A 60,948-nucleotide genomic window follows, 5' to 3' on the forward strand; every position below is an offset into this window, starting at 1 on the left:
AATGCATTGATAGTCTTATGGAACAGATCAGGCAGGTTATTGACTTTGGTCTCATACATGTCTCCGATGTACCCCATGGAAAAAAGTTACAGGGGTCACTGAATGGGACCACCGCTGCTAATTCACATTCCAATGAATTGCTCTTTGAGAAATTCAGTGGTAGATGTGCAGAATTGTGCTGGTGTCCCATCCTGCTGCAAGACAGATCCATCTGGCACCTGTGGCACAGCACAGTTCTCTAGAATGTCACACAGCATGTCACTACTATTTTATGGAAGAAGAATGGTCTGATTACTCCTGCACTGGCTAATCCGCAACATATATCCTATTTTGGCTGCCCCATTTATGTTTCCTCACATCACGAAAATTCCATGACCCCCCCCACAAATGTAGCAATTATGGTGGTTAACTTTACCTGACATGTGAAAACTAGCCTCATCACTGAAGTATACCCTAATGAAGTAGTCACTGTTGCTATGTATCCAAACCAGAATGTCAGCAGCAAAGTCATAGCACCATAGCAAGTCATTATCTGCACTTTCTGAAGCAACTGAAATTAGCATGTCTTGACTTTTAGCCAGTTATGCACTAGATCATAAACTGTTAAGAGGAATTCACTGTTTGTGACTCGCTCGTTGAATGGACTTCTGTGAACTTCATTGGAAAGCTTCCTGAATTACTTCAACTTCTTCTAGTGTCATCCATGGTCTACTGACTGTAATGTGTTGTTCAAAACTCCCACGCTCTAGCAAATGCTGGTGCCAATTAACAACTGTGTGTCCATTTCGTCATGGCTACACTTCTGGTTAACTTTACATTTAACAATCATAAGGCATTCTGCAGCCAGTAACAGCAATGAACTTTCTCTTGTGGTGTGAATGATGGACTTTTGCACAGACAAGTTGTAGGCTACTGCAGTTCCATAGCAGTGTTACCAACTTTCATAAGCATAACATCTGGTGACATTTTTAAACTTTTAACCACAAATCATTTGTATTTATCTTCAGTACGAGCAAAGATATTCAGTTTCTTTACTGACAGTATTATCTGTAACTCCAGAGATGTTAAGAAACATCTTGACATTGATGTCCTAGAGAAAGATAGAATATCACTTGGATGTCATCTGTGACACAAGGGGAGGCACATGTCAAGATCTACTGACATGAATGGTGAGTTTCACATATTTCACCTCAAACAGCCTACATGAATCTTCATTGGGAGTAAAGTTATTCAGTTTCTTTATTGCCTGTCTTCATTTTACATGTTCTGTATACAGTATTATCCAGACCATCACATGAAGAATTTTTGGGTGAATCTTATATATACTTGAAACTTAAATCAATAGTATAAAAAGTCAAACAGTTCCATCCTGGGTGACCGGTGAAGATTTTTCTTATTTCAATTCTTCATGCCCTTACATGTTTTGGTCTTTTAGAGACCATCATCAAAGGTACATCAATACAGTTGGAAGCTACTATTGCAATATATTAACATTTATTAACATAAAATGTTAATAATATATGATCGGATAAAAAAATCTAAATTTTTATAACTACAGCGGCTGTCTTAATATATTTAAATTTTTGTAATTGGTTTCTTAAGATTTTGTTAGAATTTATAAAGCAAGTAGGTTCATCGTGCCCTCTTTCTTATTACTTCTCTTGACGGGGGCCGAACGTGTGCTGCCTTGCCATTCTTGTGAAGAGGGTTCTGCAAATATATTATGGGTATATCGTATATTATTTCAGCAAACCTATTATGTTTTTTAAGAGATTTTGTTGTTTCCTCCTACCTTTGATGTCATCCTGTGGGTGTTTGTGGTGCACTGTGTTGTTTTTACTGTTCTAGGGTGTGCTATGCCGCGTATTTATACTCCTCGTATCTATGCCGTTAGTGTGGGCATGCACTGATGTTGTATTATGAGGTCGAACATGTTATGCTGGTTATTACTTTCCTTTGTATGTTTTCGTTCGCTTATTAAAGCGATATATATGGAAGTTTTCTTTTATATTCATGATGCTTCCTTTTTTAGCGTTCTCAACCGTTTCCATGATTAGTCATCAGTCCGTACTGGTGTTGTTTGTTTAGTATATGTTGGTCAAATGCCAATTTGTCTTTGTATAGTCTTATGTTTCTTATATGTTCCGTGTACCTTGTTGGTAGATTTCTACCAGTTTGGACTGGCAGATTATTTTTACATCCCACTTTATTCATAGGGGTTTGTTTCTCATTTTTCATTTATTAGTTTACCTATAGTGTGAGCTTTTTAAGGCTATCTTTATGTTAGTGTTTTTGAATAGTTTCGTGATTTTCCGTATGTAATTTCCCATAGAGGTAAATGTGACACATTTTTGTTCTTTTTTGGCTTTATTACCTGGATTATTTTTCTTTTGTTTAAGTTTGTTATGTAGTTGTATGATGTCTTCCTTCCTATAGTCATTATTTAGTGCTATATTAATAATAGTATTTAACTCTTTGTTTTTAGCATTTCCTTGAGGGGTAGTGTGATAAGTCTGTGTATCCAATTTTTATATGCTGCTAATTTTTGTTCTTTAGGGTGGCATGAGTTATTATTTACTGTTATATCTGTTGTTGTGGGTTTTCTGTATATTTCCATTTCTATCAAATAAATCACTAGTACCTACAAAACAAGCATGAGAAAATAACAATGAGGCATGAAGAGTTTATTCAGACCTGTCATGTTCAATGTTTCTCACACAATTCATTGTGCTGAACCTTACAGCAGGATTCCAAACACACCATTTAAATCTGCCAGTCACTTGACAAATTCACTCACACATTCATAATGAAGGGGCAAATGTATGTGTAACTGTTCTCCATCAACTTGCCCACTGCAAATGGGGAAGCATATTTCTCGCCTTCAAATGCAAAAATTTGTTTTCTGCTATTTTCATTAGAATAACAAATTTATACAAAATACACAAATTCACCACTCTACTGTGTGCTATTCAATAACATGTGAACATGCCATAATGATTCCTCTTATGGGACTGGTGACCACACACCATAAGACCAAGAAGAATTTCATGCAGGACTTTTTTTGGGGGGGGGGCTCATGGTCTGAAAAACCTCCACTTGCAAAGAAATTGTTCTATGAAAGAAGGATCACGTATCAATCATTATTTCCAACTATCAGCTACTTGTAATGGTTTGTAACTTACCTTCACACCTGTAGTATTATTAACATAGCAGAGCTGACCCGAATCTTCATCATACACCTCACACCAACCTGGAGGAACAGGTATGTATGCTGTACCACTACTTCCATTCACCTCTACTAGAGGACTTGAAGTGTCTGACCGAAGATTTTCTACACTACCAATTTCTGCACTTTCCTGAAAAAGAAGCATTACAAAGTGAAGACTTGACTAAAATGAGTTTCACACTTAATCAAGACTCTATAAATACAACTTAATTAAAATCTACTGGCCACTTAAGAAAGACACCTCACAAGGTACACAAAATGTATACAAAACTATGCAGTCTACACAACAAGATTCTGTATTTAAAACAAAGTAGACATTATCATATCAACATTTGTTTCTATTGACACAACATGTTTTGACCCTTATACTAGGTCATCATCAGGCATACAATGATACTAGACTCAGTTGTTTAATTGCATCTAATTCTTCAATAAGGAGCCTTATTGTGCACTCTGAGTGTTTTTAAATGCATAAATTGAGTCTTTCGGTTAAAATTTTATACACTCAAATAATAAAATTTAAAAATTAGATACTAAAGATTAAAACAAAAATTAAAATTGTACTAAAAATGGAAATGAAGTATTTTGCGATAAATCTCTTTAAAACTTTGTAACCGCTACATGTTAACGTGATTTTCTGGTGGTAGAAGAGACTACAGTGTGGGAGGCCTGCGTATCGGGATCTTCTCACATAAGTCAGGTCGTGTGGTCTTGACCTTACTACCTATCCTCTTGTGGAGCTTATGCTCCTTATTCTGTATGTCACCCAACAGGTTGCTTATTTGGAATGATCTGTAACAGTTTTTTAATTATTATAAGGAGAAGCTTGTGAGTGTGTTGTTACTAAACTCATTATTAGGTTATTAAGTATATGTATGTATGTATGTATATTACATTTTCATACAATGATATGTGTGCCCCCTATGTTGATGCTATTGCTATGTTGTAGTGGTTCGGTCTAGACTACTTGTTTAGGGAGTATCTGTATATGTGGGTATGTTTGTATGTTGAGTGGTAAGAGGTAGGGGGGAGGATAATGTAAGTGGCTGAAGAGATAGGGAAGGGGTGGGGTTATTTGGTGTGTATTTACTAGAATGTCAACTATGGGGTTATGGATTTCTGTAAATATATCAAGCAGTTACTATAGGATTCTGACGATGGTGTATAGCACACAGAGATATTGGGTTTTCAGACTTTATCCATCGTCCTGGTTTTTAAGATAACTAAGAAAAACACGACGTTTCGGAAACTGGATCTGTTTCCATCCTCAGGTGAGGGAAAACACCTATTCTGTTGGGACCTCCAGTGATTGAGGCTAGCTCTTTCTAAGGGACCCAACAGAATAGGTGTTTTCCCTCACCTGAGGACGGAAACAGATCCAGTTTCCAAAACGTCGTGTTTTTCTTAGTTATCTTAAAAACCAGGACGATGGATAAAGTCTGAAAACCCAATATCTCTGTGTGTAAATGTATCGTTCATCTCTAGACCTTTCTTCGTTATGTCATATATATAATATCTTTCTAATGTGTTGAGTTTGGGTCCCTTCCTTTCTATATGTAATACCTTCATAGCTTGATCCATCGTGTCAGATGTATGACCAGTTTCCAAAATGTGTTGTACGAATTTAGAATGTTGTTTATTAGTCCTGATAGCATTTATATGTTCTCTGTAGCATACTATGAATGTGCATCCTGTCTGTCCGATATATTTGAGTGGGCATTCATGGCATTATAGCTGGTAAATACCACTCAGATTGTATATATCTCCCAGTATACCTGGTATTCGAATGGTGTTTGATTGTATTACTCATCTTGTAGGCAATTCTAATGTATGTGTTCCGAAACAAGTTAGTGATCTGGCATCATTGTACACCTGATGACGACCAAGTATAAGAGTCAAAACATGTTGCGTCAATATAAACAAATGTTGATACAATAGTGTCTACTTTGTTTTAAATAGAGAATATTGTTGTGTAGACTGCATACTTTTGTATACATTTTGTGTACCTTGTTTATGACACACAACAGGATGCATACTATCAAGAAGTCACCTCACCACTTCATACAAACATTCTACTCAACATCTGATATATGAGGTGTATTCAAAAAGATCCTAACATTTATCTATAAGAAATAGCTTTCTTTACTTAGAGCTTATAGAATATTATCCTCTTCAAAACAATCCTCTTGTGCAGCAATACACCTATGTCACCAACTTTTCCACTTTGGGAAGCACTGTTCGAATGATGTATGTGGTATGACCTTCAAGTCATTCAGCACATTAGTGACGATGAACTTCCACTGTCTGAAATCTTTTTCTCTTAACGGCAATTTTTTAGTTTAGGTGAATAGGAGGGTTGCAGAAGGGTAGGAATTGAATGTTTTGCCAAGAACTGTCTAATGGACAACACTATGTGAGCATGCACATCATTGTGATGGAGAAGCCAGCTTCCCGCAGTCCATATTTCAGGTCACTTTCCTATTACTGCATCTTCAGACATCTAGGAACAGCCAGATTAAAATCTTGATTAATTGCCTGACCTTCAGGAGCGAATTCATTATGCACAATGCCTCAATGATCAACAAAAAAAAACAAGCAGCACTGCTTTCTCTTGTAAGCACACCTGTCGTGCTTAACTGAAGCAAGGCAAAGCAGGGCCTTCCAGTGTGAGGATCACTGTTTGTTTTTGATGTCATAACCATAAACCCACATCTCATAACCAGTCATGACATTTTTCAAAACATTTTTGTCATAATTTGTTTTTTGGAGATCAGGCAAGGGTCTTGGCACAACTTGTGCTAGGACCTAATGCATTCCTAAATCTTGTGTTAAAATTGTGTAGCATGAACCAATGGATATTCCAACCCCTTCTGCACCTTCTTAGACAGTCAGTTGATGATTTTCACGCATAATGTTTTTCTTCTGGGCAATCAGACGATCAGATCTTGAAGTTGAAGGTCAGGCTGATCACTCATCATTATCTGTTAAGTTCTTCCATTTTTAAAACATGTGAACCAATAGCAGGTCATCGTTTAACACAAGGCACTATCACCGTATGCTTAATGCAACAAGGTGTGGGTTTTTGCAGCTGTTTTTCCTACTTTGTAATAGAATTTAACATAAATTCTATGAACCTTTACTGACTCCACACTGATCACAATGACAATAACACACTCGATCACAAGACTGGTTATCAAAACTAAATGGAAAGCCCAATCAACTTGGAACAAAATGGCTTGTGCAACTAACGGTCAGGTTGCAAGGTCACTCAAACAACACCTAACATGAGTGACACACTGCCACTCCATGTCCTTATTTTGGGAACTTTCTGAATGAACCTCATACAGTACAAGCAAAAGATGGGATATATAATTCCAAGTTAAATCTGAATCACAATTAATAACGTGCACTCATCACCAGTCTCAAAGTATGAGATTATCAGTAAATTTGTATTTTACCATTTTATAAACCATCAACACAACTTTTTGCAGCATCTAATATTCACTAAAAATCCATTTCATGTTTCGAGCTATACTGGTCACCTTCAGGTGGTACACTAACAGACACATTAACTACTGAATTGTAATTGTTCTGTTACTGTCTTACTGAAAGGCATGGAGCCACTTTTCTATAAGTTTATGCAGTTCTTTACGCTTTATTTTGTGAAATAATTACTATATTCAGATGATTGAGTGGTAAAATCATAAACCAAGGTAAAGAAAGGTTTGTTAACAAGAAAGGTATAAAGGTACCAAATGCATGTATACTATTATGTGTGTGTGTGTGTATGAAATAATTACTATTTTCAGATGATTGAGTGGTAAAATCATAAACCAAGGTAAAGAAAGGTTTGTTAACAAGAAAGGTAAAAAGGTACCAAATGCATGTATACTATTATGTGTGTGTGTGTGTGTGTGTGCGTGTGCGCATGTGCACAAAATACAGTTATCATAATGACTCTTTGATAACTATATGACTACGTGTTTACTCTTTGGTTCGCTAGTGTCACTAGAATAACTGTAATTTATATTTGCACACACTCATCACAGTATATTTACCTTTTTTCAATCTTTCCCATTATTTCACTTTCCTTTGCCTTATTTTATGCCTTCACCACCTGACCACATGACAATAATAATTATCTAACACAGCAGAGCATGAAAAAATACATAAACTTATAGAAAATTGGATCAATTTTTCAATAAGCCAGTAAAAGAGGAATGACAATTCACTAATTTCAGTTTCTGATACTGTACCACCTGAAGATACTCAATATAGATCAAAACATTCATACGATTCTTAATAAATATTGGACACTGAAAAAAGTTCTGTTGATAGTCTTTAAATTTTACTGCTAGTGTAATAAAAAACATTGTAGGATACAAAAATTAAAAAGCCTATTGTATGCATCACACATTTTTATGCTTGTCACTAGAGTCGGGTGGTTCACTTGCGGCAAGTACGTGAGCTGTGAACTTAACAATGTAATTAAGAGGGCCTGTGGTCTGACTTCTGCAGTATCTCAGCTACCATAGTTCAAGCAGTGTCACATTGCTTCTGACATACCTAATCAGTTTCGATTCTTTATATAAACCACATGCAAGTGGTTATTTTCACTTTTAACATACCTTCCTTAATTTATACAGAAGAATAAGCTTAAGGTATCGGCATGTGCATATCAGTTAAACTGTGCATTTGTCAGTGTGTCCATCCCCTCAGTTAATTTTCAATATTGCACGAAAATTTGGTTATGTAAGCTTTCTCATCCCTCCAAGAGCCAGCCACCACAAATAGGTTCATACTTCCAAAAAGAGCCAGGGACTCTGTGTTGATATCTCATTATCAGAATGTAGGGCAATGTCAAAACATAAAGTTGGCTAATAGAGCCAATGAAAATGTAGGAAAATTTAAATATTTGGGAATAACAGTAACAAATCAAAAATTTGTGAGGAAATTAAGATGAGAATAAACTGAGGGAATCTTTGCTACCATTCAGTTCAAAATCTTTTGTTCTCTCACCTGCCATACAAAAAAAAAATGAAGATTAAATAATGTGATAGGATGTATATAATCCATAAACTTTGCAATGTTGCAGCAATATAAATATCTTGAAGTCTCTCACCTACTAGGTAAGAGAAACTAGTGTAGAATACAGTCACTTCCAACCACAACCCATTTTTACAGTCATTATTATGTGAAATATACAAAACTGTTATTTTGTACATAGTTTTATATGGATGTGAAACTAGGTTTCTCACATGTACTGCATACTACACAGTTACCACCTACCAATGTTGAGTGTCATGTACTGCATGCAGTGCTGGAGCTTTGTGCTTTCGTATCACAAACAGTACCAAACTGCATGAATTCTGCAGGCATATTCTTTAGGATGAATGTCAAGGCTATTATTTTGTCTATGTATTTATCAGATTTATCATGGAAATAATCCTGAAANATTTGTGCTTTCGTATCACAAACAGTACCAAACTGCATGATTTCCCATGCATATTATTTAGGATGAAGGTCAAGGCTATTGTTTTGTCTATGTATTTATCAGATTTATCATGGAAATAATCCTGAAAATGTTTATTACAAATCAGCTGTTCATAGATATGGCATCAGTTAGTAAAAGTTTATGAAATGCAAATACTGATGGTATTCTGAATTAATGTTTTTCATATTCTGAAAACTAATTTTGATTCTGATGAGAAAATAGAATAAATACTTGTTTTGGAGGGTGTTTATTCAGAATGTGTGAATTTAAATTCCCAATGGAAACTCCTCATCTATGACATTAGAGGCTATGTTTTAAATCCTCACATATAGATATGTTAAAGGAAGAAAACAGACTGAGAGTGTTTCAGATCCAGGTGCTGCGGAGAATATTGGGCCAAAGAGGGTTGAAATAACAGGAGGATGGAGAAAATTACATAGTGATGAAGTTTGTAACTTGTGATCCTCACTAATATTATCACAATGATCAAATTAACAAGGATGAGACTCGCAGGTCATATGGCAAGCATGGGGGAAGGGAGTTTTGGTAGAAAAATCTGAGGGAAAAGCAACCGCTCTGACAATCTAAATGTGATATTAAAATGGATCCTGGAGAAACAGAATGGATGACAGATGTGGACTGCATTCATCCACACTGATATATTGGGTTTTTGGACTTTATCCATCGTCATGGTTTTTAAGATAACTAATAAAAAAACGACGTTTCAGAAACTGGATCTGTTTCCGTCCTCAGGTGAAGGAAAACACCTATTCTGTTGGGTCCGTTAGAAAGAGCTAGCCTCAATCACTGGATTGGTCCAATCATGTTTTATCTTCAAAAAGATCTACTTTAATGATATCTCCCATTTATGAATGTGTCCCCCAAGAAATTTCTTCCTTTGAGATCCTCCAGCCAAAATTTCATATGCATGTCTCCCATCAGTGCCATACGTCCTGCTCATCACACTTCATTTCATCCATAAGAACCCGCACTTACATGACTTTGGTGGTGCCTGCGGGGTGGCTTCCAACTCTTATCATGAGTCTTGCAGTTGTAATAGTAAGTCCTTCCCTGAGAAGATTTATATTCTTCCCATCCTTCATTCAAGACTCTGATTGGCTTACGATCAGGTGATGGAGAGGGTGGGAAGCTGCGTCTATGAAAATCATGTGATTCCACCTGTCACACAAGAGCATAAATCCCATTATATACTGCCTACTAGTATCTGATTTTTTGCATCCATTTTCCAAGTGAATATAAAGGGACTATGCTTGGGTCATGTGAATCATCCTGTGATGGTAAAAGCCTTGCAAAAGTCCAACAGTTTAAATAAAATAAAAATTTGTGAACTGCCATCTATAAGGCTTTATTTAGGTCACAAAAAATGCATTCAAGTGGTATTTTATTATTCAGAACCTTTAATATTTCATTAATTAAATTATATGAAGGAAGTTCTGGGGATGAATCACACCTGAAACCATACTGGTGATTGGATAATATATTGTTATTCTAATACAATAAGTATGTCACTGGATTCATAGAGGTAAAATTATCCCAGTGCTTAATTAATTAATCACTATGCCATGAAGACATACAGTGGAATGGACATACAGCTCCACCATTCTTGACCTCAGCACTAGGTGGAGGTGAACAGTCAGCTTCACAACCTGGTTGCTTTACCCCTGGGGAAATATCCCATCAGTATTCACTGGATAGAAGGGCCAGTGGTGAGGTTGTGGCAGAGAGAAAAATCTTGCCCTTCCAGGAATTGAATGTCAAACTGGATTAATACAAAAATTCAATTCATCCAACAACTTTTAGCGTCAACCCTCCAACACCATATTTCATTAAACATGTTGACAGGCATACAATATCTAACCATTATGGGTTAATATGATGCATTAGGCATAAAGAATGCATATCAAACCAGGATGAATTAACTTACCCTGTTTTTCCTTGACAAGGACAACCTTTTCTTCTGCAACTTCAGTTGGCAAGGAAAGTCACCTTTCTCTTCTCCTGCTTTATCTAATGAGTCAGTTAACAAGTCATCTGAAACAGCACCATCACTAATATCACTGTAAACTTTACTCACACCACTCTGGCATAGGGGCATATTGTCTGACAAACCACTAATGCTGCCCTCATCAGGGCCCACACTATCATCCCGATTTTCCTCAGATTCACTGCCTGACACAACCCTTTCCACTTTATCACCAAACACATGATGACGTACTAAATTCCAATGCCGACTGCCTGCCTTCTGAGAGATATTTCCTTGACTTGAAACTTCCATTTCCCTGCCACTATGATCTGCTTTTAGCTGATGATGGTCTAAATCTGTATTTCCTTTTGATGAACTGAGCATATGTCCTGCATTTAATTTATTTTCATCTTGATGTACTGTATCTTTACCCTTCTTACAGTCTGATAAGGCATCTTCCCATGATGTTGACAACACAGCATTTCCACTTCCTCGTTTCAATACCTTTTGCATTTCTTTCTTTGTTTTAAAACTACTTGAGTAATTTAGTTTACTTTTCATTTTACTAAACAGTGAATCCATTTTTGTGTTATCTACTGCTGAACCGGTACAAGTGTTGGGTTCATTCAAGCTGCCTGACCCAGTCACATCCTGTATCCCTTGCTCAAGTTTCTCCCAAGACTCAGAGAGTTTACGTGTGACCTGTCCCACACTTTTTGACCCTTCAGATGGGACAGGACACACTTTGGAGTAGGCCTCACTTGTACCCTTACAACTTCTTACTTGAATATTTCTCTTTTTTCTTTGAACAGAGTTATCAGCCTTATCACATTTTAATGATAAGGCATGTTTACTTGAGCACAAAATGTTATCACTGCTACGATTAATGTGTGAACTAGACGAAGTGACGTCACTGTCTTCATGTAAATGCCCCTCTTCGTCATACTTCGTACTGGGAGATGTGGGAGATCTGGGAGATTCACCACAATTCCTTTCTGTTCTCATCTTGGAAAGTTCAGCAACCAATTCTTCAACTGCCCATGACTTTCGTTTGTCCAGCAATATATGGTTTGCATCTTCCTTATTCAAACCATCTGTATCTGATGATTTTTGGTTCACATTCTGGAATGTGCCGGGCTGTTTTTCAATGTGCCCCCTTGAACTCTTACATTCTTTAGGGCAGGAAATGTTCATACCGCCAGTCTTATTTTCATATTCTAAGGATTCATTTGAGTTCTTCTTAATATCAGCTGATGAAACTGAGTCCTTTATCTCATTTCCTTCTTTCCTCCTGAATTTTCTATGTTGCGAAGATTCCTTTAACAAATATAAGAAGCAAATTAATACATATTTAAGAAACTAGCACAGAAAAATTACTACTAACATGGTTTAAGTGCCAATTACAGTAAGGTTTCCACTATGACGCCATATTCCAGGGTAGCTTCTGACCCCATACTTCCTTCCTGGTTAAGGTGCAGTTATACCATGCTGGGTCAGTCAAGTTTAGAGGGACCCATAGCATAATCTGCAATTTTACCTAACTTCTGTCACTTGCATTCAATAAATTCCTCTAACAGATACAATATAATGTCTAGAAAACTCAGTAAATTCTATGAAGCTCATGTTTCAAGAACAGTAAAATGTAAGGACAGATCTAACACAAATCATTCCAACTCCCTAACCCCTGCAACTGTTTTCAATTCCAGTATTATTTCTGGTTACTATACCTAATATAAAACATTTCATACACACACGGTGTGTCCAGGATCCATTACGACTCATTTTTTTTTAATTTTGCCCTGCAATGCCATCTGTTGGCGAGTTGTGGCATTAAGATTCCTGAACTTTCAGCTGTAGCTGTCTATAATTTTAAAGTGCAAGCATCGCTGCATCATGTGTTCTGACCTTGAATGCAACAGTACTGTTCTGATGCTTGTCGGAAAATGGCGGTTCAACAGAGAGCCAACATCAGATTTTTTTTAAGTTAGGCATAACAGCCGGAGAAGCGTACGAAATGATGAAAAGTGTGTATGGTAGTGATTGTTTGAGTCGCTCGAACATTTTTTGATGGTATGCTGTTTCGTGACAACAGGGAGGACACTGAAGACGATCCACATGCATCAAAGCCGAGAACAAGTCGCACTGAAGAAAATGTGAAAAAAAGTGACCGAAATCCTTGCATCAGACAGATGTGTTTCTGCAAAACTCATCGAGGAGCTTTTGGGAATACCAAAAAGTACTGTGCATCAAATTTTGACAGAGGATTTGGGCAAATGGAAGGTCTGTGCGCAGTTTGTACCGCACACGCTGTCAGGCGATGAAAAACATGCCAGAGCGGAACACTGCAAAGACATGTTATGGTCGGCCCAAAGTGATACAAAATTTACAAAATCGATTGTTACTGATGACGAGACATGGTGTTTTTAATATGAGCCTCTCACAAAACGGCAGAGTGCAGCATGGTTGAGCCCAAAGAAGCCGAAACCAAAGAAAGTGCATGCAAAAGAGTCGAGTAAAGACACTGCTACCCGTTTTCTTTGATTCCAAAGGAATCATTCACAAGGAATTTCTGCCAGAAGGTCAAACAGTGAATTCTGATTATTATCTCGAAGTCCTCAATCATTTGTGGGTGAGAATACTTCGAATTCAACCTGAATATCGAGAGCAGGGTTCCTGGGCACTCCTCCACGACAATGCATGATTTTTCGCCAGAAAAGGGATCACAGTCCTTGGTCATCCTCTGTATTCACCAGATTTGGTTCCAGCTGATTTCTGGTTATTCCCAAAAGTTAAGTTGGCGATGAAAGGAGACCGTCACGACACCATCCAGGACATCCAAAGGGAATCTACTGCAGTTTTAAATGCGATTCTACAAAAGGAGTACAGTGACTGTTTTCGAAAACTTTTCAATCGATTCCAGCTATGTATTGATTCAGAAGGAGACTATTTTGAATAAAAAGAGTGAAATTTTGAAAATAATTCACGTCTTGTATTTTTAATGAACACAGTTCTAATAGAACCTGGACACACTGTGTACTTGTAATTGTATCATAAAGAATTATACTAACTATAATGAAATAAACTGAATTAAAAGGAATTATACTACACTGTATTGTACAGGATTATCAGACCATTCCTCCAGTTACCAATGATTCAAGAGCTCTTTATTTCAGCCACCATTTTATTTTCTTTCTTACCTTATTTAACAACACTTCTAAGCTATATAGGTTATATAATGAATGGGAGGATGAACTGAATGATGAATTATGAAGCAAGTGAACAGATGTGATTATGGTCCAATTTAAGATACTAACATTAACACTCCATTTATATTCCAAGAAAACAGTTACAGCAAATCTAGTACTAAGATTTAAAACCTGTGAACGATCATACATATGGACTCATTTTCCCAAACAGTGTACTGACAGAAGTATACGTGTCTGTACCAAACTACACAACACCCCATACATTTCAAATCTGTATAAACAAACTGTAGTGTTGGGGCTGCATCATCAGTACCGGATGTTATGATATGTTAGAGAACTTCAGACAAAACACTTAGACAGCCCCTAAAAACAATTCCCCTGTATCTTAAACACCACATTATGGAGGTTAAGCTCCTTGCATTCTGAACCACATCACTACAGAGAAGGTAGGGCATTAGCTTCATGCATCAACAGCTTTGCTCCTACAGAGGAGGACCTGGACGACACTGAGAATGTGGTTGGGCATATTCCACAAGCAGTCTGTATGTGGCGACAAAGAGAAAAAGTTCTTGTCTCTATCAGGAATTAAGCTCTGATCTACCAGTCCATAAAATAGATCTGACAGAATGGGGCGGTATGGCCCAGATTGATCTGGCTCAAGACAGGGACCTATGGAGGGCTTTTGTGAACATGGTAATAAACCTTCGGGTTCCATAAAATGTTGGGAAATTCTTGAGTAGCTGAGAGACATCTTCTCAAGAATTCAGCTCCATGAGTTAGATAGATAGTTCAACCAGTCCACAGCCAGTTATATTAATGAGACATCCCAGCTCTGTGGGGAAACAAATGTAGCCAGAAAGATGTAAGTACAATATTCACACAACCTGTTGCTGCTGATAACACTGATTAATTAAGTTAGATTAATGTAGTTTGCACCTTCCTTAATCTAGTACAGGTTTCCCAAATGTTTGAACCACAGAAGTTCTTTGGCTCAAAAACAACAGTAAAACTAACAAACATCATGGAGTAAAGTCTTTTCTTGCAAAGCTAGTAACTGCTTAGCTACTCAAGAAATTACCTGCCTACCATGCAATGTGAAGTTTCATTACTGCATAGGATTCGAGGTTCTAACAGCAGTGGTTATGAAGAATTCAATCTCCTGGGATATAACTCCATGTAGTCCACTGAAAGTCAACTGATGTTTTGGATGAACATTTCGCCTCCATCTTCAGGGTTGAACAGGCCAAGTAAGAAACCTTTCTAGGGTTGACAAAGTCATCCTTGTCTGTCTCCTATTCATTTATTCTGTTCTGTGAGAGAACCAATGAAACTGATGAGCTGTCTTGCAGTTCCATCCTATTTCCTACATAAATCTGAGCTTTCAGCAAGCAGATTGCACTGACTACTATCTGCTTCACGCTGGTTTCTTGCTTGGCTTATTCTTTGACCCTGAAGTTTAAGGCTCTACTTGCTATCTGCCTTGCGTATTCTGGAAGTAAATGGTCCATATCTCAGCCAGATCAGCCTTCCTGACTGCAGTTTTCTGTGGTTTGCCTCAGACCGCCTGGCAAGCCCAGGACGGTACTTCAGTCAGGCCATGACCACTTGGCTCTAAATTCTTTCCAAATTATCATTCATCTCTCAACCAACGATTCGATAATATATAATCCAGCTAATAAAAGTGTCATTAAATTACCCATACATAAATAAATAAGCAAGCAATAATTATCACCTCTATCTAAATCACATCTTAGTTGCATGTCATGTAAGTATAATGAGTTGTTAAAATTACCAATAATTACCTTTTAAATGATGACGTACAATGCTTTTAAAAATTCTTCAGAGAATTTCGCTTCACTAATTCTGTATTTCTGCTATGTTGAAAAGCATAATTTGGGGACTAGGGTACCCTTTACTGGTCATGTCTATTACAAAATTGTTAACGAGAGAAAAATAGAACAAAATAGTGGAAAATGAAAATATTAAAGTAATGAAAAGTGAATTCCAGTTCTTAAAGATTAAAATCAGTTAATATTCCTCTAAGCTGAAGATGGAAAAAAAGAAGTTTCTTGGAAACACTGATACCCATCTACAAACTACACAGCACCATATCCTGGACTAGCATCTCAACATTCACTGCTATGAGAACCTCAAATAACAGTACTACTACTGTCCACTATTGTCGGACACACACATACAGACAGCAGATCTCATAAGACTCCTTTTTATTTTTTCAAAATACAAACACATGCCAAAAGTGCATGAGTAACAGGCTGTGTTGTGTTTGTACATGCACTCACATGGTATGACTTCTGAGTTTTACACAACTGTTAAGCTGTTTAGGTGGAAGAGACTGATGCTCCTCCCATCTACTCATGCTTCAGAAATACAGGCTGTTAGCCTAATTGATAAGCCTGTGACATGGATTCCTGGCACCCTGATAAACGGTTATGATCACTTCTTAAAATACTTTCACACATACAGAGTGAACTTGAAACCTGACACCTCAGTCTCCTGTTCCTAGGATGTTCAAGCCTAGATCTGATTTCATCCAAACTCTCTTCAGTGAGCACAGGTATCATTTCTTTTCAGTATCAATAATGGTTATCCCAATGATAATAATTATGACAACAGCAACAGACAGCATTTACAGCACTTGCTAAAATCTGATTATTCACTTATATTTTTGGCAACATGCCAAAGGCTTGTTGTCAGCAGTCATATTTCAGCAGCACAACAAAACAGGTATGTCAAATTCAAAGTAACTCGATAGTTTTCAAGAAGATATTTGTGTGTTGTCATTACATGACTCCACCATGCAATATTCCTGGGCAGTCTTTGATTGCACTATGTTCATTCGAGGTTTAATTTTGTTCAGATACGTTAATTAATGAAACTAGGAGGTGGGGCCTTAATTTTATTCAACTCTTTTTAAAAAATAAGCATACCTTTGAAGTGCTTTGGCTACATAAATATTCTGTTACATATGCAGCAGGAACAAAGAATGGTCCTTCAGTAGAACTCCTGATCACCTGCCACCAATCTGAGTTGGTTTTCTTGATTAAAAACAGTTTTTCACCTTTTTGTATTCTTATCTTTCTTTCATCCTTAACTGTATATTCAAAATCATACAACACTCGCAAATGTATATCTGGGATGTCTTCTTCTGACATTATATGAACTAGATAAATTTTGTTTTCAAACCAACATTTCGTTACAATCACAGGATCCCCGCAGCACATATATTCCACCTTCGCCTGCAACAGGGCCAACAAATCCAAAATAACTTATAGCAGTTGGATCTGGCAAGTTATTATGCATTTTAAACCTTCGGATTTTTTTTTTTTTTTTGGTTCCTAATACGTTAGCACAATTAAAACATCACTAGCCTAAGAAATATGTAACCTAAAAATTCCTTGACAAACTTTTCAACCACTATAAACTAGACACTATATGCTTCAAAATATTGTTTCCATCACATTTTACATCATCTTTTTGAGAAAACTGTCACATGACAGCAAAATGATATACGCACTGTAATTACCTAAAATGTAGGTTAACTCTAGTTGCCAAACTCCCATATAAATCTGGCCTTGAATGAACAGTAGACATTTCCGACAGTTAAACCCAGATTGTGTACACATGTTAATCATACTAAAAGTAACTTAGTAGTTTTCCTGCCCAATAATTTGACATCACGTTCACCATATACACCTACTACCTGCAACCACCAACCTGTGGATTGCGTAAAATGTATTTAACCAACATAAATAACACTACAGTACGTCACACACCGCTCGAACGGCTCCAACTCTCTCCCAATACGCCTACTATACTAGTATGCGGGAAATTTAAAAATCGGTGGTTGCTACACCTGGAGTTTCATTTCCTCTGTGCCCGCCACCCTGCTTTAACAATACATTGTTGCATCCATCCTTGTCAATTGTAAAACTGGCTCTTCGCAAATACGGATTATCAGAAATACCGTAGGAACAATTCGTAACATATACGTGACTCCAGATGAAATGGGGACTACTCCAAACACACAATTTCAAATGCATCCTCCGCGATTTTTCCTTCTTCAGCGAGCCTGATTATTAACTCGTTAAAGTTTTCAATAACTAAAATTGTCGAATGAACTTCTGGAACAATGTGATGGAAAACACTTCTATATATCACGAAAGTGATAACAATTTGTAAATATACCTTTGGGAATCAATGTTTTATCCAAACATAGCCATGCCGGATCAAAAAGTCCAAAAAAAAACTACCTAATCTAAAGTAACCCGATCCAATTCAACCAAATCCAATCCTGCCCTACTGGAACAGTGATGTGGCCTAACGCGAGTCAGTGTGTATCCCGACATTCTTAGTTAACATTTGTTTGTGCACATTTTACAGCAGGTTATACCAATAACAGTAATTAATAGCACGAGGCAGAGTAGTTGGCTGAGGCACTATTTTACAAGCCGGAAGGTCGCAGGTTCCATTCCCTATGAAGTCGTTGGATTTTTCAATTGAGCCTATGGGTCTCCACAGCCTGTTACAGAAATAACTTTACCTTTTACTTTACTTTTAAGAGTAAGTAATAGCAGTAACACCTTGTTGAAACCTGTTTTGCCATTCTATAAGTCTTCAGTGCAGAATCACAGTGGCCGCACGGTCTAAGGCCTGATCAAACTCTGGGATCGTGCATTCGAAACCCACTTGAGGCATGAATGTCTGTGTGTGTTTATTCTGAGTTTGTCCTGTCTTGTGTACAAGTAGCGGCCTTGCGACGGGCTGATCCCTTGTCCAAGGAGTCCTATAGGCTATGTAAAAAGATCAAGAAACTGAAAAAGCAACCAAGGCAAGATAGATAAATAGATAGATGGAGGGACGGACGGACGGACAGGAAGACAGACAGATAGATAGATATACGTAGACAGATATATTGTATTCATTTATTAAATTTCTACTTCTTCAGTATTTTTCATATGCCTTGATAATTAGTATATACCGCTTTCTTTTTCAGAATAATTTTATACTTTATCTACCATTCGTCACATTCATTACTGTTACCTAAATTGTAAATATGTTGTATGCAGTGCTATAAATTATGACAGAAGCAGGTATATGCCATCTACCCAGCTCCATGGATTTTTAAAGCTGTTTTCAGTGTCTAAAGCTGTTTCCAATGTCGACAATTGCAGGAACGAACCTCCTGTAGCTAATGACAGGAAATATATGCAATATAATTTCCTTTACATCGTGTGTTCATTATTCGTCGTAGTATCCAACTTATGCCTGACAGACTACAAAGTTCTTAAAAGCCATTTCCTCTTTTCGTTACATGTTTTTGTGGGCTGCACAAAAATATATACAAAATAAAGCACAAAAATGTGAAAAATTCTGTGACTATTATTAACAGACTATGTCTTAGGTAAAATTATTTGCGTAACTTTTCAAAATAAGAAATAAAAATATTTCTGTAAATTATATTCATTTCCCAATCACTTAGCTAATGTCATTAATTTTATGAACGTCAGACGTCTGTTTATGCAGATGATTCTGAAATACAGCCATTACAACTTCTGTTACAGTTCATATTCAGATCAATTTAACAATTAGGTGTATGTTTCTGTGAAAAAGCTTAAGTTATATTCGCAATATTTATTTTTTCGTTAAACTTGTAAATTAGTACCTTCACAAATTTCCTTCCTTTCGTCCACTTCAAGTAATTGTAGGTGTCCCATAGCTTATGATGCTACAAATTCAGCAATTAAAATTTATACTCTAAACATGGGGCGAAAAAAATAAGCATTTTGGTCGTCCTCAGTTTTCCGAAATTTGGTTTAAGATTCTCTTTCAGCAAAAATATTTTTGCGATAACTTAACAAAAACTCCTGCACATCTTTTTTCCTTTCGCGTATAAAGAAGTTAGTCGAAAATTCATGTTGTGATGGTGAAGATTTAGGATGTGATCTTCTGTGCTATGAAACCGCGTAGTCTTGCAGGTGGTTACCACTGTTTCAAAGGATCTTTCTGTTACCATATTTATGGCAGTTGAGGGTGCAGGCATCCGGCATCTCTGAAGCGTTAACAAAAAAAGCCTACAAAGGCCATACCACGTTGAAAACACCGGTTCTCGTCCGATCACCGAAGTTAAGCAAAATTGGGCGTGGTTGGAAGGGTGACCGCTTGGGAACACCACTTTTAAGGGCACGGTTCTGGGTTCTAATGACACCCACTGGCAGTTCTTCAAATATTGCGATGCATTTTGGGCAATATTGGAGCTAAACATATCATATATTAAAAAGGGTAAATCTCTAATCTCCAAAAAGAATTCTTTTGTATGTACCTTAATCTCCGTACAAATTACCTAAAATTAGTTCATATGATTTGTTTTAGCAACACTGAAGATGTACTGGATTGTGAGTCTTCTACATCCCAAATTACAATACCCTCTTGGAGAATATTTATAATACATTGACTGTATATAAATAAAAATTTCACATAGACTGGATGACTGGATCTTAAGTTCTGTTAGTATTAACGCATGAATGAGTAGAGAAAACGAACTGTGTGATAAATAATCAACCAAAATTTAAGAAAGAGTTAGGCATTGTATGTCTCACGACGTGTTCTCTCTCTCTCTCTCTCTCTCTCTCTCTCTCTATATATATATATATATATATATATATATACACTTATTTTAGACAATCCTTTGCCAGAATATTCCGAAATTACCAATCTTTCATGTCTAAGAACCATATTTTTACATGTAAATTACTTGGCCTACAAATTAACTCCAATTATTCTACTTAAAATTTATTGAAGTAGGAATGACGTTCCACGACTTTTAAATCATAACTGTAGCTGTAACTTATACTAAATTTTGATAGAGATATTTCTTACATTACATAACAGTTATGTAGTCAAGGTTCGCGTCCCATAACAATGAGGAGAGAAATATATCAAAGAGAGGCGAAGGCCACTTCAAACACGAAACGAACATAAAGACAACACAAAATAAGAGAAGTATCCAAGACTAAAGGAGCAAAACACATCTTGCCAGAGGTCCATAGAATAGGCTGGGGTAAAGCGGAAACTGTAGACAGACAGAGAGAAAACACAAAATCATAAGAAGAAAAAAAAAGTACATAAGGTTCTCAGGCAATAAAGCCTAGACTTAGGCACCATACGATTCCTGCTGTGGGGGGACGTAACCTTATGTCTGACATGTACAGTTAACTAGTAACAGAAATTCGTACGTTACCTCAGTTGTTTAGTGCAGCGGTTCCCAAACTGGGTGGCGAGTACAGAAGTAGTGCGAGGTACAAAACTCTATATATTCTATATATATTTCCCTTCCTCATGGCTGCGCCATAGCTCAAGCGGTTAGTCGCTGGCTTATCACCGCGGCGGCCGGGGTTCGATCCAGGGTCTGCTCAAGTGGGATTTGTGGTGGACAAAGCAGAGCTGGGGCAGGTTTTCTCCTAGTACTTCTGTTTCCCCTGCCAATCTTCATTCCACCAATTGCTCCACAATCACCCTCACCTATCATCTGGGGCTGGTACAACAGGCCAGAAGTGGCCGCAGTACAAGGGACTTAGTCCACCCCACTAACAATAAAAAAAAAATCCTTTTCTCATAAAATCCACGATACACAGTTTAGTTAGCATTAATCATGCAGTTCAGTATCTTAAGATTAAAAAGTCTTGGAATGTAATTATTCCACGTGTTATTTTTTATGGAACTGACCCCGACGCTCTGTTACGGACATCGGCGTGTTTGTTCGCTGCCTAAATTAAACAGGGTCAAAGAAGTGCAAACCGCAAGTGTTGAAGCTCTGATTAATACAAACTACTGTGGTCTCAGTTCGTTAGTAAATCCTGATACAGCAAAACGTGCATTGTGCAATTATGTAAGTAGGGTTTCATGGCTTATAAATCAATATAAATGTTTTGAAAGCTATATAGATTTATTGGGAGTAACCAGTTATACTGTATCTGGTTCTCCTGGAGAACATAAAAAAAGAAAGGTGAGACAATATTGTAGCGTGTAGATCCTTTGTTAGACGAAGACCACGAAACAAACAACGAGACAACAGCCGTTGCTAGGCAGCCGCCTGCGCTCCAATGGCTGAATAACCATCAACGTGGGAACCCCATGAGACATGCACGCAACAGTAAAAGAGCTGTGTTTTCTGTTGATCCGTGTCGAGGGTTATGAGCAGAACGAAGTTTAGAGCCTAGGTGAGGGAAACCCAGAGGGACGAGTCGCGAGTGAAGGCGAGCCAGGAGTCACTGGAGGCCAGGGGTAGTGAGAGGCAGAGTTAGTTCAGTGAGTTATAGTCGATTGTCGATAGGTCGAGCTGTTAAGAAGCAACGGCTAGTAAAATGTTAGAGCTTGTACTCATAGGATTTATAGAGTGTGAAGGTTATTGAAAGTGTCATAAGTTCACAGTTAGAGAGTAAGGTCTCGATTGAATTTAGTGATATGAACGATACGAGCGCTCCACAGAGTTGTCTTCACGGTCTTCACTTTACGTAGTGTGTTCACGGCCAACTCACGTTTAGCGAAGGTGGTATCGGTGAAACTTCACGCCCGACTGCGGTTGGGCGCAGTGATGTGCGAAACATCAAAACAAGCGGTGAACTTGAGCGTACACCAAGATGGCGGGCGTCCCAGTACCGAGATTCCGAAAATACCGAATATAGAAGACAGCTTCGATGAAATCTGAATCTCATGCCATCATGAACAAATGCCCAGAAGCAGCTTCTGTGGTACAAGTGTATAAAATACTCAGTGACATTGAGATCCTTGCCGGATGCACACTGGCTAAAGTGGGGGAAACCTCTGAGTGGAACTTTATTATGAAGATCGCGAAGGAGAACATATCAAACTTTTGTAAATGTCTATATGGAAGCCGATTTTTAGCGCCATTTTTATGGCATAGACACGGTAACACTGAAAGAAATGAAGGCCGTTCTGAAGGTAAGTGCACAGGTAAGATAAAGGGGTGCAGTGAACAAAACTTCAGTTGAATCAGCGGTCTAGGGTGACGAACTACAGGAAATAAAGAGACGCATGAGGCATGTTTCTAATGATAGCTCATAGACAGCCAAGAAGTCAACTAAGCCATCCACAGCTTACAAGCTGCCTACAAAATCAGTATTAAGTGGCAAATTCTTTGCACCTCACAGAATTACTAACCTGGATACGGAGACTGTTGGAGCAGAGAACATAATATCGGAGCAGGAGGCTCCCAGAAAATCAGGCAGTGCGCCACCAATAGTGATGACTTCTCCCACAAATCAATTTCGACTCCAAAATGACGCACGAGAACACGTCAAAGGAGGGTGCAGGTTCCCAAATGCACGAAATGGAACCTGCGCCATAACAAAACAAAAGGCGGACTATCCAACCACGAAATCGAATCTGGAGAAGAATATACTCCCCAAATACCGAAAACCTTATCAATGTAGTAATCCGTCACCTTCTCCCAGAGACACCAACGGAAGATATTTCCAACAGCCTTGAAGACTTAGGCTTCAAAGTCATCAATGTTAAGCAAATGGTGACCACCCGGAGAGCATCCAATGGACAAGCCCACGTGGAACTCCTCCCTCTATTCCTTGTTACCATAAAAAGAAACATAAAATCTCAAAATATATTAAAGCTGAAGAGCCTTAACCATATTATTGCCAAGGTAAAGTTATGCAGAGCTCAAACTGGCCTTACGCAGTGCTACAAGTACCTAAACTTAGGACACGTCTGGACCAATTGCAAGCAGCCTCCTGGATGTTTGTGATGCGATAGTGACCATATGCACAGGGAATGCCCTCAGAAGACGAATACAGAATCTACGCCGAGCTGCTGTAAGTGCACCCTAGCAGAACCACAGAAACCTCATCCAGTGTCATGTGAATAGGAGTTGCAAAGGAGAAGAGCATAACGAGTTCTCAAGGTCTCCTCTGAGAGAAAGTTCTTCTCTACGTTCACCTCACTAGAGCAGTCCTATGTAGCAGCACTTCGTCAAGACACGAAACAGTGGCAACCACAGGCACTGCAGACATATGGGAAAAGCTTACCCCCTCACCCTTTGCAGCAGCTGCCAAACAGGAGACCATACACGCTCCCAGTTTGTCTAACGATAACATATTAAAATTCTACATTCTAATGCCACAGACCATCACAGAGCTCAGTGAAGCTGTATCAAATAAAAATGATGGTCATTACAAAAGTGGTATTTAACTTAATGAACAAAATGGCTGTTAGACTTAATACGCCGCTTAAAGTCATAGCAATCGATGCAAACGGAGTTTTGAGGCAGCCCTATGAGCTCAGTAGACAGCCGCAAGACTTACTTATAAATGTGGCTCAGTTCTCAGGGATACATCTCAAAACCCATGAGAGGGTGTTTGTCCCAAATTACCACTTTTATGGGACTGACTGTTTCCCAGGAAGAAAAAGAGGAACTGACGTTGCAGTGAGAGAAAGAATTCCCCACGACCATGCAGACCTGCTGCCGCTTGATTCAATTAAATTCACACGGGTTTGCATACTGATGGGTAATAGTGAAGTACAACTTGCAACAGTCTATACGTCACCAGGACACGCCTGAAATGATGCAGTAATCGCTGAGTTCTTAAGCTTTAGACATACACATAAGTCGTTACTAGCAGGAGATCTGAATGCTAAACATCCATTATGGAATGGCGCAATTTCCAACCCTTCGGGCGCGAAACTACTGAATTTACTGCATATAAATGTCTTAAAGTTCATAGCCACAGTGTCCCGGTCATTACGTTCCTGCGCGAAATGGTAAAGTTTTCAAGATTGTTGTGCGCAAGAATGTCCTGCTGTCAGATGTAAATATCTCTAACATTCTGGACTCAGCTCATCTACCAATCGTTTTCTACTTGCTGGATTATGTTACAACTAGGAATCTTTCAGACCCGGTTGTCAAATTCACAGATTGCGAGAGGTTTCAAGTCCTGGCCTCTGAATTAATTTAACCAAGAATCAGAATTAACTCGTGAGGAGCCGAAAAGCAGCCAGCGACTTCACTGCCCCTATAGCTTTGGTGTAGAGGCTAACGACAAGGAAATTTACACTCTCGGGTTTTTATAAGAATCATCCTGGTTTGGAGAGTCTGCTGAAATATAAGCGGAGGTTGAGAAAACTGTGGAAAATTACCCGGGATCCAGGATGTAAAATGGCAGTTAGTTGAGTCGCAAAAAAAAATCAGACGAATGACCCGTAGAAAGGAACTCGAACCGTTGAAAACGAAATTAGAGAAATTTAAAATCAAACCTCAAGATCTGTGGCCTGTTGCGAAATCGCTTATAAAAAGGAATGGACCAAAGCACTAGCCGCTGTTCATGAACCTTTAGGAATAACATATCACCTGAACAAGAAAGCCAACGTGACTGTGGATTGTTTTGAAAACCAATTCACATCTCATAACCTGTGCGACCAAAACCATGGGGCACACCGTAGCGTAGTTGAGTGAGGCACTATGCTACAAGCCGGAAGGCAGCGAGTTCGAGCCCCGATGAGATGGAATTTTTCAGTTTACCTAATCCTTCCAGCCGCACTATGGCCCTGGGGTCGACTCAGCCTGTAACAGAAATGAACACCATGAATCTTCCTGGGGAAAGGGGTAAAGGGCGGCCGGCGCGTAAGGCTCACAACCTTACCGCCGACTGTCTAGAGAAATTGTGGACGCTTCGACGTCTCATAACCATACGGGCCTCCACGGCCTGTTACAGAGATAGATTTACCTTATAAGTGCATCAATTCCAGCGGTGACTACGTTGATACGTAGCTTACGTATGTATGTATTTTTTGTACATAATAATCTTTTTCTCGTTGCTTGTTTGTTAACAGCTCACCGCAGATTACTTTTCGAATAGTCCTCGTAGTAGAGGCCATCGATGAAGCAGCCGTTGGTATTAGGAATAAACTGGTAATGGTAACATTAAATGGCAAAATGATTGGCAGCATGCATGCAGCCTAATAGTTGTTGTTGTAATAGCCTTGAAACTTAACTGTGTTAAGCTCTTAAAATGATGACAATAACAGTGAGTTTAAAAGACCTTTTTGCAACACTACATTAAGCTAGCGTTTAACTCAGTAATGGTATCGAGTCGAACGTTAGACAGCTTTTGCTCCAAACGATCTGAAGAACACTTTCCTGAAGTTTGGCTAATACATTGCAGAACAGTCTGGATAACCTCAACTGCGAATTGAATTTCAGCTTTATGTTTATGTTATAGTTGTCGCATATGCCACATCGAATGAGATTTAAATGCAACTAGAGATGAAATGGCCACTAAAGATTTCTTATGTCTTTTTTTTCCCAGTGGAACCAATGTACGCAATGCTAATTGAACTTAACAATGGAAGAACATTGTTGATTCGACAATCGTTTACTTATCCCTTTACTTCATTACTTATTTCAATTGCAACTATATCCATTGATGCATCAGCAATCATAGACATTAACACCAATGTTCACATCATGTGTTATTATCAACACTCTCACTGAGCATGACATAGTCAATATTGATTTTCTGAGTCTCCTTCAACCCCTACAAGCAACCAACCTCTGTCGCTGATCTCTTTGATACTCTGAACCAATCATGCTTGTAACATAAATAATTACTACATCACAAAATTTTCACGCATCCATGAAGTGTTGGATCTGATGTGATATTTCTGTCAACGAACAACACGGCTGTACACACAAAGGTAACGTTGCCTCATCTGCTATACAGATCGAGACGAGTGTGTGGTTCGCATTATCCGAAATAAATTACATTATATGTGTGTGCGTGTGTTGTGCGTGTGTGTTAATACACAAAATAAAGGTAAATTAGCCCCTGTGCCTATGTATGACACCTTGAAGGCATGTAGCATTCATGGAAGCAACACTGTGCGAATTCTTAACCTTAGCATTAGATTAGCTTCATGCTCCGGTTGATTTTCCCTTACCAAAGGAAAGAACGTTTACTCATTGATTTATAAGTTGATTTATTCTTAGTTTCTTCTTGGTCTCTCCTTAGTTTCTTTAAAAGCGTTCAATCAATTGTATAATGGAAAATGGCAATATTCATACAATTATTCGAAGTGGTTATAGAAAGAAACATATTTAGAATCATTCAAAATTAATTATTTATAAGATTATTTTAATAGTTTTTGTGCGTCTGCGACTTGATTTCTAACATCCAGGAAAAGCATAATTCTGTGAAAAACCAAATCCAAATTATATTCCGCGAAAAAAATACCAAGTTACCCACAGCAGGTTGTAAAATGGAAAAACAAACTTCTCCATGCTCTTAATTATGTAATTAAGCACGATGCCATGAAGGTATATGAGGGAGTGAAGGTATAGCTACAGCACGCTGGTCCTCGACACCAGATGAAGACGAATGGTCAGGTTCACCCCTTGCTGCTTTACCCCTGAGGATATATAGTCTCCAGTACCCACAGGATATCAGGCAGGGTAGGCCCCCGTGCTGGTCTGAACGCTATGGAGAAAAAGAAATCTCTTGCCACTGCCGGGAATCGAACCCAACTCCTTGGTCGTTCAGTCCGTAGCCTAGTTGATATACCGACTGAGCTGTCTCCGATCCTACAACAGATTGTACGTATACTTATGACCATGCTGTAATGAGCTGAAATGGGCTGAACACATAAAAGGCATCAGCAAACCGAAAAATGCTTCCATGATACTGGTTTGAAAACTAACACGAAAGATCAGTATATATTGTAGGTGAAAATATTTTAATGGACTTCAGAGAACTGGACTTTCAAAATATGAATCTTGATTGAACTGGCTCAGATTATCAATGTCTTACTGCCTGGTGTGTTACGGTGTTTGTAACTCCTTCTTGTTGGAAGGTCACAGATTTAAGTCTCTGCGGAGAAAGTGATTTTCATGTTCTTTTCTGCGCCCTTTCAAGCAAATGTTGTGACAGTATCTTATAACAGGACACTACTGATTACTTCCACATTAGATCTATTCCGTCATTCAGTCACAACTACTATCAGATTTTGAACACCCTAATTATATAAGTGTGTCGTTAAATGAACTAAAAGTCGACCAGTACCATCAAATAACTTTTATGAGTTTTTTGACAAAAGTGTGCGTGTCTGTGGGCCCTTCCCCCTCCCTTCATCTCCGAAACTAATGAACACATTTGGTAAAATTTTGTATACCTGATCGGCATTAAATTTGGAAGAATTTAATTCTAGTCTGTATTTGTCCACCATTGTCCCTAATATAACGCAAAGCTAAAATTAATTTCCTCAAAACCCGCCGTCGTACAATAAATTGGAGGTGTAATTAAAGATATTTCAAAGCCTACGGCTCTATCTGAAATAGTTTTATATATGGTAACAATGAAATACGTGGGAAAACAATTTCATGCTCTGTGCATCACGCACGTATAATTAGGTTTGCAACAGTGGGGTTGTACCTGCATTGGACTCTAACTGAACATCAAGGCCAATGACATATACAAAATCTCAAATAACCTATTGTTTATAACGAAGGCGATAATTATTCTGATTCCATGACAACACGATATTCCTCAAACAACCGGATAACAATTGTACTTTCAAAGGGGACTGTTTATCCCGGAATTAGTGGGTTGCCTTTAGAAGGGTCTCTGTGTTTGCTGTAACCCAACTCTATATATGAGCATTTCAGTTATCGAAATGTTAGTCACAGATGACTACTCAAGCGGTTTGTTGCCCTGGAGCGGAAGCAGTGTAAAGCCTCTACTTGAGTGAAAGTATGGGATATGTCTTTCAGAAATGTCAGATCTACATCGAAAAGATGATTACCTCAGCGTTAACGTTTTTCACTTATAGGATTAATAGATAGATGCTGGGTTCGACACGGCCAAGAAGCCAGCTATCCTGATATGTTGGAGTTGCACTTGTTCCTTTGTTCCTTTGGCTTTTCCCTGCGAACGGAAATATTTTCTTGACATAGGCCACGACTTTTCTTCGTCGGCTTTTCCCAGTAATTGAACATGTTCCTCTGAGTTTATTCTATCTCTCCAGATAATCAGATAGTACCTTAAAACAGGTCACGACCAGTTCCTTCCACATTTTTCCAACTCATTCTCCCGTTGAGTGTTAAATAAGTTCTGCAGTTGATGCGTCGTCGGCAAACAACCTACGAACCATTTCGGCTAATCGCATCACGACACATTAGTAAGACGTGTTCATTATTTAATAAATAAAATACGATGTAAAACGTGACTTAGCATGGTCAGCATTTTTAATTTATTTAAACGACACCTCAGCTGCATACATCATGTAACGCCAAATGAGATAACTGTAAATTTAGAATTATAAATAGTGCAGAAGGTGGCGATGTCAGCACAGTTTAAGATACACTCTCAGCATATCTAGAGAACCACAGAAATAAAACAAAAAATTTGTCAGATTATGGGATTTGAGCCTTTTGGGCAAATGAATGAAGTCTTATTGGACAATTAGCTGTGTCACGAAAAAATTGAGATAATTGGGTCTTTGGCCCAAAAATCGAGCTTTGGAACTGACTAATTCAAAATAAATGAATAAATCACCACACCACGAAGTTCAATAGGCACAGCTAAACCTTTCAGAGTTTCCACAGTAAAATTAAGTATTTAGTAAGTGGAAGAATATTTGGGAGCAGCAGCATAAAATTTTCAAGAGTTAATAATGGTACTGGCTGCACTGTGGAATTCAAAACAATTACAATTTCTTCAGATGAGCATTATGTTGTACTGGCTAGAATTCCTGCTTCATATTCAGGAGGTAATAGATTCAATTTTCTGTTGTGAGAACAGATGCTTGAGGGATTTTAATGGTTTTACTCAGTCCCTCCAGTCAGACACTGGTACAGTACCTTAGACTTATATAGACAAAACTGAGATCATCCAACAACTTCAAGTGTTATTCTGAATACTAACGTTCATAAAGATCTTTAAAGTAATTTTGGAAATGAAACATCCAAATGGATGAATATGATTATCCCCTATGCATTAGCTGTATGCACTTTGTGCAAAGAATGGATGAAAAATAAATAAATTTGGCTACTCTTTCTAAAATATGATACTCTGTAGTGAAGAGAGACAATGTGTTAGTAAAGATGAAGTTACCTCCATCCATAAAATTTTATTTTCACTTCTTTGGCTGTCACATTTCTGCATGTAAAGTAAATCCATCTAGGTTAATATAATTATTATCTTAAAACTTTAAGGTGTATAATTTTGTAGAAAAACAACTAATTTTGTGGGATTAGTCAGTAGTAGCTGGCTAGAGGCTGAAATATCAGGGATTCATTTCTAGCAAGGTTATTGCTACCATGTGCAGACTATTCCTGTGGCCCCTTTCCATGTATAGAAGAGACTCTTTATTTGGGAGGAAATGGGCTAGGCTGTAATATTACACCTCCACCATAAGATGGTTAAAGTTCATAGTGGGCTGAACTGTCAGTCTCTTATTAGTACATGCATATGTATACATGTGTGCATATATGTGTATGTACTTGTATCAGTACACACTAGCAGCTGAAGGCCTTTGTATATGCACTAGTTTGAGTCTATATTTTGGAGGAATCCAGTTTAAATACTGGATGTTCTGTTCAATAGTTTTATCTGGTTTTCTCAGTCCTTCCAGGTTACAACAATGAAACTGACATCAATTAGTTCATCACCATCCCTCCTTATGCAGCATTATGTTCTCATCTCATTTGATACTGCATAACTTCTGAAACTGATAAAATGCCATTAAGTAACTTACATTGTGTAGATACATGTGATTTGTTAGAGATACATCATACATATGCCACTCTTACTCTGTAACAATGTGGGTTTTGGTGTGGCTATTGTCAGTTCATTGCCATAAGTTTACAAACTTTCAGAGTACAGTACATTCAGATGGATAGTTCCAGATATTCCAGAGATTGTTTCATCATTGAGGGTTAATAATTAGTTTTCTTCTGTGTGATCCCTGTGTTTCTTAAAACTGCCTGCAGTTTTGAGATTTGTGAGTATATTTAAGTCAATATTACAGCTTATATCATGCATAGTGATATCTGTGAGTGCACTGAAAGTTACATCAAATCGAGCAATCTTGTGAATGCACTGTAGCTCATATCAAAGCCAGTGATTTTATGAATGTACTAATAATGAATCTGCATGTGTGTTACGCTCACAGAAACACTCCAGGTATCAGTATTATTTTAGTGGATGTCTATTTATTTTGTTTTGCTGAGGAAGATAGTTGGACTTGGGAAGTAAGCAGGCAATTTATCATCTTATACAGCAAGATACTTTGATACTGAATTCCCTGAATATCAAAATCAAAAGCTCACAATAGATCAAACATAGAGTTTGAATAGGGAAGACAACAGACCAGATTGTGATGATGAAAGAAACCATTTGGAAGATTTAAACTGATCTTAGAGAAACTGATTGTGAGGATGGTAGGTGACGAAAAGTAGCCAAGGATCATATTCATTGGTGGACATTAGTAGCAGCAGTACCGTATTCACTGGCTTTACTACCAGAGGGCTATTTCAAGTCTCACTGAAAAAGGACAGGATGACAACTGATATAAAAAGATTGTTATTCTATATCAACTATTGAGATTAAGAAGCATTAAACGATACAGTAGGGTGATTATTAGTGGTGAGCCTTGGAGGAATATGAAAGGAGGCCATCATGACCTATTTTAATGTATCAGTCTGTCATTTGTCTGGGAAGAAAATAAAAGCCACATAGTGACAGGATAACAGGGTTCCTGGTTGAGATATGAATCAGATTCCTTCCAAATGTAAAATGAAAACATTTTAAGCATAAAGCATATCTTAATAATGTTTAAATATTGAGTTCCTACCTATGAGAAAATATGCTGCATCTGTCACAGAGATCAATCAACAAACAACATTAGAGAAATGACTGTTGTTCATTCTGAGAACCAAATTAAGCTCATTTTGTGGTCAAAAATTTCAAGTTAACTCAGAGTTACCATTAACAGACAATGACATGACAGTATACTTGGTAATACACAGTACGTTAATACTGGGAAGAAAGCAGCATATTATGTTTTAATTAAATCTGGGAAGCTATGAAGATCTGAATATATAAATCCATTGGGGAATACATGAAATTCATACAGAATTATGGTGAGGAAACAGGTTAGAAATCAGTAACTTTGTAGAGAAAGAGGGAGAGGGAAAGAGAAAGAGAGGAAGAGAGGGAGAGAGAGAGGAAGGGAGGTGGGAAAATATCACTAGGATAAATTTTAAGGAGATGGGTTATTGGATTGGTATATGGATGAATCAGCGCCGGATTGTCTCCAGTGGCAAGCTTTGGTGTTGGTCAATTCCATAAATAATGTTTCATATTGCAGAAATTCTCTCATGACAGGCAATTGCAATGAAGACTCAGTCCCTTGACCAGCCATTGTACCTAAATCTTTACAACTTCAATACAGTGTCTGCTCAGGACTGCCCGTATGTTCTGACTAGCCCACGTTCCTTAGAGGCATGCCGCAAAGCAGGTTACAAGGTAATGTACTACACCACAGTTACATTTGATATTGTCCACTGACTAAGATGATACAGTACATTAAATTATGTTTTAGGAGTAACTTTACTAACGTCTTCCTGTGACTGGCAATAATTATACCATCAGTTATGGTAAAAATAAAGATGTCCTCATACCTAATCACTCTGTTCTGAAAGTGTATAGATGGCGTGGAGGTAAAGTTCCTTTTTAGATGGTAGCACTAATAAAAATGAATTACTTTTCATTCCCTTTACCCACAGAGGAAAGAGCCCCAGTAGCCACTGGATGGTAGGGTCCCAGAACTAATCTGAATGTGACTGTGAAAAGCAAAACCTTATCCATGCCAGGTTCAAACCCAGGTTATCCAACTCACAGCCAGTCGTCTAAATCAGCTAACATTATACTGACAAATATATTTTATTTTTATATTTATAAGTAGCATAAGTAGAGTTATAACAACAATCATTTCTGTATCCTCCCAGTGGATTAGTGATTAGAATACTATTTCAGTATTTAACTGGTAGTATCCTATGTGATTGTGGAAAGAAGTATACACCAAATACAAGAATACCACACACCCTCATGGAGTAGTAATTAATTATAGGGAAAACTTTACCTTTATCTTTATGAGGAAAAGTAACATACATCTCTGTGTAGACTACCTATAAAAAGTTACATGCCTATACACTTCAAAGTTTGTCAGTGTCTTGTTATTAATAAAACACAAAGGAAAGAATACAGTCAAATTTCTAATCAGAACACTAGGATGTTGCTCAAAAGTATGTGGGCATAATAAAATCTTCAACGATTTATATAAATCTTAGTGTTGCTGAATATACATGTCACAGAAGTCTACGGTATGTCCATACCTTAAACTACTTGGCGCTTATTTCACACATATAGTGGACTCTTCTTCTCTTTCTTGTTGTTGTTGTTGTTGTTCTTCTTCTTCTTCATGTCTTCATGGAGCAGGAAATTTAGTGCCTGTACCAGCTTCAGTATTCTCTTTCCAGGTATCCAGATCTCCTTGGTCTTCCACTACTCAGGGCCAGTAGGTTTATAATTCCATGCTATGTTAAGCCACCTATTTGTGCATTTTAAGTACAAAGCCTGTTTCCATTTCTTACATTTCCTCCTCTTATCTTCATAGAGTAGGCAATTTAAGGCTCAAAATTGTTGTTCCAACAACTCCTTGAACTTCTTCTAACCCTCTGACCCATAACTTTATAAAGCCATGCTATCTCTAACCACTTGTCTTAATCATTATATCTATATTTCTTCCTGAATGTATCAATCTATATGAATTTGAGTGTACATTGTTCCAGGCAGGAACTTTGGCTTTTAATTCATTTACCGTTTTTGAATTAGATGCCTGAATTTTCCTACCAATCATCTTATTTGCATTAATAAGGGCTTAGTGTACTCACCTAAGCCAAACAGAAAACGGTGTAGTATTGTCATAACTCCCCTGTTCAGCCAGTGGAACTCCTGTACAAGAGTCTTCAGGAGTATCACGACGACCTTGGAGCAGGAACTTCTACCGAAGCATACCAACTATATGCAGACCAGGAACAGGAGAGAAGAAGTAAGAATAATCAATAACTTTAAGCAATATAATCAGCAAGGGAAACAGGCAATATGATTTTGACATTCCCAGAGCCAAAACTAATAAAAATTATTTCACTTTTAGTATGCTGCCATGTTTAATTTCTGTGGCCCTTGCAGTTTCGTAGAGGAATACTGTGCAGATCTTTCAGGAACTAGTATCTTTTGATGAGGGCTATTTGGAAAGTAACCTCCATTTATTTTAGGCAAGCAATATGTGATCAGGGGAGAACTTCCATGTGTCAGGTAGAGTCACATGACTCATTGCCTCCTAAACCACTGCATAACTGGTCATCTAGTGTTTATTCTTGTCTCTACAGAGTGAGTTATGATGTGTCCTGTGATTGATAACCCCGCCAGCTGCAAAATTGGCGCTTTTGTCCGTTTTCTTTATGCTAAAAGTGTAAGTACTGTGGAAATCCATCATGAATTATGCATGATATACAGCCAAAATGTTATGGGTGAAAGAACTGTAAGACAACGGTGTAGAATGATCAAAGATGGGAGGGTGAACAAATGCTTACAGTGAAGAGCAAAGTAGTCGGCCATCTGTAGTGAGTGATGATCTGGTTGAAAGTGTTGGTCAAAAAATATGTGACAGTGCTTCACAATTTCAGAAATTTCTTGTGAATCTCCATAAATTTCACCCCCTCTTATCTGTGAGATTATCACAGTTAGGTTAGACTATCACAAGTTCTGCACAGCTGGGTTCCAAAAATGCTCAATGGTGCGCACAAAATGCAGAGAATGGCTTTGGCATTGACTTTGACTTTTCTAGAGCAATACCACAAAGATGGCAATGAATTTCTAAATCCCAATGTAGGCATAACAGGTGATAAAACCTGGGTTCGAAGTGTGAATGTTGATACCAAAGATCAATCAAAGCAATGGAGGCAAACATATTCAAAAAACAAGTTGAAAAGCTTAAACAGACATTGTGTGATTGCCAGAAAGCTGGTGGAAACTGTTTTCTGGGATGAGGAAGTACTGCTGATGGTGGAATTCATAAAACAAAGGACCACAATAATGTCAGAAGTGTATTGCAAAACACTAAAAAACTGCATTGGGTCATTCAGAAAAAAGATGTGGAATGCTAAAATCTGGTGTAGTGTTCCTCCTTAAAAATGTGCATCCATGTACAGCTGCTCGCACTCAAGCACTGCTGCAACATCTCAACTGGAGTTGTTTGACCACCCTGCATACAACTCTGATCTCACTCCAAGCAACTTTAACCTGTTTACCTACCTGAAGAACTGGGTGAGATCACAGCGCTTCAGCAGTGGAAGGTGTTAAAACATGGCTAAGCTCACAAGTGACACAGGCATACAAAAACTTATTACCTGATAAGACAAGTGCCTCAATTCCAATGGTGACTACGTTGAGAAGTGGCTTAAGTATGTAAGCATTTTTTGTATATAATATTTTTTTCTCATTGTTTGTTTTGTTAACAGCTCACAGATGTTACTTTCCAAATAGCCCTCATAAATGAGCTGAGTTCTAATGCAGTGGTTCTAAAACTGCACTCAAGAGGACACAGATGCTCCAAGAAGTGTTTTCAAGTGATCCATAGAATTGTTCTCGCAAGAGAAGTTTTAATTTAACAGTATTCTTCAATATGTAATATCATGCCATTAAGAGAAGTACAAAGTTTCCTGTGTTGTGCACAAAAACTGAACTGTCACTGCTATTAGAAAACAGTATTGACACCACATATATTCTCATCTATACGGTTAAGAACAGGGAATTAATATCAAATACTGCATGGGGGTAATTAGTGCCAGTAATTGGGCAACTGGTAGGTAACTCACAAAGGGATAATTAAAGGTTTCTTTATGATTCATGATGATCTATACAGTTACTAGCTGATCTAGCAAACATGAGTATCTCATAGGTGTTTTGGTTAAAACTTGAGAAAAGACAGTGAACAGAAAGTTTGTATAATAAACCACAGATATCAGATGTGTGAAGAAGCTTATTGGCACAATTAAGTTCACAAGGAACACAGCACCTGTGACTTAAAACTAAGATGCATTGTTGGTCTGCCTATATTCAAAGTTCATGCAATTAATTAAATAAATATAAATTATGGCACTTTAATTTCAATTTAATATAAATGATTCAAAATTATCATTGGAATTGCTGAATTTCTTATATAGCCTTGTTAATTGAAGTGTCATTAGACTTGGAAAGTTTACATCAATTTAGAATATGCAGGGTGCATGAAAAACGTAAGTGCACAGAACCAGAGACAAGACTATGGCTTGTATCTTCCATGGCATCTTCTCAAAATTTAAAAAATTAAAATGCCACAGGAACATACTTACTAGTAACACTTGTCACTGACTGGAAGTTTCAAATGAAGTAGCTACTATATATTATAATTACAATGACTTAGTGGCAATTGGTGGATTATCTTAACCACAATTCTACAAGTTTTCAGTTCACCAATAGGAGGCTGGACAGTCTGTATCAACCTAACTTGAAATAAATTACTGATAATATATACGTGTATTTCAATAATTGTTGATTTATGGAGAAATTACTGCTGATGCTGACATGTGCACAAATGGAGGCAGAGTAATGCTAGCAAGAATAGTAGGTGGCAGTAGCAAACCACATATCCTTGATACCAGCATGTTCTAGCAGTCACTGCATGAACCATCGATAAGCACTTGCTGTTTAAAAGCTGGAATCAAGCCAGAAAGATGTGATGAGTGAAGCCATTAATATAGTAAAGGTAATTCTTTGTGAGGAAATGAGCAGTAAATATATACAATGTTGCTGCACACACAAAAAAAATAACTTTTCAAGGCAAAAATGCTTGTCAGATTTTCTAAGCTTCATTTACAAATTTCTGTTACTTCATGAAGCAAACAACTCGTATGTCACTGTTTAACAAGGTCCACACAGACACAAAATTTTGTGTACTAGGCAGATATTTTCACAAAAGCTGGTGAAATGAACTTCTAATTGCAAGGAAAGAATACCTCAATATTCATTATAAGGGACAGAAATGCTTCCTTTTAACATGAACCAGAGCTTTGACCATGATGGTAGGAAGCAAGAAATTTTAATTATTTCCATGTATGAAGTATTTCTTAGCAGATACTGAAAATGAGTAGACTATAGACTATACATATTTTATTAACTCAGGATTTATTACTTTATTTCAAAATTAAAAAGGCTCTGCAGCAAAATACATTTGGGAAACACTTTACCAATAGAACATACATGAACCATATTTCTATAGATCAAAAAAATAGATAATGCCCCCCAAATCAAACCTCACTCAAAGTAAAACAAATGCATAAAGAGAGAGAGAGACAGGCAAAGTGACCACCTAATGAGTAGACTGGCTAACTATGACCATTGTGTAAAGTACTGGAACTCAAAGATTAATTGCCACTTTGCAAAAGCCCCTTGACAGATCTTATACTCAAGCAGTTGAACTCAGTCAGCATCATGACACCACATTTTTGTAAAATTAATTTTAATATTACTCTCCCCCAACAGCATCAAAGCTGCCCAAAGCTGATGAGATTTTAAAATCAAAATGGGCGCATTTGACCAACATGTATCAGACATCTCATTCTCTCACTTCACTGTCCTAACAATATTAGGTGGAGTACAAATTATGAAGCCCCCAATTATATTATTTTTTCAAATCCTTTGTTATTTTACCTCTCCTAGATCCAAATTCTTAGGAGGTTAAGTAACTTTGCACTGGTACATCACCCATTTCAATGAATTTTCAAACACATGCACTTTCTCTATTTTAAGGCATTGGTATGATTTTAATCCATATCTTGAACAAATAAAAGCAATTTACAATTGTAAATGCAACATTTGCAACTGTTTTCAGAAAAACTAGAAAAATGCCGTGCAATCAGAAAAGAACTCATGATTCAAACAGGATCACTGAAGGAGAATTCACCACCCTTGTCATCTACTGATGACCAAAAGAAAATCAAAACCTTAGTTCCTTCAGTTCCTAAAGAACAACTAGACAAAGAGAATGCACCACGGGCAACAGGAATTCAAGGTAAACTCTGATTTGAATCAACGGCATGGAATTCTTTTCACATAAGGGACAATTTAAACAGATGAAATGTCAGTGCTCTTAATTGAGGATCCCAACATTCTGTGCAATAAGAGAGCTTTGAAAATTATGAAGCTTTCATATAGGTAATTTGCTTTGCAGAATGTAAAATGACATGGCAGCCATGTAATATCTACTTTGGTTTGATGATTACAAGAAATGAGTTGAACAAGTGATATCTGGTAATATGCAGGTACTCCATAAGCATAACTACATATCGTGTGTGAAGACATTTTGTAAGTTCACAGTTACAAACACGGTGAGAATGTAAAATCTGCTATTGTACTGAGCAGATTGATGATAGTGGCAATATGTGCTAGTGGAAATTGCATAGAAATGAATCAATAGTTTTACAATTATGAATTTGTCAGCTTGTCAGCTTCCTGACATAAATTTAAGCATTTGAAGGACATTAGGTATCTTCTTCCCAAAACTTTTTGACTCTTAATTTTATATTATTTCAGGTATTGAAAATAAACACTGCTGTTGGGGTTCTTCTGATTTAAACTGCCACTATAATATATAGAATATATGGTAAAATATACTTGGGGTTAACAATGACGAACAAGAGTGAAATTTGTGAGAGTAATTATATAGAGGTTCTATGTGATGAACATCCTTCCTAGACCATGGGTATATTTTCGTTTGGCAATGAAAAAGTTTATAGCATTGTCCTTATATTTCTTCATAAGCTATTTGTCTTTCTTCAAACAATAGCGTCAGCACTAAAGGCATTAGAAAACAATCAGAATAGTGATCAGAAACATGAAGAGGTTGATATATCATATTTGACTGGCGAAACAACATTCACGTCTGATTCAACCAATAAGAGAGAATCTACATCAACTTCTTCATCAATCAACCCCATTTCACCAGACATCAGACGCAGTAAGAAAAGGTGAGTCAGTAACAGGAAGAACTAATTATGGCTGTATATATCGTTATTGGATATACAAAATTAGGTGACACTCTATGTGATAGAATTTGCACATATTACACATATTTCAGTGCACATTATTAATACACAATTTCCTTTCATTATGCAAAAAGTGAATACAAATCTGTGTCTCTCTGTCCATACATGTCTCATTATCAGAATTTCTCACCTGAAATTATAAAATTCGATGATGACAATATCTATCTATCTATCTATCTATCTATCTATCTATCTATCTATCTATCTATCTATCTATCTATCTATCTATCTATCTATCTATCTATCTATCTATCTATCTATCTATCTATCTATCTATCTATCTATCTATCTATCTATCTATCTATCTATCTATCTATCTATCTATCTATCTATCTATCTATCTATCTATCTATCTATCTATCTATCTATCTATCTATCTATCTATCTATCTATCTATCTATCTATCTATCTATCTATCTATCTATCTATCTATCTATCTATCTATCTATCTATCTATCTATCTATCTATCTATCTATCTATCTATCTATCTATCTATCTATCTATCTATCTATCTATCTATCTATCTATCTATCTATCTATCTATCTATCTATCTATCTATCTATCTATCTATCTATCTATCTATCTATCTATCTATCTATCTATCTATCTATCTATCTATCTATCTATCTATCTATCTATCTATCTATCTATCTATCTATCTATCTATCTATCTATCTATCTATCTATCTATCTATCTATCTATCTATCTATTATGCAGGTAGCTTACAACATGGGTACTGAAACTGTCCCCCAGATTCCACATCAACATCAAGAGTCTACTACATGTCATTAGGAAGGTCAAGAAAACCAGGAGGAACTGAAATTTTAAAGGATAAATCGATTTCTTCTCTATGTTGATGATGTTAATTTTATGAGCAAAACAGAAAAACCATACAGACAAATACTTAAGCACTACTCATCAGTAAGGAGAATGATCTGGAACAGTGTTTTCCAAACTTAAAACATTCAAGTATTTCTTTCAGAAAATTGAAATTACTGCTGTATTCCCTCCCGTCTGTATAAGAATCAGACGACTCATAAGCAGTAAAGCCAACATTATTAAAAATTAATTTGTTCAATTTTCTTCATATTAGTGTTCATCTGATGGCAGACAGAACTCTAAGACTTTGTTTCACTGCGGCGTCCCGGGTTCGATCCCGGGTCTGGTCCAACTGGGTCCACTCGGCATGGCAGTCACTGATTGGCTTATTGTAGCCTCCCCCGGGTGATTATGATGATGGAGAATTTGGTTGAATGAAGTATGGCAGGGGAAATCCAAGTGTTTGGAGAAAACCCGCCCCAGCGCCACTTTGTCCACCACAAATCCCACTTGACCAGACCCGGGATCGAATCGGGGACGCCGCGGTGGGAAGCCAGCGACTAACCACTTGAGCTATGGCGCAGCCATCAGGAACTATAAAAGTCTCAGTTAATCACACATTTTCTCCTCACGTCCACACTCTTGCACGTAACTCTTAACTACACTGCACTGCACTCTGCACTCTCAACTGTTTTTGCACAATGGCTTTGTGCCTCTAACTTGTGGCTTCTAAGCCACAACTACTCACAAACGACCTTTGTTGTCTCCTTTAAACTTTTGGCAAAGACCATGCATAGAAACCACCTTCTATTATTGCAGACGTCTTTACAGTTCTGTTACCTTGCACTGGGAATGGGACAGACCACACTGAAAACACAAGCCACGTGATTCCTACCCAGCGATTTTATTGGCACACTGTTGCCTATCAATGAGCTATAAAGATTCGTCTATTGTTGAGTGTGCATATTGCAAGATGTTTATCAAGACGTTGCCTGGTAACATGAGTTGACATGTCACAAAATATTCATGCCTCATCATCTAAATGCAAGACAAAAATCATAATATAAAGGCAACTAATAGATCTTTTGAAATTGTGGCAATTAAGTTTTGTGGGAATAACACCAAGAAATATATTTAAGAGTAAATTAAATTTGGGGAATGACATTCAGTTACAAATACTTACTCCCATCTGCTATCTAAAAATTCACAGATTAAAATACAAAACAAAAAATTGCATTTATTTTTATGGGTGTGAAGCTTGATCTGTCTCTCTCTAAGGAAAGAACACTGACTGAAGGCATTTTAGAGGATGCTGAGGAGAACATCTTGACCTTAGAAGGACAAGGAGGAAGAAACAGGATACTGGAATGGTTGTATATTGAAAAGCTTCATATTCTGTACTCCTCACCGAATTTCATTAGAGTGATCAAATGAAGAAGGACAAGATGAGCAGGATATGTAGAACGCATGGGAAAGAAAGAAGTGCATACAAAATTTTTTGGTAGAAAACCCAGAAAGAAGGGGCCTATGCATAGAAGGGAGAATAATGTTAAAATAGCTCTTCAAACTTTGGAAACGAGGGTGTGTACTGAAATAATTTAGCTCAGAACAGGGATCAATGTTGGGCTCTTCTGAATGCTGTAACAAACATTCTGGCTCCATAAAATGCAGGATACTTGTTGACTAGCTGAAAAATTATTTGCTTCTTAAGAAGGGCTTAACTTTAAGGAGCCACTTAGATAGTTACAAAATATCAATACAGACAATTTGCTCTGTCAATCAATCTGTGTATGTAACAAACAAACATCAAGACCAGTGAGGAATGGAAGATTGTAATGAAAACATTTGGAAAATGTGTATTGAACTGAACCACACCACAACACTTCTAGGTTCATCTTGTAAAGCATTTCAGTTTTATTTGTTTGTTGTTTGCTCAATTATCATTTCTTAACTGCACATACTGTACAGCAATGAATGGGAGGATTATTGTGAATCATGAAAGGGCAAGGTGTGAAAGGAAATGATCATGGCCTACATTAAAATATTATTCAAGCATTTTCCTGGTGACTCTGAGAAAACCCAGAATAGCCAGTTCTTTGCCTAAAGATGAATTTTGCAATTCTGAAATATGAATCAGAAGTACCAACAATTACATCATGACATCACCACATTTAGTCATTTCTAACGTTTCCCATGCTCAACCAAAGTATCTTAGTCAGGAATGTAGCTGCTTCTGCTCTTTTAATAACGGTGAATACCACTTCTGATATCTCTTGATATATTTGCTTTCTTCAACAGAAATTACAAATTAACATTAAAAGTACATAAATACATACTACATTATGGAATTACTGAGGTTTTGGACTTTTTCCACCGCCTGGTATTTTACATAATAGAGGACACGACGTTTCGAAAGCTAGATCTAGTTCCATCTTCAGGTGAGAAAGGAAGACACCTACTCAGTTGAGCCCCTTACAATAAGCTAATCTCAATCACTGGACAACTCCTGTCAGATTTACCCAGCTATTTCATCATATAGGACTAGCTAGTTCAGTGGGCAGTAAAAAGAAACCATAAAATAAAAATTGATAGGGAACGCACATGCGTGGAACAAGGATAGAATAGGAGGTAGAAATTTATGCAAGAAACCTAACTGACAAAAAAACCAAGTGCATGAGCACAAACGCGAAGAAATTTGGAAAAATTGTGAAGACATGTAATATCTTTAATATCTACCACAAGTGCCTGGTTACTCCACAGATGGCACTAGCGGTAGATATCACATGTCTTCACAGGTTACAACTTCAAAAAGAAAATCTGGCCTGGCTATGAAAACAAATTCAGTCCTGTTAATTTCCAGCAATTCCTCATTCATGCAATATGCATTGCTACATTATGACTGGTGAAAAGAAATCAAGTTTTTCTGATGTAAACAGTAAATTAGTATTTTAATGTATATGTTGACAAAGATAATAATCTGCAAAGAGCAACTCCATTTAAGGGGTTTTCTTCTGAAGTTTAAAATTAAATTATGTATTATTTTTGAGCCTATCCTATTGTAGTATATCGTTTGAATTGAACTGTGAATAATTTTGCACCTAGCCCTTTGTATTTTTCTCAGAGTTGTTGGAAACTGTAAATCAAGCCATTTGAATGCTTTCTTAAAACTGAATTATAAATTAATTTTGGAATTATAATTCAATCAGGATTTAACTTTCAACCTAGCCCTTTGCAGTGTTTCCTTGGAATTCAGTTGGAAATGATTTATGGATGCAGCTCACTGCACATTTTCATAAAGTTTACTTGTGAATTAATTTTGGACCTACTTTATTAAAACACTTGTTTTAGAATTTAGTAGGAAACCAATTTTTAAACTAACCATATTCAAACTTCTCTTAAAATCAATTAGAATTTTTTTTTTCCTTGGCACTACAGCCCCAGTGGGCCTAGGCCTACCTCCATGAACTTCTCCATTCACTTCGGTTTTTCTAGATCTTACACATTCGGTAGGACTCCTTGGATGGGTAATCAGCTCATCGCAACACAAACACAGAAAAACGCACACACAGAAACTAAATATCCATGCCCTGAGTGGAATTCGAACCCACGATCTTGGTTTCCAACTGAGCGAAGACAGTGCATGCCTTAGACCACTTGGCTACTGTGACCAGCTAGAAATTAATTTTAGGCCTGCCTATTTTCTATGAGTTTCTCAAATGTAATTGGAAATTAGTTTTGGACCTACACTATTTCACTGTTTTCGGTAAATTCATTTTGAAATGTATTTTGGACCTACTACTTATCAGTAAAGGTAAAGATTTCCCTGTGCTTATCTAATTAAGCACTACACCATGAAGGCGTATGGGGGAGTGAACGCATAGATACACATTTTCTTGACCTCGGCACTAGCTGGGGGTGGGTGGTCAGCTTCACGCCCCGGCCGCTTTACCCCAGAAAAAAGAGCCCCCGGTACCCATTAGATAGGAGGTTGGGTGGACACCACAGCCAGTCTGGATGACATGGAGAAGAGAAAATTCTTTGCCCTACCGGGACTAGAATTCTGACCACTTGGCAGTCCAGCCCATAGACAGTCCTCTATACTATCCCAGCTCCTCCCACTTTTCAACGTCTTCTTCAAATTCATTTTGTACTTGTTTTTGGCCAGTGACTGTGCAGTTTCAGTTGGGAACTTATTTTATTTCTATCGCCTTTCAAAGTTTTTTAAGTTCAACTGAAAATTATCTTTGACTGATCTCTTTTCAAATTTTGTTTTTAGTTCAAATTAAGAATTAATTTTTGGCCTATGTGCAACATTTTTGTTGAAATTAAACTGGGAATTAATTTGTCCCATTTCAAATTAAAATCAATATTAAATCAAATACAGCTCCACAGACTGTGCTGTTGAAATACCTTTTTTATTTTATGTACTGCATTACATGTTTCAATTTGAAAAGTTTATCATTAGATACACACCTCATACCATAGTAAACTACTGATTAATAAGTACAGTTTATTCTTTTTCATATACATTCAGGAGTCCATATTAGTGTTAGAAGATTAGAAGTTCATTCATTGTGCTAGTAGCATCAGTCATCATTCTGTCTTGAATTGTGAAAATAAAATAACTATGCAATCTTTTAACACATTTCATTATGTATGCAAAACAGGTTTAATGTTAATGATTTCCTATGGTATAAGTTGTACTCCTACTGATTTGTTCAGATTGAAACATGCAGGGCAGTATGTAACACAAGGTAACAGTTCCTTTTATGAAGCTGTATTTGAAAATTAAATGTTTATTTTAATTTTAATATGGAACATAATGTCGTAAAATTCAATTTTAAGATGTCCTATCTCTTTTCAGTGCCTTTATTACATTACTGTGAATGTTCAGGCTTTGAAAGAAGCTTTCTATTATATAAAAACTGAGATAAAGATCTGTAATTTTGCAATTCTGTGATGTACTTTGTGGGTGAGTAACGCAAAAATTTCTTCTTTATTAGTGCTGGAAAATGCAAGAGTTTTTCCATCCCCCCACATTTGCAACTTGGAAGTTCATCTTCAGAAATCTCATCCATTTCCTCGACATCAACAACAGTAAAAGTGAACAAAAGAAACACCCGACTGAGCAGCACTCATTTTGGTAAATCAGGTAGCAGAACTTCAGTCAAGCACCTGCAAAAATTCAGCTCTTTGTCTTCATCTGCCAGTTCACATGGAGCCAACAAGTACAAAATAAAATGTACAAATCTGCCCAAAAACCGAAACGGTCGTGATTACAGAACTGCAACTAACTATGATTCTAATCACACAAGCTGCAGTAGCAGCAGAGACAGCACTACAACTCCAATAAAGAGAAAACAGGTGTCCTTCAGGTCAGTTGGAGAAATTTCTGTAGGTCTCTTTCTACTTCTCCCATCATCCTTGTTTGCTGTTCCAACCAAATTACTTGTTCACAATTAAAGAAACTTAAAATTTAAGTAATTTATTCCTTAAAATCTAAGTAATTTTATTTCTTAAAGATTTCTAGCAATACATTTTATACTAGTTCATAAATATTAATTTATATATATTACTGACTTAATCTTCTTACTTACTAGTGCACAGACTATGCATGAACTGCTGAACTGTTCATAAAAACTGAATAACGAGAACAGAAATTACAAAAAAAAAAAAAAAAAAAAAAAAAAAAAAAAAAAAAAAAAAAAAAAAAAAAAAAAAAAAAAAAAAAAAAAAAAAAAAAAAAAAAAAAANTTTATGCACTCTGCTCACTGTATATGTCAGTTAAATCTCATTGCAGCCACTATAGGATACATTCTACGAAACTATGCCAATAGCAGCGATTTGTGATATCACCTTCATTGGTCTGACTCAAATTTGACTTCAAGCACCCATGTGGTTTACCAAAAGTGTTACAAAATATTACACTGGCCCTCAGACTTTCAGCCTTATCTGAATATGTAAACATCCAATTCTGTACAAGGAGGGAAATTTCTTGACTTCAAGAGGGTCTTTACTGCATGGTGTTATGTAATTAGTTATTTGGTGTGTCTTGTTCTACTTATTACTGCTGTTTGAACTACACTGGTTATGTAGTGATAAATGGGAAGGTGACTGTAAGTGATTATTTGGGAATTTGATAAAAGGAAGCAGTCAAATCCTCTTTAAAGTACCACCAAAAGTTTATACAGAGGTGAATGAAACCAAAATACCCTCATTCAGGAGTCAGAATAAAATACATTTAGGCTAAGAATCAAACTAAGGGGTTCTGTAATATTAGCCAGAAGTGCCAGTAACCTGACTGCAATGTTCAGGGATTTCTTCTCCCCATAATAGTTTCTGTTACGATTTGTGTAAAAAATAAAGCAAATTTAAGTAGATTCTAAAGGGCTGTGATGATCGTGTACAGTATAACTTGGTTTTTGGACCTTGTCCATCATCTGGTATTCTTGAAACTAGAAAACACTTTCTAGAATACCAGATGATGGATAAAGACCAAAAACCCAATAATTCTGAACAAATTTAATTTTAAGAATTATATCCATAATTGTCAAACTGTTTAAAAAATAAATACATGACTGTTTAGGCAGAATTTTAAAAGAATATGTTAATGATGACATTAAATAAAATATTAAATTATCATTTTTAATATGCCTTGTTAACTACTGAGAAGAGGGAACAAATAATAGTGTTTAATTTTTCATTTTCCTGTTTCATTTTCAGTTAATCTAAAGAAGAAAAATTATTGAAGAGATATAGCATTTTATAAGTAGTTTAAGATGTGTGTGTAATAATCCATCAGTGGGCCTAAAGTCTGTTGAACTGTTAAAGAATGACAAATCATAAAACAAATAAAACAGACAAAATTTATAGAGAATGAACCTCAACCTAAATTAACATGAATTTCCTCTTGGTAATAACATCTCCTCCACACTAGACAATATATTTTGACCTTCTGGAATCAGGTAGTGGCATTCCCTGTGTACCAAATGTTATGGTTATGCTGCCATGATTAGTCTTCTGTAGACAGGCAATGGTGCTTCATCCATGTCAGATGTAATGGTTATACCACCATGACTCAGTCATGAAGAATTAGGCAGTAATACTTCCACTGCACTAGATAATATGATTATACAGTCCATGATTCTTTGTCTGGAATTAGGTATTGCCATTTCATCCAGATGTAATGATTATTCATTCCCTATAAGTTTGTGATAATTAATTTATGTTGGGCATTTTCCACTGTCTGGAGTACATTTAATACATGCTGTCAAATATAAAATACATCAAATATATTATCAGAAAATAGACAACACCCAACACAATAACTGTGTAAGATGTAATGATTATACTGCCATGGCTCAGTCTTCTGGAATTTGGTAAAAGCATTTCTTTCACATAAAATGTTATAGTTACACAGATGTATCTTGGCCTTCTGAAATTAAACAGGGGCATTTCTTCCATGTAAATGTTTTAGCTGTACAGTCACGATTTGATCTTAAATTAAGTGGCATAAGCACAATAGACCACTGTAGGTCGCGGTGCAAGGGCCAAGAAGGCCTACCCCTCATACAATCAAGTAGTGGCATTTCTTCCAAATTATGTGTTACGTTTATATCTTCATGACTTGTATGTTCTGCAATTATTATCATCCCGCTTGAATTTTGAACAGTTTATCAGTTGTCCCCAATTAAACCTTTCACTGTTTTCCTTAATCTGTCAAAATTAACAACAGGACAGCTTATTCAAATGGGCCTTGACCACCTCCTTCCAAAACCCTACTGCTCACAATTCATGAGTATCTTCCCATTTCATTACATGCTATATAAGCCTTGCAGTTGAAACATCTTTAAACAATATAGGAATCACTCAGTGTTTTCACATTCTCTACTTACAGCTATATCACCACAGATGACTTACACCTGCCTGAACATGATCGCCGTATCCTTGAGTCAATGGCCTTCAAAAAAGAGACTGAGAGAGAAAATGACGAGTTTGCATATCAGGCCCATCAGCTCTGGGAGGAGGACAGAGAGCAGAGAGCACAAGTATATATTCATCTTTAACATGGACATTTATGGGGTTTGTTCCAATGAAACTCATTTGACACTGGAACTGAGTGACCACTTTTTGGTCCTGTTTGGATGGATTATGAACATGAATACCAATGTTTAATCAAATCACAGTGTGCCCATTTGCTGTAATGCACCAGCTCTGTTGCATAGCTTGTGGTGAACTGCTGGTGCATATTTGCTAACAGTGCCATGAATGAGTTTTATTTGAAGAATCAACATGTACTTCGCTTATGAGAAAACTTTGCTCTGAACAGCAGTAAATAGTTAAGGCCACTCTTAGTAATTTAATGAAACATCATTAGTGTATCTGAAATAATGTTTATTAACAACTATGAACAGGACAAGTTCAAAGAATGTTCAGGATGTTAGGTGCATCTCCAATCTCAACCCAATAATAAGTTGAGAAATGAATATTAAAGCCATGTGCCATTTTAATGATACATTTAAAATGTTTAGTTCTAATGTACCCATGTGGAGCTAGGACAGTTCAGTCAGTATAGTGACTATCCTACATGGTGGATAATTGGGGTTTAACTTCTGGCAAGGGCAGTTTTCTTGTGCCATGGTGCACAGACTAGCTGTGTTCCCCATTCAACTTCCTATTCTATGGATAGCAGTTCTCTTCCTCAAGATGTATAATGGCATGAATGGGAAGCTGATCATGCACCTCTGTCTAGCATCCAGGTTACATACATACATACATTTCATTTCACAAGTCCAAACAAATGGACATGAAGGTCATCAAACAAAAATTTAAACAAAAACACAGATAACGAAATAATTAAAACTAATTGCTTATGTTATGCTCCACATATTCAGAAACTGTATAAAAGGAATTATTCATAAGATATAAAAACAAATTTAAACAAACACACGGATAACAAAATAATTAAAACTAATTTAATAATGTACAAACTATATCTGCACTCCCTCAACTATCTTCATGGCATGGCCTTAACTAATTAAGCACAGACACAAGTTAATTTTTCAAATAATAGTATAGAACTTACAGTACAACACGACACAAATCTGACATGTTACATTCATTGGCTTCTACCAGCACACAAAAATAATTCTCACAGTAGTCATGCTGTTACTATTCATTTTTCTAAACATAATCTCAATGAAACTCACTCATAGAGCTGAATCCTTCTTGAGAAGCTGTCAGTTGTGCAGCTACTCAAGAACTTTGCAGTATTTTATGGAACCCAAAGGTTTATCACCGTGTTCACTGGAGCCCTCCACTGGTCCCTATACTGAGTCAGATCAATCCAATTTATACCATCCCATCCTATCTCTCCAAGATCCATTTTAATATTGCCCACCCACCTACATCTTGGTCTTCCTAGTGGTCTCTTTCCTTCTAGTTTTCCCACCAATATCTTATATGGATTCCTCTTCTCCCCATTCGTGCTACATGCCCTGCCCATCTCATCATCCTTCACTTGAGCTAATTATGCATGGAGAAGAGTACAAGCTATGAAGCTCCTCATTTTACAGTTTTCTCCTACATCCCATCACTTCATCTCTCTTTGGGCCAAATATTCTCAGTATCCTGTTCTCAAACACCCTTAGTCTATGTTCCTCCCTTAATGTTTGAGACCAAGTTTCACACCCATACAGAACCAGAGGCAAAATTATAGTTTTGTATATTTTTAATTTTTATGTTTTCAGACAGCAGACGAGAAAAAATGTTCTGAACTGAATGGTAGCAAGCATTACCCGAATTCAATCTCTTCTTAATTTCCTCCTGAATAAGGTTTTGATTTGTTATAGTAGCTCCCAAATATCTGAACTGTGTCACATTTTCAAAACGTCTATTAGCTATCTTTATGTCATGATGTTGCCCTGCATTTTGGTGATGAGACAGCAACATATACTTAGTTTTCTCTGTGTTTACTTCTAGATCAAGCTCTTTACTTGCGTCAATTAAAGTTTGTGTGTTTTTCTTTATGGTATCTACATTATCACCCAGTAGATTCACATCATCAGCGCAGACTAACAGCTGATGTGTCCCGTTTAATTTCAGTCCCACCTGGTTTCCCTGGACCTTCCTAATGGCATATTCTAAAGCAAAGCTGAAAAGCAGTGGTGATAAAGCATCTTCTTGTTTTAGACCATTCTGGATAGGAAAATTATCAGACAAATATTTACCTATACATCTCAATGAAACTAGCATATTTTAAAAGATTTATTGCCATATATAAATGAGGATCCTACAGTTCTGTTATTGCCCTTGCCTCAGAAGTTTGCTCTGTTGTACTGACGATGAGTTAGGAAGAAATGTAGGAAAATATCTTATGATCTTGACATAATTAATTTATAAATATTAAGCAAAAAATTAATTTTGTTGTCAACACCAATGCAAATATTACACAGAATTCCATAATGACAAAATGTGATGCAGCAAAATATTGTGGAGATGGCACAGTGGAGACAGTCAGTGGCAGAAAAGAGAAGAATGGAAAGTATCGAAAACTCCCGTAAAATGGAGGAGATGAAGCAGAGTCTTCGGCAGTCACAACAGCAGCTAGAATGCAGAATTCGCAAAAAAGAAGAATCTGCTATGAAGTTACGCCACGCTGTACAGGAACGAAAGGTTTGAGAAAATTCACTTTTTCTGTTACACATCATCAGTGACTAACTTTTAAAAACTCTAGTTTTAAATTATGAGTTACTCACCTCAACCCATAGCTCTTTTGACTTATGCATCCTGATATGATCTTCAGTAATGCAGTTCTCTTCTCCTTGTTTTTCCATTAGGATTTGTGGCTTTGAAGCTCATTCCAGGGTTCATAACTAAAATCGGTTCTTCCATCTACACCTAGATGTGTCTACAGCTTCTTTTCCTGTATATTTTAGGGGAGTCACCTTGCATTCTGTTTACACACTGTCTTCAATTTAACTGATAATTTTGTGTCAGTTATTTTCATGGTTTACAGTCTGCATCTTCTTCCTTAATTTTGTAATTTGCCTCTTAAGGTTATTCCCAGTAGCAATCGAAGAAATCTCATATGTGCAATTGAAAAAAAATGAAAAGAAATATTGTAGCATGTAGATCTGTATCTAGGCAATGGCTCAGTAAATATGTTCCCATGGCAACAGATATGTATACAACAATAGAGGTACAACTGGAAGCAGTGTCTTCTATGGTCCACGCCCTGAACTTTGTTATGCAATGGCGTGGTAAACACACCTCCACAACAATAGAAGACCTGTTTCCTACATGGTCCATTCCAAAAGGTTATCAAGAAGGCAAGTTTAGAGTTTAGTTCAGTTGCCGGACTGTAAGCGAACAGTTTTAAATTTGTTACCAGGAAACATATAGTGAAGACAATGCAAACTGTAGAAGATTTAGCATGTAGTGATGTGCAAAATGTAAAAGATAAAGTTGTCCCTGTGCTTAATTGATTAAGCACTATGCCATGAAGGCATATGGGGAGTGAATGTATAGATCCACATTTTCTTAACCTCAGCACTGGTTAGAGGCAAGTGGTCAGCTTCAAGCTCCGGTCACTTTACCCCTAAGGAAAGAGTCCCCAGTACCCATTATATGGGAGGCTGGGTGGACCCAGAGCCGGTCTGGACGACATAAAGAAGTGAAAATTCTTGCCTCACCGGGACTTGAACTCTGACTCCTCCGACCTCCAGCCTGTAGCCAGTCGCTATACTGACTGAGCTATCCCAGCCTATGTAGTGATTTGTAAAGTGTGGAAATCAGTGAGTGCTATGGTTATTTACAGTTATTACTTGTAAGTGGTCAATAAATCCAAATATTGAAAACCCCACCTATAGTCACTCTTGCTGCATACATGACAATATATTCAGGGTTGGTATAGCAGACATCATACCTAAGCGAAAAGCATGCTTTTCTTTTATTGCTAGTGGGGTGGGACTAAGTCCCTTGTACTGCAGCCACTTCTGGCCTATTGTACCAGCCCCCGATAATAGGTGAGGGTGATTGTGGAGCAATTGGTGGAAGGAAGATTGGCAGGGGAAACTGAAGTACTGGGATAAAACCTGCTGCAGCGCCACTTTGTCCACCACAAATCCCACTTGACCTGACCCGTGCTCGAACCCAGGCCGCCACAGTGGGAAGCCAGTGACTAACCACTTGAGCTATGGCGCAGCCTAAAAGCATGCTTAGTGTTAGCAGTAAAATGATTAATTCTGGATTAGCGTCCACAACTACTATCCTGTATATGTGACAAAATGTAGAATTTGTTATAGATGAGTAAAGTAGAAGAACGCAATCAGTCTGCTGCAAAACGTCGGGCTGAAGCAGAGGCAGCATGCCAACAGCGAGAGCTGGAAGCAGCCCAATGGCAACAAATGCTGGATGAGCAACAGAAGCTACGGCTTGAGAGAGCAGAAACTGCAAGGCTGCAACACCAAGAGACTTATCGCAGGGTTTGTTTTTTATGATTGAACTTCTGATTCTACCACATAGTACCAAAACAAGATGTTTTGCCTGAAAAATACAACTTATATGATAGTGTCTAAGAGGGAGAATATATATAGGTGGACCTACCTGAAACCTTGTTAGATTGTACTGCCATGCTGAATCTTAAAAGAGATATCACTTGTGAGATACCATGACAAATGTTGGTCATGTTAATCAGTAACCTGATTTAAACCAGACCACTCCCCCATACAAGGGCGTGGAGTTACCACTGAACTTAAATATACATTGCTCTTGATCGGACCTCTTTCAGAGAGTTGCCAGTGCTAATAGGGTGGAAGAAATCCGCCATCAAGAATGCTGGCAGCAGATGCAAGAAGAAACCAAGGCAGCACTGCAAGAACTGCGCAGACTCTGTCGAGAACGGGAAGAACATGCACAAGAAAATTACAAACAAATTCAGCAAGATCGTAACAAGCAACTCAAGGGGCAGAGGTAAGACAGAGTAATCAATAAACACATCTTCCTCCTCCACTGACGCTACCATCAGGGTGAATTCTTTTATATCAGAGCTACTTTCATTCATCTTTGTCTTTTGGTAAATACTCCATGTCTTTTCCACTTTTTCTGATAGTCTTTTATACATGTATATTTTCTAGTAGTTGGTCTCTCCATCTAGGCCTTGGTCTTCCAAGTGGCTGTTCATTCAGTATCTTAATTTACCTGTATTTACCCTCCTGTAGGAGTTCTGTTTTCATTCATACATCCATGCCTCTGCATCCTTAATCCACTGGCAAACTCTGATGACTGAGGAACATATGCACATTCAAGCAATGTTAGCTATTTTGTTCATGGTGAAGTGCTTCTGGATGAAAGTATAAATCGCTAGGTAGTGATCAAATTCCGGCAGAACTTATTCTAAGATCCACAATCTAATTACTTCTATATGACATAAGGAAAAATTACCTGATCAATGTAAGGGAGTCTATTATTGTACCAGTTCACAAGAAGGGTGATAAAACTGACTGTAGTAATTATCGGGGGATATCACTGCTATCAACTTCATACAAAATTTCATCCAATATTCTTCTCTCAAGGTTAAGTCCATATATAGATGAAATTATTGGGGATCATCAGTTTGGATTTTGACGTAACAGATGAACTACTGACAGATCATTTGCATTCGTCAGGTACTGGAGAAAAATGGGAGTACTATGAGACAGTACATCAGCTATTCATAGACTTCAAGAAAGCCTGTAATTCAGTTTGGAGGGAAGTATTGTACAATATTCTGATAGAGTTTGGGATACCCATGAAACTAGTTAGGTTGATTAAAATGTGTTTAAACGAAACATATAGTAAAGTCCGTGTAGGTAAACATTTGTCTGATAAATTTCCTCTCCAGAATGGTCTAAAACAAGGAGATGCTTTATCACCACTCCTTTTCAACTTTGCCTTAGAATATGCAATTAGGAAGGTCCAGGGAAACCAGGTGGGACTGAAATTAAATGGGACACATCAGCTGTTAGTCTGTGCTGATGATGTGAATCTACTGGGTGATAATGTAGATACCATAAAGAAAAACACACAACCTTTAATTGACACAAGTAAAGAGGTTGATCTAGAAGTAAACACAGAGAAAACTAAGTATATGTTACTGTCTCGTCACCAAAATGCAGGGCAAAATCATGACATCAAGATAGGAAACAGATGTTCTGAAAATGTGGCACAGTTCAGATATTTGGGAACATTGATAACAGATCAAAACCTGATTCAGGAGGAAATTAAGAGGAGATTGAACTCGGGTAATGGTTGCTACCATTCAATCCAGAACCTTCTGACTTCTCATCTGCTGTCTAAAAACATAAAAATTAGAATATACAAAACTATAATTTTGCCTGTGGTTCTGTATGGGTGTGAAACTTGGTCTCTGACATTAAGGGAGGAACATAGACTGAGGGTGTTTGAGAACAGGATGTTGCGGAGAATATTTGGACCGAAGAGGGATGAAGTGACAGGAGGCTGGAGAAAACTGCATAATGAGGAGCTTCATAATTTGTACTCTTCTCCAAGTATAATTAGAATGATCTTGTCAAGGAGGATGAAGTGGGCAGGTCATATAGCATGAATGGGGGAGATGAGGAATGCGTATAGGATATTGGTGGGAAAGCCAGAAGAAAAGCAACTCCTAGGAAAACCATGACATAGGTGGGTGGGTAATATTAAAATGGAACTTAGAGAGAGAAGCTGGAGTGGTATGGACTGGATTTATCTGGCTCAGGATATGGACCACTGGAGGGCTCTTTTGAACCCAGTAATAAACCTTCAGGCTCCACATGTTGGGAAGTCCTTGAGTAGATACACAACTGGCATCTTCTCAAGAAGGGCTCAGCTCCATGAAGTTAGTCAGTCAGTTAGTTAGTTGGTTAGTTAACAGCCAGAGAAAAAGGTGCCAAAAGAGACTAACTGGACCTCAGACAAACAGAGCAAAATGGTATTGAAGAAAAGTACATGAGGAAATGTATGATTCATATTGTTTATTATGGTTAGGTTGATTAAATCAAGAAAGGTGAGATAAGTAATGTACCATGCATGATGAGATATGTATACAAAATTTTAGCCGATAACCTCAAGTGAAGACATCATTTGAAAGACCTATATGTAGATGGGAGGATAATATTAAAATGGATCTCATATTGAATGTGAGATGGCTTAAGATATGGTCCAATGATAGGGTTTGCTGAACATGCTGAAGAATCTTCACTTTTCTAAAAATCAGGACTTCCATTGATCAAGTGATTACTATCATCTGCTTTAAGAGGACCTGTATTATGGAACAGTTCAAGAGAGCCATACAAAAGTACACATATGAATGGATCTGTCAGCTTTGTATCACACTTATTTTGCAGTTTAGAACGATCCATCAAGTTTCAACAAGTTCATCAGTTACATGATGAGCTTGACCTTGGCCTGAAGAAATGGCAGGATCAAATACTAGCCTTGCAGCGGAAGGCAACACGGCAAGCAGAAGCTAAAGCAACACACCATTTGGACAGCAAGCGACAGAAAGTTGAGAATGAGAACAGGGCAAGGCGGTTGCACCATATACACCTCATGGACAGGTCAGTCTATCGTGATGTGTTATATGGTATATATAACACACCATACAACTTGTTAGGTAACATTTTTAATGCATTTCTATGTGTTATATATACAAAAAGCATAAAAACAATGCATAATAGAGAGGTCATGTCTGCCCATCCATCCACCTGTTTCACCTCCAAAACTGATGGATGGGTTTTGACAAAATTCGATAGAGGAGGCTATACTAGAAGTTAGCAGGTGCATTTGATACAAATACATTTGATACTTGATACAAAATTCCTTGGAATATATGTAGACAGTACACTGTCTTGGAAAATACATATTGAACAAATTATACCTAAATTAAATGCAGCTTGCTATGCGATGAGATCAATTAAGCCTTTTATGTCACAGGAAACACTGAAGATGGTTTACCATGCCTACTTTCATTCTATTATGAACTATGGATTAATATTTTGGGGGAACTCTTCACATAGTGTAATAATTTTTAAAATACAAAAGAATATAATTAGAATCATTACAGGATGTAGAAGTAGAGATTCATGTAGAGAATTATTTAAGAAATTAAAAATTCTACCTCTTCAATCGCAATACATATTATCGCTTCTCTTATTTGTTGTTTACAACAAAGATAAATTCAAATTAAATTCTGATGTCTATAACATGAATACTAGGCAAAAATATAACTTCCACCTACCATCATCAACTTTATCAGTATATCAAAAAGGAGTCTACTTTACTGGCATAAAAGTGTTCAACAATCTGCCACAAAGTATTAAAAACTTGGGCAATGATACTAAAAAGTTTAAATCAGAGTTAAAGAATTATCTACATGCTCATTCCTTCTACTCTTTAGATGAATACTTCAATGTAAATAGAGAATGATGTCAAATTAAGTTACATTAATTTTTAAGCTAAAATTGCCTGTACTTATGTATGTAACCTTTTGACTTGTTCTGTATCCAAAGGTACTAACCTGCTTAGGATTTATAGAATGTAACTAAATTCAATTCAATTCAATTTAATTTTTGTTTAAATCAGTCCACTATAATCTCTACCTTAAATGAAATTAAAATCATACTTCTTTGATAAGTCCAAAAAATTGTTCTTGTATGAGTGATGACCTAAACTCTATAAATTTGGTTCAGGATATGCATCAAGGACTAAATTTTTAAAATATGATAAATTATCAAATAAAAAATAAAATTTTTGACAACTGAAAATGGTCAAGTGCAGAAGACCATTAATTTTGGAGTTAACTGGTGTCAGTCATGAAGGTGTCTACATAATAATGTTATAAATACTATAGGATCACTCGTGAAGACAAAGCTCGAGTGTGCTACATCCAAGAGCTCATATCGCGGAAGGAGGCAAAAATGAAACGGATGGCTAAGGAGCGTGATATGGCCATTAGAGAGTCCCGTCTGCAGGCACAGACAACAGCTGATCTTAGGGAACATATTAGGTATGCCAAATAACATACTATAGAAATGCTAATCATCTAGTTGTACCATTCTTCAGTCATAAAAACATACAGAATGGAGGAAGCTTTTCAATGTTTCAGAGATGTCTGGTAACACAAGGTTTCCTGATTTTGAGGTTGGAAAAAAATTAATTTATTTGTATATTTTATAACATTGCACATTGCAACAGAAATAGCATTTGCAGTTCATAGATTAAGTGTTTTGAAGACTTCCTGTAAGACAAGTTCATTGTTTATTGTACTCTACAGTACAGACAGGTCCCAGGTTCAAATCTTGGGCCACAAAATAGGTACTCAGACTGAGGTTTCTGTGGTTCTCCTCAGTCCTTCAAGGAAAATGATGATTCAGTACATTGAAATAGGCCCTGATCTACTCTTCCATTTAAAATTCATCCTACCACTAGACAGTAAATAACTTAATCCAGTGACTAATGAGAGATCAGTCACATGTCCAATCAATAACTCTATTTGCTCCACTGGTATCCATTATGTTTTTAAGGCATCTGACCAATTAAATACGGGTATTTATGTGTTACAATAGACATTTCCAGGATAAAAGGACAAGAAAACTAAGATACAATCCCATATACACACACCAGAAAACTATACTAACTTAATTTTCAGGAAAAAATCAATTGCACATACATTTCCATTTCACTTCATAAGTATGTGCATATTCTGTAAAGAAAAAATTCCTATTGTCTTCTTTTTCTTCTCTAGATGCTACACAGATACTTTTATACCCTGGTCTGTAATTCACTTCACTTTTATGTGCCCTACAGTTGTTCATTCATTGTTAAGTTTTTCATCCACTGTGTCTGCATTACTGCATATTTTGATTGGAATAAAATATCTGTATTTGTTTCCTACTTCTCCATTGTCAATTTTCTTTCACACTTCATATGCACATCCTTCTAGCAGCATGTCATGATGTAAAAGTTATCCCTGTAACGGGATATGAAGGCCCATAGTGTTGTGAGGGGTTGATGCTCCCCACACCTTCTATACAATCGGCTCACAGATGGCAGTAAGGTTTGTGTCATGATGCAGATCTCATAATTTTCTAACATATTAATTCTGTATGCCATGTTTTTGCTTTAGCTTTCACTGATTCCACACAGATTTTAACCAATGTAATTTTTCTTGTATATCATTATCATACAATGGTGGTTAGAGTTTCTTGTCTATGTGCTCAAACAAATTTACTATGTAAATTTGTCTGTTGATCACAACAATTACACACTTCCAATAAATAACAGATATGCTCAGATGTTGATAAAAACAGTTAGTTTATTAAGATGTTATTTTTTGCTACCAAGGAATAGGTCTATGTCTGAGAATTCTTGTGGTCTTTTGTAACAAGCTTATTTTCTACAGTGAATTGTTAACCCCACGCCCCCTCCCCAGGTGGAGGACAACCCCCTGTCCGCTGTCGGTCACTGCTTATTTAATATATTTACAGCTGGCTGACTGACTGTAGTAATTATTGTGGGATATCACTGCTATTAACTTCATACAAAATTTTATTGAATATTCTTACCTCAAGTTTAAATCCATATATAGATTAAATTATTGGGAATCATCAGTGTGGGTTTCAATATAACAGATCAACTGCTGATCAGATCTTTTTCATTTGTCAGATACTGGAGAAAAAATGGGAGTACAATGAGACAGTACATCAGCTATTCATAGACTTCAAGAAAGCCCATGATTCGCTTAGGAGGGAAGTATTGTACAATACTCTGTTAGAGTTTCGGATACCCATGAAAATAGTCAGGCTGATTAAAATGTGTTTAAACGAAAAGTATGGTAAAGTCCGTATAGCTAAACATTTGTCTGATAATTTTCCTATCCAGAATGGTCTAAAACAAGATGCTTTATCACCACTCCTTTTCAACTTTGCTTTAGAATTGCGATTAGGAAGGTCCAACAAACCAGGTGGGACTGAAATTAAATGGGACGTATCAGCTGTTGGCCTATGCCGATGATGTGAATCTACTGGGTGATAATGTAGATACCATAAAGAAAAAAACACAAACTTTAATTGATGCAAGTAAAGAGAAAACACAGAGAAAACTAAGTATATGTTGCTGTCTCGTCACCAAAATGCAGGGCATAATGTTGATATAAAGATAGGAAACAGATGTTTTGAAAATGAGGCACAGTTCAGATATTTGAGAATGACGATAACACATCAAAGCCTATTGAGAAGGAAATGCTTCAAATGGATCTTAGAGAGATAGGATGGGATGGGATGGATTGGATTGATCTGGCTCAGGATAGGGATCAGTAGAGGACTCTTATGAACACAGTAATGAACCTTTGGGTTCAATAAAGTGCTGGGAAGTTCTTGAGTAGCTGCACAATTGGCAGTTTCTCAAGAAAGGCTCAGCTCCATGAGTGAGTTATTTTTTGCCACATGTTTCAGTCACCTAAAACCATAATCAGGCATTCATAAACAGTAAAATGCATCTATGTTTGTTACTAGACTGAATGTCACAGCTGTATTTTAAAGTTTATAAATGCCTGATTATGGTCATAAATGACCGAAACATGTGGCAAAAAATAATATCTCAATAAACTAACTGATTTTACCAGCATCTGTTCCTATTATTTATTTATTGGAAGCATAAAATTGTTGTGGTCAAGAGAAAAATTTACATCGTAGTGACATACACAACACGATGCAAAACATACAAATAAAGATCAGACAATTTTGTTGGATTTTAGGAGAACCTTATCACCAGAGACATTTGACCGAAAGGCAGCACGGGTTGCTCTGGAGATGAGAATTGCTGGTCGTCCTCCTACTGCAAGCCCTCCAATGAACAGATCTCACATCTTCCTGGGCTGAATGTTATTTTAATGCTCTTGTATTTGGCTTTGTTGCTATATATATATATATATATTTGCTATGAACCACTGATTAGATAAGGAATAGGAAATATTGTCTAGTTACATCTGGGAAAACAATACAAACAACTGAATGATTCTCTACCCAAGAAGCTGTAAGGATGTGGTGGTTTGTGACTTCTGTTTTTATGTTAAAGGTGTTGGTAACATGTTGCGGTAGGTAGCCTTGATAAAATAAGAAATTAAGAATTCCCGATAGTTTCATTATATAATAGGTGCCAGGGTAGCATAGTGTGCATAGCAACTGGCTACAGGCTGGATGACCAAGGAGTTGGAACTCAAGTCCCAGTAGGATCAAGAATTATCTCTTCTCCGCATCGTCCAGACTGGCTCTGGGACCCACCCAGTTTCCTATCCAATGGTTACCAGGGGATCTATCCCCGAGAGTAAAGCTGCCAGGGTGTGAAGCTGACCACTCACTTGCAACTAGTGCCAAGGTCATGAAAATGTGGATCTATATAACCACTCCCCCATACCACAGGGACAACTTAATCTTTTTTCACCTTCATTATACAATATGATGAAACCTGCTTATTTTTTTTATTGCTAGTGGGGTGGGACTAAGTCCCTTGCACTGCAGTCACTTCTGGCCTATTGTACCAGCCCCAGATGATAGGTGAGGGTGATTGTGGAGCAATTGGTGGAATGAAGATTGGCAGGCAAACCGAAGTACTCGGAGAAAACCTGCCCCAGGGCCATTTTGTCCACCACAAATCCCACTTGACCAGACCCAGGATCGAACCTGGGCCACTGTGGTGGGAAGCCAGCGACTAACTGCTTGAGCTATGGCGCGGCCAAACCCTCTTATAATGAAATCCAAAGGTACCAGAACATTTTTACATTCCAGACAGCTTTCTATTCAAGACAAGTATTTACTACTAGATTAAAGAAATGTATGCCACATTTCCTCAAGCGTCATATAGAATTACACTAAATGTCACAATTTACACAAATAATCACACATCTACCTGATGACAGCTCTGTGTCACTGA

The 60,948-nt window shown here is 37.2% G+C and overlaps 2 protein-coding genes across 3 annotated transcripts in view; one reads left to right on the top strand and one right to left on the bottom strand.

The window, feature by feature from the left end:
- The window catches only part of LOC111861522 (rho GTPase-activating protein 12), a 61,613-nt gene extending 43,897 nt beyond the window's left edge, over positions 1-17,716 (bottom strand). The window contains exons 1-5 of one of the 2 annotated variants that reach the window (XM_023846197.2): positions 17,455-17,716; positions 16,859-17,167; positions 10,666-12,021; positions 9,717-9,899; positions 3,183-3,356 (exon numbers count right to left, since the gene is read on the bottom strand). In XM_023846197.2, the coding sequence (XP_023701965.1) occupies positions 3,183-3,356; positions 9,717-9,899; positions 10,666-12,021; positions 16,859-17,152 (2,007 nt within the window). In that variant the 5' untranslated portion in view covers positions 17,153-17,167; positions 17,455-17,716. The remainder of the gene's footprint in view (positions 1-3,182; positions 3,357-9,716; positions 9,900-10,665; positions 12,022-16,858; positions 17,168-17,454) is intronic. The other variant, XM_023846206.2, reaches the window with a different exon arrangement.
- An 8,115-nt stretch (positions 17,717-25,831) lies between these two features.
- On the top strand, positions 25,832-60,556 carry LOC111861578 (coiled-coil domain-containing protein 177). Its single transcript, XM_033750430.1, has 13 exons — positions 25,832-25,866; positions 32,336-32,476; positions 33,953-34,061; positions 37,944-38,123; positions 38,898-39,078; positions 44,982-45,353; positions 47,876-48,026; positions 50,461-50,652; positions 52,284-52,463; positions 52,769-52,950; positions 55,365-55,577; positions 56,870-57,025; positions 59,774-60,556. Exons 2-13 carry the CDS (start codon positions 32,345-32,347, stop codon positions 59,895-59,897), a joined length of 2,172 nt encoding a protein of 723 aa, XP_033606321.1. The 5' UTR covers positions 25,832-25,866; positions 32,336-32,344; the 3' UTR covers positions 59,898-60,556.
- Positions 60,557-60,948: the final 392 nt, after the last annotated feature.

Source organism: Cryptotermes secundus, unplaced genomic scaffold (assembly GCF_002891405.2).
Source record: "Cryptotermes secundus unplaced genomic scaffold, Csec_1.0 scaffold126, whole genome shotgun sequence".
NCBI classification, from domain to species: Eukaryota; Metazoa; Arthropoda; class Insecta; order Blattodea; family Kalotermitidae; genus Cryptotermes; species Cryptotermes secundus.

Bases quoted from the DNA above. Each gene is read 5' to 3' on its own strand.
- LOC111861578 (XM_033750430.1), top strand. From the start codon at position 32,345: ATGAAGACTCAGTCCCTTGACCAGCCATTGTACCTAAATCTTTACAAC. The intron at 32,477-33,952 runs GTAATGTACTAC...TCCCCTGTTCAG, and splicing joins GCCGCAAAGCAGGTTACAAG to CCAGTGGAACTCCTGTACAA. The intron at 57,026-59,773 runs GTATGCCAAATA...GTTGGATTTTAG, and splicing joins GATCTTAGGGAACATATTAG to GAGAACCTTATCACCAGAGA.